Source organism: Cupressus sempervirens, chromosome 4 (assembly GCF_028749045.1).
Source record: "Cupressus sempervirens isolate cs-2001-9-10 chromosome 4, ASM2874904v1, whole genome shotgun sequence".
NCBI lineage: Eukaryota > Viridiplantae > Streptophyta > Pinopsida > Cupressales > Cupressaceae > Cupressus > Cupressus sempervirens.
Genome location: NC_143121.1, coordinates 728,591,400 through 728,663,488, shown reverse-complemented (window position 1 = coordinate 728,663,488; position 72,089 = coordinate 728,591,400). Strand labels below are relative to the sequence as shown.

At 33.1% G+C, this 72,089-nt stretch overlaps 2 protein-coding genes and 1 pseudogene across 2 annotated transcripts; all 3 read right to left on the bottom strand.

The window, feature by feature from the left end:
• Positions 1–14,390: 14,390 nt before the first annotated feature.
• Positions 14,391–16,464, bottom strand: LOC149563391 (aluminum-activated malate transporter 14-like). Its single transcript, XM_089828155.1, has 6 exons — positions 16,290–16,464; positions 16,041–16,178; positions 15,660–15,900; positions 15,348–15,444; positions 15,082–15,162; positions 14,391–14,975 (listed from the first exon to the last, which is right to left on the bottom strand). The coding sequence occupies exons 1-6, from the start codon at positions 16,462–16,464 to the stop codon at positions 14,391–14,393; spliced, it is 1,317 nt and encodes a 438-aa protein (XP_089684281.1).
• Positions 16,465–31,817: 15,353 nt separating this feature from the next.
• On the bottom strand, positions 31,818–50,134 carry LOC149563390 (aluminum-activated malate transporter 14-like; annotated as a pseudogene).
• Positions 50,135–52,336: 2,202 nt separating this feature from the next.
• LOC149563389 (aluminum-activated malate transporter 14-like) lies at positions 52,337–54,410 on the bottom strand. Its single transcript, XM_089828154.1, has 6 exons — positions 54,236–54,410; positions 53,987–54,124; positions 53,634–53,906; positions 53,294–53,415; positions 53,028–53,108; positions 52,337–52,921 (listed from the first exon to the last, which is right to left on the bottom strand). The coding sequence occupies exons 1-6, from the start codon at positions 54,408–54,410 to the stop codon at positions 52,337–52,339; spliced, it is 1,374 nt and encodes a 457-aa protein (XP_089684280.1).
• Between the last annotated feature and the right edge of the window lie 17,679 nt (positions 54,411–72,089).

Here is a 72,089-nt window from a genome sequence, read left to right as displayed (position 1 = left end):
TGACTAGCCCAGTGAGAACAACCATAGTTAAGGAAACACTATCACCTGACAGATAGCTCACTGACCCAAATCATAAACAACAAATTAGCTGCCCATTATCATAAAAAATAAGTACCTACAAGAATTTTTCAATCTACTATCAAAACCATTATAGTCTATAGTGTCATACAAGTTACCAACAAGAAAACTAATTAGGCTACCAACATTAAAGTTCGTATAAAAAGTTTCCATATTGGCCACACAAGATCAAAGTTTCACCATCATAACAATATTTAAAAATTAACACAAAATGAGGCCAAGTAGTCATTCTTTCTTCTCATCAGGTGGTTGGTTTCGCTTGCTGCACATTCAACATGTCATTTAATTGGAACCTATAGAGTCTTTAGGTGCTTTACTCATCTTCCTCCACCTTACCTCCCATCTTCCCTGACTGAAGAAGCTAAAGAATGGTTACTGCAAAATGCATAAACTTTACAAAAAAAATCCACCAAAGTGGTGAACCTCATATTCAAATAAATTAGCAGGTTCTTTTGCTTTTTCATCTTGGTCCACAATGTCTTCAATTTAGCTTCAACCTATTTGAAAGTACTTTGATCCAAATTGGTGGATGGGTTGGGGTCTTGAACAAGGGGGTGCATGGGACAAGTAAAAGGGGTCAAGGGTTGGACAGGGGGTTTCTTAGGGGGAGGGGAAATAAGGGGGTCCTCCTTAGGCCTCTTGAGAGGGGAAGTAGATGTCATGGATGAGTTATCATTTGTGCCTAGGTTATCATCCTTTCTCATGAGATTTTCCATGCCCGTACTAAGTGTAGCCAAAACATGGGTGTTTATATCTGAGAAGCTTTTTGTGGTATCTTGGAGTATACCATGTTGTTCCTTAATATAGAAGTTCCTCCTAGATTTTTGCTCCTACTTAGCATCATGGGTTCCTTTTTTTCCAATCCCCTTAGACACAAAATCCCCGTCTATCTCTTCCATGCTATCTTTTATTTCATCTTGCTTTTCTTCCACATGTCCACATTTCTCTGATGTAATACTAGAACTTTCAATTATGTTATTTTAGACATTTCAGGGTGTGGATGTAGGTGAGGTTATGATGGAATTAATTAACTAGGGGTGGGAGACATTCCCATAGAGATGTCTCAAATCTTAATAAGAAAAAAAGAGTGAAAAATAATGAGAGCCTGAAAGAACTAGATTCTAACTCTAAGTCTAAAGTAAGTGAGGAGAAAGAGAAACATGCAAGGAAGAAACCAAAAAAGCTAGAAGGTTCTAGTACATCGATAATGAGGAGGACGAAAATGTTACTAAATGCCCCCTAAAGATGCAGGAAGTTTCTCAAGATAAAGATATATCTCATGTTTTGGCTAGTTTCAGTTTGGACAACCTAGATCTCACAGCTTTTTATATGGGTGCCTAGGTTGGACAACCTGTGAGATCCAGATTGTCCAAACTGAAACTAGTTGAAACATGAGATATACCTTTATAATGACTAAACTTCCTCCGTCATCAGTGGGGACTTAGTAGCATTTTCCTTCTAATCAACATTGATGCACTAGAACCTCCTAGTTTTCTATTTTTTCCTCGCATGTTTCCCTTTCTCCTCACTTTCTCTAGACTTGGAGTTAGAGGGTGAAAGTACAAAGTTGTGTCACCTTTCAGGCTGACTTATCAGAATGACCAAATTTGAGTTATTTTAATAGCATTTCTAATAATCTATAACTTTTCTAACATTCTTCGAATTACAATCAAGATATTATTCAATTTCTAATTATAAAATTAAATCTAACAAAATGAATTAATGATTGACATTCAATTATATCTGTATAAATTTTTGACACTTTTTCAATTAAGATTAGATGTAAACCCTAATATTAATAATAATAATTTTTTTTAAAAAAATAGGTCTATTTTATTTATTAGAGTTTGATCCTTAGTAAGGAGAATACCACACGAAAACTTAACTTTCATACGATACCACCATTAAATTGAACACCACCAAAACTTAGCCATCATATATTATTATTATATACTACTATTGAATATGATAGATCTTAACAAGGGGTGCAAGCGCCAAAGTTCTTGCCTCTAGTGTGGTGGGTTTTGGGGTAAGTGTTGAGTCAAATTGTACATTAAAAATTTTGAACATTTAGTAATGGTGACATATTCATAAATTGTAAAGTTTCTTAAAGTAATGTATGTGTTCAAGTGTTCATCTAAAGAGTCATAGACAAAGAATATAGAACTATGTTGCATCTGTAGCTTGAAAATAAATATTGAACATAAACAAATGATGTGCACAAGAAATTTAGGAAATATTTCATATTGTTTGTCCTTTGAATGGTTTTCTAGATCCTGCAAATGTTCTATTAAAATAGGTGTTAAGTAATTTTAAATTAATAACAGATTATATTCTAAAAATGAATGAGTGGCTCAAATTAGAAACTTGTTTTTTATGTACTTTATATAATGTATAAAATTGTTATTATCTATCTTATTGTTAACGTATCTTGAAAATGAGTGTACACCTTAGGTATTGTCAATGTGTATTATGCTTTTGAATGAAGCAATGACAAGTATGTATGTTGCTATTGAAAAAGTAGTTAGTCTCATGAATGTACTATTGCCCAAGTCATATTTTGAAGATGTATGGATAATTCTAATGATCCTATTTTATCAATGACATGATCCAGCTTTAAACTTGAAACTATATTTTCCTTGAAGTCTTTAAAGGATTTTCTAAAACTTCATGTTGTGCATGTCCTACAAAAATTTTAGTTCTTGATATAGTGTTTCTTGCAAGAATTACTTAAAAGTTCATATTTCCCTCTCAACAAAATCATTGGGCACATATCCTACAAGTTCTACAAGATTAAATCTAACATAATATGGTCTCATCCATTTACAAGATATATTAGATTAATTTACTTTTTAAATACTATTGGTTAACAATTTTCTCTCCTATTAGATTTTAAAATCCTAACTCTTGGATACCCAATGCTTGGAGAGATAAAAACATGTTTACCAACAAGTGGGTTAGTATATGTATTCTATGATTACCCTCTGAATGATTAGGTGTAATTCCCTATGATTTGAAATGATATGCAATGAATTTTTTTTTATGAGATCAGAGGTTTTGACATTATAAGCTCATAACTTGAGAGTGGTAAAAGATAACCAAATTGCTTGTAGGCATGAACAATTTAGGCAAAATAGATTTGAATAACCTATCACTCTCAATGGAATGACTGTAGTAGATTATCTTAATATTTCTAACTCTTACTTCTATTCTAAATGTAGATTAACCATCAAAATGTAGAAGAGGAATGAAGAGATATGCATACGAGGGAAAATGGAATTGCTCTCACTACCAGCCTTGAATGAAATGGAATCCAACCAATAACTAATAGATTCATACACATTTATCTTTCATTTCCCAATGAAACTATCTAATGTGAGATGAAATTAATAAGAGGAGTAACAAGACCATATATAAAGAAAGTAAATGGAATCACCTTCACTATAGTTACCAAAATGAAATAGAATCCATATGTTAACCACAGAGCCACATATGATTTTATTTCAACTCTTAATGCAGAACTAATCTATGCATGGGCAATAAAACATGACAAGAAAATAGGGTAAATGAAATTATAGACCAATTCACCATCAAGTTTGTCAACCTTTATATCGTCAAATGAGGTTACATTTATAAATTTTTGTTATCCTTCAGTTTAGCAGAGCAACAATCCAAAAATAGAAAAGGAAATAAAATGTGAAATTATCTAGTCATATGAATATGTGGCATCTTCTCCATCAATGATTCTAAATCCATGGTGTTTATGAAAACAGGAAATGACTATTCAATTTCATGCAATCTCAGAAAAACTTGTAGAAAATTGTTAGTTCTTCATAGTCTACTATTTTGCGCCAAACCTGTGTATTTCATATTCCAATGGTCATTGCATTTTTGAACACTAACCATCGATCTTAAATTAACGATCATGATTAAAACATTATAAATTTTCTTTAAAACTTCATCCATGAGTCCCTCCATGTACACGTATTTTTCAATCATTCTGTCACTATGATTATTTTCCTTGTAACTTTTTATAGCGACATAACAATGAGCGTTGATCTCTCTTTTGTTCTGATGGCAAAAATAAAAGATATTAATTCTCTATTTTCTTTATGATGCGGGTCCACTTTCCAACTAGGTACACCATGGTGAATAGTTGGAACTATTTTATTACTTGGAGGATTTAACATTGACCTAGTTTTGATTCGTGAAATGTAATGGCCCATAGGACACATGTCTTTCTGTCACTTTTTTGTAATGATTAAAGCATGTTCATCTTTTCATAATGATATAGTGACGAGTGTAGATGTTCTTTTGATCTGACAATGAATAAGATGCATCATTGAATAGTCATATTTCCATCATTAAAACTTCATCCATTGATCTGGTCTTTATCGATGATCTGGATTTGATCTTCTAAACCATTTGACTTGTCAACTGGCCAATAGTGTGTATTCTTTCATTCCTTTGAATTTTCTCCACCATGTAGCTTATTATGATTGCATATGAACCGTTCATGTACTAAATCGACGATGTATATTTTCTTATCTTCATATTTTGACTCTAGGAGGGTTCTGAATCTTTTCTTCTGCATGAACTACTTCTTCTGCTCACTGATCTTTCTTATCTGCAATGTCTTTCATGGAAACCATAACATAATGTTGAATCTTTTTTATGATCATGGTTGGAAAAAATCAATAGAAGGAGTAGACCTTCTTCTCATCGAGATGACACATAAAACCTCTCAAACCCTAATCACCTAGCTTTGAATTGATGCATTGTTCATATGATTCTCAACATTAGGTTAGCTCATTTGAAGGAATGATGAGAAGATAGATAATCCTATGGGAAATATAGACCTAGACTTGAAACATTGATACTTGATTTGACACAAAAACACTGAAGCAAAAAGATATGAACTGAAACTTGGGCAACAACTGACTCTGGATGGGTATTTAAGCATGATAATGGTTGAAAGAAATCCAACAATCTTTGGTTCTGCACAAAAGGTGACAACTTAAAAACAAAACAAAAAAAGAAAAAAAAAACTAAACTAGGAAAGAAAAAACAAACTACCTAAGAAAGCAAGAAACTAAGCTAAAGCAAACTGCATGTTACCTACCTATCTAACTACTATGCAGGGGTTATCTACTTTCAATTTTGCATTTGATACAACTTCAAATCCTTCTCATTATAGGAACATAGTAGGGTTTCTCCAGTGGGATATTCCAATTTGAAAGAATTATTCTAATTCACTTAAATGATCTAAAATGGCCCTTTCCACAAAGACTAAAACTTCGAGTGCATACCTCTTGGCTCATGTCTCTTATCCCATAGCAACCCCAAATCACCTTTCATAAATTTTCTAGGCCTTGTTCTTCTATCAAACAGACTTTTGTTTCTTCCCTAGTGTTCAGTGATTTTATCAACCATCTCTTCTCTTTCCTCTTGCAATTTGCTAAGTTACAAGATCATCTTCTCTAATCCATCTTTTAAATCACCCTCTTTAATCATAGTCTTTAGTTTACATGTAGAAAGCTCTAAGGGTAGTGGAAAATTAGCTTCCACTCCATAGACTAACTGAAAAGGTGAAATACCAATAGCCATTTTAGGTACCAATTTCCCTTTTAGGTGTGGTCCTATCAACCCATAAAGCATCATGAATCTTCTTATGCCCATTTTTTCATTATTTGAGACCAATTTCTTTAAAATATTAATCAGATTCTTATTACCAAACTCACCATGCCCATTTCCTTAATAAAAATAGTCAAAGGAATGTCCAACTTGAATACCATTATCATAGCAAAATCCAATAATTTATAAAGAGGAAAAATTAGATGTATTATCCATTAGCATGTAAGAGTGTCCTTGACTAGAAGGAGGATTAAGTGGACCTATAAAATATAAACCCCATTCATTGAAAGGGGCTTCAACTACCATTGGCCTAAGAGGTAGAATAGCAAGCTGAGGTTTACCAGCAAACATCTTGCATTTCTCACAAGTAACCACCCACTTATATACATCTTTATACATGTAAGGCCAACAATAACCTCACCTGAAAATTTTAAATGCAGTAAGAGTAGAATAAAAGTGTCCTCCACATGCTTCATTATGAGAAGATGTCAACAATTTTACCTATTGCTCTTTATCCACACATCTCAAAAATGTTCCATCAATTGCTTTTTTGTACAAGACATCATCATGAATCACATACTTCAAGATTTTTGTTTTTAGAACCCTTCTTTTCTTAGTAATCAATCCATCAAGGAATTCACCATATATCATAAAATAAGTAATGTTTGAGAACCAAGGATCCTAAAGGCTTACCATTAGAACTTTTGGAGTATCTTCTTCTTTGAATTGTTGATCCTCTACCAAGTCTTTAAAAAGTGTATTACTTCCTACAAGTTTTGTTGGCTTAATTTCTATATCATATTCTTGGACTTTTTCTATCCATACTCCTCTATTATTACAACCAACCTCTTGTTCCATCAGAATACTTTTTGTTGTAGGATCTGGCACATATATTATTGAATGAGAATGTAGCACATAAAACCTAAAAAATTTAAGGGCTCTCACCATTGCATATACATGTTTTTCCATCTATGAGTATATAATTTCTTGATTCTTCAATGGTATACTCATGAAAGCAATTTGAGCTTGTATTCTTTCTTTATTCTCTTTCATCAATATAGTTGACATAGTATGTTCTAAGGAATAACAGTAAATAATGGATTCTTTAGTGTAGTTAGGATGGACAAGAACATGGGCTTTGGCTATGGAACTCTTGATATCTTCAAAAGTCTTTTCCCAACATCAGTCCATTTTAAAGTTGTATTTTCTTTTATCATACCAACTATACATTTAATTATTTTAGAGAAGTCAGGCATAAATCTCCTCAAGAAATTTACTTGACCAAAGAAGGACTTTACTCTAGTTTTACTCAATGAAAGACTTAATTGTTGAATGACTTTAACTCTACCTAGATAAATCATCACTCCTTCTTGGGATACAATATGAGCAAGCGGCTTGCCTTCTGTCACACAAAATACTAATTCAACACCCACCCCCCCAAAAGTTATATTGGTCAAATATATTCCAACACTTTCGGTCCTCTAATTCTAGAACAAGTGGATTCTTCAATTTCTGGTCCGTGTCCACCATATTAGTTATAGGAATGTTCTTTCTATTGGAATTATTTCTTTGACTTTCAACATCTTTATTGATCCCCTTTTTGGGTTGAGGCATTCAGTGAACTGTGCACATCATGATTCACATTATCCACAAAATTTTTAAGATGGAGAGTCTCTTTATCAAAATCCTCATCATCCTCCTCTTGATTAATCACTTTTTCCTCCTTTGCCATGTCATTCTGACGAAGGCCTTGGTTGTCATGAGAATGGGATGAAATAGGGGAAGGACAATTATTGAGAGGCTTGTATATTTTGTCCATCGAACCACCAAAATACTCACTATCCCCATCATCCACCATCTTCAATATCTTTCCATCCTCCTCACTTCACCTTCTAAGTCTATTTTTCTATCCTTTTAACCGATATTTTTCTTCTTCCTCTTACTCATTTCACTCTTAATATCACCCAACTCTTCCATAATTCCTTTTCCCTTACCTTTATTTCTAGAAGGAAATTTCTAGCTTTTATCCTTATTAAACACCAAGGACCTTGCAAGGTTTAATTTCACTTTTTTCCACTATGTAATCATAAATTAAAACCATTAAACCTTGGCACAAAATGGGTTTATGTGGATTCTCTCTATGAGCCTTGATACTATGAGTGAGAGAGAAGAGCTGACAAAAAGGAAAGAAAACTCATTTCTTAAACCTAAATTATTTAAAAGGGTGAAACTCTTGAAAACCTTTACCACGTTATAATTTTGAGTTACTTTTTGAAATCAATTAATGAAGGGTCGATTGTCATGTTTAAGGCCCCTTTGTTTTCCCAGCAGTCAAAACTTTTTAATGTTTCTAGTCTCACTGTGGTCATAAAAATCCCTAAGTCCTTTTTCACAAGTGCAATAATTTTTCATTCAAATATGAGTATAGTATGATGTCGGGTTCCAAGCTGAGGGATTTTTCAGTATTCATTGCTCTTGCTTCTTGCCCAATTTTTTTACGCAAAAAATGCTTGAGTCAAGTTTGTGTGAGAAATATCGTTTGGGTTATGCATCAACTTTCCTAGAAAATTCATAGGATCCATCCCCAATTCAAAAGTAAATTTTTTAGACACCTAAATCTATTTACATCACTAGGTAATCTTATTTAGTAATCTCCTAGGACATTACTAATTAAATATTTATTATTTAATTAATTAATCATCATCCCCTAGTTAATTTATTTATTTAATTGACTATAGTCCAATTAATAACATCAAATGATAACCCAAAATCAATCTATCAATTAAATCCATATTCCTCTATTAAATTAAATAAATCCTCAAACCTATTTTATTTAATCCCACATCCCCCATATTATTAAATAAATTATCCAAACCCCTAAAAATATCCCTAAACCCAAACTTTACCCCTAATCCAACTCATCTACCCATACTAACCTTACTTGGCCACCTAACTAACCCATCCCATCAAAGCTAAGCCACTTGCCCCCTAATCCCCTTCCTAAACTAAGTTTAATCCCCCTCCTAAACATGTGCACAACTTTAAGCAAAGGGTTGAAACTTGCTAACCCAAGCTAAAGTCAAAAAGTCTCCCTTATCCTCTTCCATCCCTATCCAAGAGCATTTATGGCTCTTACATACCATTAATACCTCTTGCATGCCATTAAATACCTCTTACATCCCTCTTACACACTCATCCTCCCTCATTACTCCCTTTGACCAACCATTATCCCATCCCCTCATATTGATCCTCCTTGTGACAAGTGTCACTTCCCTATTGGCTCTAAACAAGCACAATCCATGTGCTTCCCTTTGAAAGCATCATAGCCCTTCCTCACCATTCTTCCATCCTTGCATCTTGACCCTCCATTTCACTACCCATTAGCCTATAAATAAATCCCTTCCCTCTCACAATCTACCAATCCACTTTTATGAAAACTTATAATGCCCCACTGACTACTACATCATAGCCATTTTACACCATCATAATGCTGAAATACATACACACCTCCATTGTTGAAACTCTCACCCATCTACACCCATTGGAAGCTTGAGTACATCATCAACATACATCCCCTATCCATCAAGGACATATCTACGTCATAATAGGTTACACCCAAGGAGCTTACCATTCTTGGTTTGCCTTCCTTTTGGTGGTAACCTCGTCTTATTATAAGTTTTTACTTATTTAATTTTGTGAACGCTTTTACTAGTTAGTATTCAATATTACACTACTAGATTAGGTGATACATTTTGGCACACCCAGTGGGAGTCCGCATTCGGGTCACTATAATCACACTTTTGTTTATTCATGTTTCAACTAACCAAACTAACATTTTGTGTCTTTTATGCATGTAGGTGTTCTTCTAAAAAAATTTGAAGGCACCAAAGTCCCTTGCCAAGAATTATGCTCCTGGCCATAAAATCAAATTTTAGTTTCACCAACATTTTAGAACCCTTGGTTCGCAATCTCGTAACCACAAAATTGTAAACTCATATTTGTGAGATCATGATCCTCAACCCATGAGAACACAACCTTGTGAAGGAGAAATCACCCTTTGCCCCAAACCCCACCACTACGTGCCATTAAAAACATCCGAGTTGTCATACCCACTGACTCTATTCCCATGGGAACGCTAATTTTTACCAGCAGGATCGCTGTAAAAACCTACAGGAATGTTTCACCTATTTATTAAATCATTGTACCCCACTTTTTTCCCTCCACTATCGAACCCACAGATAAATTTGTCAGTGGGAAAGTGTCCCCATAAACCCATGTGATCATCGTTTTGCAAGATTGCCCTGTTACTTTCCTCTCACGACCCATTTTTTCGTAGTTTCACCAATTTTTTTCACTGCAATCCCGATACCTTTTACCTTCGATCTTGCATTGTGGGATCGCAGTTTAAACCCATGAGTTTGCTGGATTGACAAACCAGTGGCAAACCTATAATCTTTTTTTGTTGCAAGTATTTGTGGGAGCAAAATACTAATAGGTTTTTGCAAGTTTCTTATAATGATTGCTTGAAAACCCATGTTTAAAAGCTTAAAAATGAACCATTCTTGCTTTTTCATGGAATGCATGTCTAAATATTATAATGTTTTTCATTGGAATGTTTGGATAGTTTAATTAAGAAAATCCACTCTTGAATGGCAAGTATTAAAAACTAAACCAGTGCGATGGACACTTCATTTAAAATGAAAATGAACATTATGTGAAAACGCTTCCATTTTGGTGCTTAAAATAAATCCATCAAATCTTGAATGCTCTAAAGTAAAAATGTTCTGCTTCCCTTCTTTTAAAAGCTCTCATGCACGATTTACCTTTTGTTGACTCCATTTACTAGTCTTTGCTAGTCATGTAGATAAATTTGACAATGTGCTTAATCAGTTCTAGTTTTTTCTATCTACTGAAGTGATTTTGTATCTTCAAAAAAAGAGGAATGATGAAGTCTTCCAAAATATCAAGAGGGAACTTACTAGGTTTATGCTTAAACTCACCTTGTTCAATATCATGTCACAAGTATCTATGGTTGTAGAGTTCCTCAAGGACCACTTCATGATCTAGATTAATGAGGGAATAATGATTGTATATAAGGATGGTATACAACTAGTCCATTCTTTTGACATTTATTCAAACATGCTAAATTAGGAAGAATGTGAAGCTTTAATATAGCTCACTAAAGAGAGTCATTGATATCTAGAAAGTGAATGGGGCCATCCAACTGAAGTGGGACAAGGTAGGCCCGAGTTGGGAGAATACCACTTACCCTCCTCAAGGTGTAGATCCTCTTATTGGTGCTTTTGAGAAAAATAAAGAAAAAACTAGCAACATTAATTTTGGTGCATTGGACTAGTCCTTCACGTGAAACAATATCATTTTGTTAATTCTTTGTTATCAGCAAGATGTTTTTTTGTATATGATAAGCATTTTAACTTGTCACTATTTATTTTTTTATTCACTCATGAGATTACATGGCTTGGTTTCAAATTTAATATTCTTACATGATTGATAGTAATCATTATTTTGATGTTGTACTTCAAGTTTTTTATGCTATGTATGTAGTTTATCCTTTATCTTATTATTAAAGAAATTAGATCAAAAGTAAGAATGAGTATAACTTTATCAATTTTTGTGAAATTTTTGAAATGAAAACATGTACTTTTCATTCAGTTGACAACTATATAGCTCGACCAATTTGAGGTGGTCCCTAAAATTGGTAACAAAGTACTTCAAATAAGTATTTAGAGTAGACAGCGTATGATTTAGATATCTAATTATTTAAAAAAAAAATCCTCAATAATATATGATAGTTAAAAATACATATTAATCATTTTCATTATTTCTAGGATAAATATTAAAAATAGGTAAAAGGATAATATATATGTTCTACAATTTTTTGAAGTAGATAAAATTTAATTTAATTTTAACACAACTTAGTGATTAATTGAAGGAAATTTATAAACATGTGTGAGGGAAGTGTAGTGGAATTAAACTCTAATAAGTAAGCCCAAATTTAAGGAAAATATCAAAAATAAAAACTTGCACAAAATTTAACTTATGCACAATGTCATTATAGAGAAAAAAAAAACAAGACATGTTACATAATAGTATACATGAGGTGGATACTGTTCTCAATTATTTTAATTTTATTAAATATAATAAACCTAAAAATAATTCTAACTATAATCCTAATGATAAAATCTAAGTGTTGATCATAATTATAAAGACTAACCTTGACACTAAAATTTACTATTATGTGTCCCTAATTAGAACCATAATGCATACAATGATCTAAATACAAAACCCTAAATTTTAACTCTAATCTCAAACACCCAAACAATAATTGTAGTGAGAATATTAAATAAATTAGGGTTATAGTTCAATTGTAGTTAGGTTTATGATTAATATTTTTTTCAAAAAATAATATATTTAACCTTAACATATGTCTAAGTCTCTCCAACCCCAAATCCCATTTGCTAAACCCTAATCCTAATCCCACCCTAAATTATGATCCTAAATCATAATTTCTAATCACTATTATCAAACACTAATCCTAGCCCTTATTATTGAATCATAATCCTAAATGTTGAACTTTAACCCAAATTCTATCATAATTCAAACTCTACTCATAGCTATAATACTAATCATGATGTAATATCATATCCTATTTCCATAAATAACTAAATAAATCTTAAATTATAAGCCTTAATTGTAATCCTAGTTCTAAATGCTACACCCTAAATAATAAACTCCAATCCTAATCCCAATTACCACATCATAATCCGAAAAACTAAACCCTAAATCTAAATCCAAACTATAATCCTAAATGATAAACCTTAAATCATTATCCAATCCTTATGTTAAACCCTAATCCTAATTGCCAATCATCAAGTCTAAATATACAACCCTAATTCTAAATCCTAGCTCTAACTATTAAACCTAACCTTAATATAAATCCCAATCTTAACTATGATGCATTCCCATACCATAACGTTCAACGTAATAATAACCATAAATGTTAAACCCTCATACAAAATGTAAAAGACTAACCTTGAATCCTAAATCTTAAGATAAACCCTAAGCCTAAATGTTTAACCCTAATAACTTGTTATGAATGTTAAACCATGATCCTAATCCTAAATGTCAAACCCTAATGCTCACCCTAACCCTTAAATCCTTACTTTATCCCTTGTCCCAATAAAAAACTAACCCTAACAAAAGTCTTAATAATGTAATTCTAGGTATTAAAATTAAATTTTAATTTATAAAGCCTTCAATAGATTTAAATTAATTAATAAATATAAGATTTAGTATTATAAAAATGAGGTTTGAAGACTTAGAAAATAATTTTGAGAAAAATATTATTTTACATGAAATGTTAATCAATTACAAATGTATTAAAATAAAAATAATATTTTACTCAAAGAGATTATTATAATTAAAAATAATAATTATGTCTTTCATTTTGTTATGAATTTCCTTGTGGAGGAACCTATTCAATTTCTTATAAGTTTCAAAAAAAACTATGACATTTTTCAACATTTCAAATCTTCTTCTTTTTTCTTTTAAACCAATGAAATAATTTCCATACACATTAATAATGACTTACTTCAACATTTGCAAATGTGTGGATGTAAATATTTGTGTGTGCACTTTATATAGCTATAAAATATGAATCAATATGTCCTTAGAAATCTTTCTATTCAAATCATTCATAATATTTAAAATAATTGGTTTCAAAACTTGAATATTTACTATTTATTTAATGTTTTCCATTGTCTTGTTTGTAGGTGGCAGTAGTTGCATTGCAAACCTTTTGTTTGTTCTAAAAAAGTGTGCCCAAGCATTCTACACACCAACTTTCAAGTAAAAGGAAAGGTTTGAGATTCTTTTACACTATTTTAAACCAAAAATAATAACTAATAATAAATATAAAAATAATTAAATTTACTTTTAAATATAGTTAGATATAATCATAAATGAAATCTAGAAGTACATATCATGAAACAATGATGATATAAAGCAGATATTTGAAGGAAGAATGATATTTATATATTTAGAGAAAAGCGTATGAAAGAAGAGAACAATTTTTTATAATCTCAAATATTTTCGATAAATATTGTTCATTACTACAAATATTTTTGGTCATGAATAAACATATATTTGATATTTGGAACATAAGAGGTAGTGGTCTCGAAGAGGTAATATCAAAAGTTACAGAGATGTAGATATAGCTAGTGGAAACAAATAAAGAATAATCATGGTATAAAAGTGAAAATTAAAAATGTTATTTGACATCTGCTCAAACAAGATTGGAAGTAGGTGTAACAACTAGTCTTTGAAAAGTTTTAAAAAATTTACCAATGTCATAATAGTGTATATTGTTTTTAAATTGATTATTTGGTATAAATATAATATTATTTGATTAGACATGCATAGTGAAGTTAAGGTATGCGCTCCTCTCAAAAGATTGGGATTAGGAGTAGCTCATGGTGTAGCAAGATGATATGACAATTGTGAGAGAGACAAAAATGAGACTAGTGTAAATCATTAATACATAAAATTTAATAATGCAACCATAGAATTTGACTTTGTTTCTGGCAAGCTTAAGTTTTCCCTTAGTGTATGATGTTAAAAATTGACTCTTGTATTAGAGTGTGAATTGAAGGGAAAAATCAGTCGACATTGTTGATATGTACACATCTTTCTGGCGTTCTTGCAAGACTGGGTCTCTGGATATAACTACGGGGAGAAGCAGAACTAGTTATGATTAAAGCCTCCGGATCCGACGTCGAAGGATTGTGAGGCTTGAATTTTTCCATTGCCGCGAGCTCTTCCACGCCGTGTACCACATGCTCAAGCCTCGCTACGATCTCCACCACCAACCACGCAAACGTAGCCAATGGAAGTTCTTCTCCAAATTCAATGACGTGTCTCAGCATTAACCTCTTCTCGTCACTACTTTCTCCATGCCATGATCTTCTTCTCATCGCCCACCTTACCGCCTCCTCTCTATTTTCATTCTCAAGTATGATTTTCTGACTCGGCGTTCTTGTTGTTGAATACAGTAAGAGCTTTGGTTGAGAATTCAAGGAAACTTGAAGATCCTCGAGTGCATGTTGAACTTCTTCCAATATTGGCTCGAAGTCGTATATTCTCATTTGTTCAATGCAGCTTGACAGCTCTGCCAGTAATTTGGCTGCTTTGTGGGCGACTTTGGTGCATGGCTTCTTCAGTGGTGAACGAAGGGAATGAGGGGCCTGAAACGTATGCGAAACAAAAATTCATCAACTATAGTGCATGCATTGAAGATAATTTGTAAATTTAAGGTAATGATACCAAATGAGGAAATGCATACGAATATACCTCGATTTCAGATCGAAGGCATCCGTGCAAGGCCACAATAGGATAAGCCAGATAATGAAGCTTCACTCCAAATTTCACATACTGCTACCATGGATGCCGACATCGAAATAGACCGTGCCTTGGCTCCCACCTAGCAAATTCTTCCTGCAATTAACATGTACAATCACTGGTTTCAGACGATCCATTTAACATTCTCTAATGTCAAAATTTGTCATGGCTACCACTTAATTAGTTTCTTCTAATAACTATATATTTTTACGGTTTACCAAAGAATCGTCGGTAGCCTTTGAGTCCAGCACAGACTTGTATCCTCTGTGTATAATATCTTCTGACTCATCTTCCACCTTCTCATCAGTACAGTATCTGCCAAAATATTCATCCACGCATCCTAACATCAAATATATCATGCCCATTACATTAGTCAGATATTTTAACAAGTTAATCTACCAAACTGATAACAAGCCACACCAATCAAAGCATACTAGTAGTTCATCTGTAACAGCCCATTGGGAAAAACTTAAATTTTACGCTGAAGAAAACATTACGTTTTCATCACAATCAAAACAAGGATTTCTAACCTCAATTGTTTTCGTTCGATTTTCTTACCCTGCAGAGATTTCCCCAAGGCTTGTAACTTCCTGCCAGTGGAATTGTGAAGATCCTCGCGAGCCCAGGCGCGGAAGATGAGCAGACTTACAACCAAACACACTCCACATCCGATGAGTATGGTGGCGAAGCATTCATATGCCATGCATGATATATTCTCCACTCGATATCTAGAGACCATTATCATGCTGAATGTGAGCAGGAATATAAGCACTGCATAGTCAATTTTATTCTTGAGGGAACGAAAGAAACGGGCATACGTGGTAGCCGCTCCTACAAAATGAGTGTAGTGGATTACTAATTGAGATTTGGTGAATGCAACAAGGTGATTCCAAGAGAGCACAAAAACTCACCCACGATGAAGAGGGAAGATCCCACTACAAACGCCTTTCCTCGCACTACCTTCTCTGACACGTGGCAAACGAGGAAGGCAAGAAATGCAGCCACCATGTTTCCAATTCCTCTGTTGAGGCCTTTCTTCATGGTAGCCCCTGCTCAAGCAGCAACAACAGCCATTCTAAATGTTAGTCGATTAGGGTGAAAAAGATGGTTGCGTGGGAAACAATCGAACAAGGGGTAAATTAAATTAAACTAACTCATACCCGCAGAGAATTCGAGAATGACAACGACAGTCATGACTGCCCAAATTGCATGGTTACCAAATCCCACCCTGCAAAATAATCGATCCCACAGAAATAACAGCGAAACCGATGAAAATGCCAACCCAACTTTTATAGCATGCATAATCCTTTTGGGATCCTCTCTTCCAACATCCATTATGTTTCTACACCACCCCATCAAAAACTTGCTTATATTTAACCAATTTTTTCTTAGAAATCCCTCGTTTTGAGACTCATTGTAGCTAATTTCTTCAATAGACGTACTGATGTTAGTTCTGCATTCGCCGCTGCCAAGAGACGCCATGGTACACAAAATCGATTCAATCAAATTTCAGATACAAGAGCTTAAATTTCAAGTAGAGGAGATCCAGCCAACCTGATTTATAATGTAATTTAATCTTGGTCTGAACAGTTACACAAGCGCTCAGAAACTCCGAACACCCTGGCTAAAATCTTGGAGCACCTTGTAAATGAGCTCAATTGTAGTAAGGATGCAGATCTTATAAATTCTGAGGATCGAGAAAACCGTTCATTTCTTCTTGCGGTTGCCTTACAAGATGGAAGAGAAAAAACTCGGCTTCTCAAATGAATCGGCCTTTGCATTTCTTCTTTTACTAATGGCAGAGATAATACTTGTCACGGAGAGGGAGAGGGAGATGATTGAGTTACTTTATTTTCATTTTCACAGAGCTAATACTTGTGAATTCTGGGTGGGTGATCTTGTATCTCTGGTTCTTTTTTGGTGAATTGTATTCTTAGATTATTATTTATTAATAGAAAAGGCTATTATAAAAAAAATTTCAAAAAATTATTTTTATATGCAAATATATAGTCTTATAAAATTTAAACGTCTTTCGTTGAAAATTATTATAGGGAGATTTTATATTATCATTTTTTCTAAATAAGAATATATATTAATTTTAAATTTTAAATTCCATTCTATGGATTGTTCTTTTCGAAATTTGGATGAAATTGTATGATTTCTTTTTCTTTTTTCTTACTTTATGTATGATGGATAATAGACTTTATTCTACCATGTAAGCCAAGAATGGCTTATAAAGTGGGATCAAGTAAGGGACTTTAGATTTAATAATTATCAAGTGATAGATTCTTGATTACAAGAATCTTTAAAGAGTAATATCTATTACTTTTAGATTTTATTGGATGATTTTTTTCCTAGGTGTTCAATATCAAATTTCATGATCTGTCATTTGTCTTGTCATATTTCCCATTTCTAATATTGGATGAGATAGTTTGTGCAAAAACCTTACAAAATTAAATCTATAAATAATATACGCAACCAATAGCTAGATCATAGATTTTTATTGTTTTTGTACTACTTCGAGATATAGTATTTGAATTGTTTTATTAATATTTTATAAAAATATAAATACATAATTAAAATAAATTTTCAGTTTAAATCTTAAAAGAATTACTTTAGTCTAAATTAATCTAAATAATAGTTGAATATATTCTTAACAATCCAAGATAATATAGTCCAACTTCATGCGATTAATTTGAAGGCATTATATGATTTCTTATGCCTAAGAAGGAAATCATCCCCTTACCATCAAATATTATTATGTGGCTAAAGGATTTTCATATTTGATGTCACATTTATTATGTATAACACTAGCAGTCCAAAATGGGTGACTAGCCTAGTGAGAACAACCATAGTGAAGGAACCACTATCACCTGATAGATAGCTCACTGACCCAAATCATAAACAACAAATTAGCTGCCCATTATCATAAAAAATAAGTACCTACAAAAATTTGACAATCTACTATCAAAACCATTATAGTCTATAGTGTCATACAAGTTACCAACAAGAAAACTAATTAGGCTACCAACATTAAAGTTCATATAAAAAGTTTCCATATTGGCCACACAAGATCAAAGTTCAACCATCATAACAATATTTAAAAATTAACACAAAATGAGGCCAATTAGTCATTCTTTCTTCTCATCAGGGGGTTGGTTTCCCTTGCTGCACATTCAACATGTCATTTAATTGGAACCTATAGAGTCTTTAGGTGCTTTCCTCATCTTCCTCCACCTTACCTCCCATCTTCCCTGACTGAAGAAGCTAAAGAATGGTTACTACAAAATGCATAAACTTTACCAAAAAAATCCACCAAAGTGGTGAACCTCATATTCAAATAAATTAGGAGGTTCTTTTTCTTTTTCATCTTGGTCCACAATGTCTTCAATTTAGCTTCAACCTATTTGAAAGTACTTTGATCCAAATTGGTGGATGGGTTCGGGTCTTGAACAAGGGGGTGCATGGGACAAGTAAAAGGGGTCAAGGGTTGGACAGGGGGTTTCTTAGGGGGAGGGGAAATAAGGGGGTCCTCCTTAGGTCTCTTGAGAGGGGAAGTAGATGTCATGGATGAGTTATCATTTGTGCCTAGGTTATCATCCTTTCTCATGAGATTTTCCATGACCGTACTAAGTGTAGCCAAAACATGGGTGTTTATATCTGAGAAGCTTTTTGCGGTATCTTGGAGTATACCATGTTGTTCCTTAATATAGAAGTTACTCCTAGATTTTTTCTCCTACTTAGCTTCATGGGTTCCTTTTTTTCCAATCCCCTTAGACACAAAATCCCAGTCTATCTCTTCTAGGCTATCTTTTATTTCATCTTGCTTTTCTTCCACATGTCCACATTTCTCTGATGTAATACTAGAACTTTCAATTATGTTATTTTAGACATTTTCAGGGTGTGGATGTAGGTGAGGTTAGGATGGAATTAATTAACTAGGGGTGGGAGACATTCGCATAGAGATGTCTCAAATCTTAATAAGAAAAAAAGAGTGAAAAATAATGAGAGCCCGAAAGAAGTAGATTCTAACTCTAAGTCTAAATTAAGTGAGGAGAAAGAGAAACATGCAAGGAAAAAACAAAAAAGCTAGAAGGTTCTAGTACATTGATAATGAGGAGGATGAAAATGTTACTAAATCCCCCCTAAAGATGCAGGAAGTTTCTCAAGATAAAGATATATCTCATGTTTTGGCTAGTTTTAGTTTGGACAAGCTAGATCTCACAGCTTTTTATATGGGTGGCTAGGTTGGACAACCTGTGAGATCCAGATTGTCCAAACTGAAACTAGTTGAAACATGAGATATACCTTTATAATGACTAAACTTCCTCCATCATTAGGGGGGACTTAGTAGCATTTTCCTTCTCATCATCATTGATGCACTGGAACCTCCTAGTTTTCTATTTTTTCCTCGCATGTTTCCCTTTCTCCTCACTTTCTCTAGACTTGGAGTTAGAGGGTGAAAGTACAAAGTTGTGTCACCTTTCAGGCTGACTTATCAGAATGAGAAAATTTGAGTTATTTTAATAGCATTTCTAAAAATCTATAACTTTTCTAACATTCTTCGAATTACAATCAAGATATTATTCAATTTCTAATTATAAAATTAAATCTAACAAAATGAATTAATGATTGACATTCAATTATATCTGTATAAATTTTTGACACTTTTTCAATTAAGATTAGATGTAAACCCTAATATTAATAATAATAATATTTTTTTAAAAAATAGGTCTATTTTATTTATTAGAGTTTGATCCTTAGTAAGGAGAATACCACACAAAAACTTAACTTTCATACAATACCACTATTAAATTGAACACCACCAAAACTTAACCATCATATATTATTATTATATACTACTATTGAATATGATAGATCTTAACAAGGGGTGCAAGCGCCAAAGTTCTTTCCTCTAGTGTGGTGAGTTTTGGGGTAAGTGTTGAGTCAAATTGTACATTAAAAATTTTGAACATTTAGTAATGGTGACATATTCATAAATTGTAAAGTTTCTTAAAGTAATGTATGTGTTCATCTAAAGAGTCATAGACAAAGAATATAGAACTATGTTGCATCTGTAGCTTGAAAATAAATTTTGAACATAAAAAAATGATGTGCGCAAGAAATTTAGGAAATATTTTATATTGTTTCTCCTTTGAATGGTTTTCTAGATCCTGCAAATGTTCTATTAAAATAGGTGTTAAGTAATTTTAAATTAATAACAGATTATATTCTAAAAATGAATGAGTGGCTCAAATTAGAAACTTTTTTGTTATGTACTTTATATAATGTATAAAATTGATATTATCTATATTATTGTTAACGTATCTTGAAAATGAGTGTACACCTTAGGCATTGTCAATGTGTATTGTGCTTTCGAATGAAGCGATGACAAGTATGTATGTTGCTATTGAAAAAGTAGTTAGTCTCATGAATGTACTATTGCCCAAGTCATATTTTGAAGATGTATGGTTAATTCTAATGATCCTATTTTATCAATGACATGATCTAGCTTTAAACTTGAAACTATATTTTCCTTGAAGTCTTTAAAGGATTTTCTAAAAGTTCATGTTGTGCATGTCCTACAAAAATTTTAGTTCTTGATATAGTGTTTCTTGAAAGAATTACTTAAAAGTTCATATTTCCCTCTCAACAAAATCATTGGGCACATATCCTACAAGTTCTACAAGATTAAATATAACATAATATGATCTCATCCATTTACAAGATATATTGGATTAATTTACTTTTTAAATACTATTGGTTAATAATTTTCTCTCCTATTAGATTTTAAAATCCTAACTCTTGGATACCCAATGCTTGGAGAGACAAAAACATGTTTACCAACAAATGGGTTAGTATATGTATTCTATGATTACCCTCTGAATGATTAGGTGTAATTCCCTATGATTTGAAATGATATGCAATGAATTTTTTTTTATGAGATCAGAGGTTTTGACATTATAAGCTCATAACTTGAGAGTGGTAAAAGATAACCAAATTTCTTGTAGGCACGAACAATTTAGGAAAAATAGATTTGAATAACCTATCACTCTCAATGGAATGACTGTAGTAGATTATCTTAATATTTCTAACTCTTACTTCTATTCTAAATGTAGATTAACCATCAAAATGTAGAAGAGGAATGAAGAGATATGCATACGAGGGAAAATGGAATTGCTCTCACTACCAGCCTTGAATGAAATGGAATCCAACCAATAACTAATAGATTCATACACAGTTATCTTTCATTTCCCAATGAAACTATCTAATGTGAGATGAAATTAATAAGAGGAGTAACAAGACCATACATAAAGAAAGTAAATGGAATCACCTTCACTATAGTTACCAAAATGAAATAGAATCCATATGTTAACCACAGAGCCACATATGATTTTATTTCAACTCTTAATGCAGAACTAATCTATGCATGGGCAATAAAACATGACAAGAAAATAGGTTAAATGAAATTATAGACCAATTCACCATCAAGTTTGTCAACCTTTATATCGTCAAATGAGGTTACATTTATAGTTTTTCGTTATCCTTCAGTTTAGCAGAGCAACAGTCAAAAAATAGAAAAGGAAATAAAATGTGAAATTATCTAGTCATATGAATATGTGGCATCTTCTCCGTCAATGATTCTAAATCCATGGTGTTTATGAAAATAGGAAATGACTATTCAATTTCATGCAATCTCAGAAAAACTTGTAGAAAATTGTTAATTCTTCATAGTCTATTATTTTGCACCAAACCTGCGTATTTCATATTCCAATGGTCATTGCATTTTTGAACACTAACCATCGATCTTAAATTAACGATCATGATTAAAACATTATAAATTTTCTTTAAAACTTCCTCCATGAGTCCCTCCGTGTACACGTATCTTTCAATCATTCTGTCACTATGATTATTTTCCTTGTAACTTTTTATAGCGACATAACAATGAGCGTTGATCTCTCTTTTGATCTGATGGAAAAAATAAAAGATATTAATTCTCTATTTTCTTTATGATGCGGGTCCACTTTCCAACTAGGTACACCATGGTGAATAGTAGGAACTATTTTATTACTTGGAGGATCTAACATTGACCTAATTTTGCTTCGTGAAATGTAATGGCCCATAGGACACATGTCTTTCTGTCACTTTTTTGTAATGATTAAAACATGTTCATCTTTTCATAATGATATAGTGACAAGTGTAGATGTTCTTTTGATCTGACAATGAATAAGATGCATCATTGAATAGTCATATTTCCATCATTAAAACTTCATCCATTGATTTGGTCTTTATCAATGATCTGGATTTGATCTTCTAAACCATTTGACTTGTCAACTGGCCAATAGTGTGCCTTCTTTCATTCATTTGAATTTTCTCCACCATGTAGCTTATTATGATTGCATATGAACTGTTCATGTACTAAATCGACGATGCATATTTTCTTATCTTCTTATTTTGACTCTAGGAAGGTTTTGAATCTTTTCTTCTGCATGAACTACTTCTTCTGCTCATTCATCTTTCTTATTTGCAATGTCTTTCATGGAAACCATAACATAATGTTGAATCTTTTTGTTTATCATCGTTGTAACAAACCAATAGAAGGTCTAGACCTTCTTCTCATCGAGATGACACATAAAACCTCTCAAACCCTAATCACCTAGCTTTGAATTGATGCATGGCACATATGATTTTCAGCATTAGGTTAGCTCATTTGAAGGAATGATGAGAAGATAGATAATCCTATGGGAAATATAGACCTAGACTTCAAACATTGATACTTGATTTGACTTCAAAACCCTGAAGCAAAAAGATATGAACTGAAACTTGGGCAACAGCTGACTTTGGATGGGTATTTAAGCATGATAATGTTTGAAAGAAATCCAACAATCTTTGGTTCTGCACAAAAGGTGACAACTTAAAAACAAAAAAAAACAAAAAAAAAAAAAACTAAACTAGGAAAACAACAACAAACTACCTAAGAAAGCAAGCAACTAAGCTAAAGAAAACTGCATGTTACCTACCTATCTAACTACTATGCAGGGGTTATCTACTTTCAATTTTGCATTTGATACAACTTCAAATCCTTCTCATTATAGGAACATAGTAGGGTTTCTCGAATGGGATATTCCAATTTGAAAGAATTATTCTGATTCAGTTAAATGATCTAAAATGGCCCTTTCCACAAAGACTAAAACTTTGAGTGCATACCTCTTGGCTCATGTCTCTTATCCCACAGCAACCCCAAATCACCTTCCATAAATTTTCTAGGCCTTGTTCTTCTATCAAACAGCCTTTTGATTCTTCCATAGTGTTCAGTGATTTTATCAACCATCTCTTCTCTTTCCTCTTGCAATTTGCTAAGTTACAAGATCATCTTCTCTAATCCATCTTTTAAATCATCCTCTTTAATCATAGTCTTTAGTTTACATGTAGAAAGCTCTAAGGGTAGTGGAAAATTAGCTTCCACTCCATAGACTAACTGAAAAGGTGAAATACCAATAGCCATTTTAGGTACCAATAGCCCTTTAAGGTGTGGTCCTATCAACCCATAAAGCATCATGAATCTTCTTATGCCCATTTTTTTCATTATTTGAGACCAATTTCTTTAAAATATTAATCATATTCTTATTACCAAACTCACCATGCCCATTTCCTTAATAAAAATAGTCAAAGGAATGTCCAACTTGAATACCATTATCATAGCAAAATCGAATAATTTATAAAGAGGAAAAATTAGATGTATTATCCATTATCAATTTTATAGGAACCCTAAACCTAATAAATATATGCTCTTTAAGGAATTCACGTACTACTTCTGATGAATTCTTCTTCATTGGCTTTACTTCAACCCGTTTACTAAAATAATTTGTGGCAATTAGCATGTAAGAGTGTCCTTGAATAGAAGGAGGATTAAGTGGACCTATAAAATATAAACCCCATTCATTGAAAGGAGCTTCAACTACCATTGGCCTAAGAGGTAGAATAGCAAGCTGAGGTTTACCAGCAAACATCTTGCATTTCTCACAAATAACCACCCACTTATATGCATCTTTATACATGTAAGGCCAATAATAACCTCACCTCAAAATTTTAAATGCAGTAACAGTAGAATAAAAGTGTCCTCCACATGCTTCATTATGAAAAGATGTCAACAATTTTACCTATTGCTCTTTATCCACACATATCAAAAATGTTTCATCAATTGCTTTTTTGTACAAGACATCATCATGAATCACATACTTCAAGATTTTTGTTATTAGAACCCTTCTTTTCTAAGTAATCAATCCATCAAGGAATTCACCATATATCATAAAATAAGTAATGTTTGAGAACCAAGGATCCTAAAGGCTTACCATTAGAACTTTTGGAGTATCTTCTTCTTTGAATTGTTGATCCTCTACCAAGGCTTTACAAAGTGTATTACTTCCTACAAGTTTTGTTGGTATATCAATTCTTGATTCTTCAATGGTATACTCATGAAAGCAATTTGAGCTTGTATTCTTTCTTTATTCTCTTTCATCAATATAGTTGACATAGTATGTTCTAAGGAATAACAGTAAATAATGGATTCTTTAGTGTAGTTAGGATGGACAAGAACATGGGCTTTTGCTATGGAACTCTTGATATCTTCAAAAGTCTTTTCCCAACATCAGTCCATTTTAAAGTTGTATTTTCTTTTATCATACCAACTATACATTTAATTATTTTAGAGAAGTCAAGCATAAATCTCCTCGAGAAATTTACTTGACCAAAGAAGGACTTTACTCTAGGTTTACTTAATGAAAGACTTAATTGTTGAATGACTTTAACTATGCCTAGATAAATCATCACTCCTTCTTGGGATACAATATGAGCAAGCGGCTTGCCTTCTGTCACACAAAATACTAATTCAACACCCACCCCCCCAAAAGTTATATTGGTCAAATAAAATCCAACACTTTGGGTCCTCTAATTCTAGAACAAGTGGATTCTTCAATTTCTGGTCCGTGTCCACCATATTAGTTATAGGAATGTTCTTTCTGTTGGAATTCTTTCTTTGACTTTCAACATCTTTATTGATCCCCTTTTTGGGTTGAGGCATTCAGTGAACTGTGGACATCATGATTCACATTATCCACAAATTTTTCAAGATGGAGAGTCTCTTTATCAAAATCCTCATCATCCTCCTCTTGATTAATCACTTTTTCCTCCTTTGCCATGTCATTCTGACGAAGGCCTTGGTTGTCATGAGAATGGGATGAAATAGGGGAAGGACAATTATTGAGAGGCTTGTATATTTTGTCCATCGAACCACCGAAATACTCACTATACCCATCATCCACCATCTTCAATATCTTTCCATCCTCCTCACTTCACCTTCTAACTCTGTTTTTGTATCCTTTTAACCGATATTTTTCTTCTTCCTCTTACTCATTTCACTCTTAATATCACCCAACTCTTCCATAATTCCTTTTCCCGTACCTTTATTGCTAGAAGGAAATTTCTAGCTTTTATCCTTATTAAACACCAAGGACCTCGCAAGGTTTAATTTCACATTTTTCCACTATGTAATCATAAATTAAAACCATTAAACCTTGGCGCAAAATGGGTTTATGTGGATTCTCTCTATGAGCCTTGATACTATGAGTGAGAGAGAAGAGCTGACAGAAAGAAAAGAAAACTCATTTCTTAAACCTAAATTATTTAAAAGGGTGAAATAGTAGTTGTGGGTGTTAGCCCTTATTCTAGTAAAGTGCAAAATCTAATATTTGTATCATAAAATGCTCAAACTTAGTTGATAGGGTGGGATTTCTACTTCTTTCAATGTCCATTAAAGTTTCCTAAGTATAAAACCCTAGGTGAAACTCTTGAAAACCTTTACCACGTTATAATTTTGAGTTACTTTTTGAAATCAATTAATGAAGGGTCGATTGTCATGTTTAAGGCCCCTTTGTTTTCCCAGCAGTCAAAACTTTTTAATGTTTCTAGTCTCCCTGTGGTCATAAAAATCCCTAAGTCCTTTTTCACAGGTGCAATCATTTTTCATTCAAATATGAGTATAGTATGATGTCGGGTTTCAAGCTGAGGGATTTTTCAGTATTCATTGCTCTTGCTTCTTCCCCTTTTTTTTTGCGCAAAAAATGCTTGAGTCAAGTTTGTGTGAGAAATATCATTTGGGCTATGCATCAACTTTCCTAGAAAATTCATAGGATCCATCCCCAATTGAAAAGTAAATTTTGTAGACACCTAAATCTATTTACATCACTAGGTAATCTTATTTAGTAGTCTCCTAGGACATTACTAATTAAATATTTATTATTTAATTAATTAATCATCATCCCCTAGTTAATTAATTTATTTAATTGACTATAGTCCAATTGATAAAATCAAATGATAACCCAAAATCAATCTATCAATTAAATCCATATTCCTCTATTAAATTAAATAAATCCTCAAACCTATTTAATTTAATCCCACATCCCCCATATTATTAAATAAATTATCCAAACCCCTAAAAATATCCCTAAACCCAACCTTTACCCCTAATCCCCTTTCTAAACAAACTTTAATCCCCCTCCTAAACATGTGCACAACTTTAAGCAAGGATTGAGACTTGGTAACCCAAGCTAAAGTCAAAAAGTCTCCCTTATCCTCTTCCATCCCTATCCAAGAGCATTTATGGCTCTTACATACCATTAATACCTCTTGCATGCCATTAAATACCTCTTACATCCCTCTTGCACACTCATCCTCCCTCATTACTCCCTTTCACCAACCATTATCCCATCCCCTCACATTGATCCTCCTTGCGACAAGTGTCACTTCCCTATTGGCTCTAAACAAGCACAATCCATGTGCTTCCCTTTGAAAGCATCATAGCCCTTCCTCACCATTCTTCCATCCTTGCATCTTGACCCTCCATTTCACTACCCCTTAGCCTATAAATAAAGCCCTTCCCTCTCACAATCTATCAATCCACTTTTATGAAAACTTATAATGCCCCATTGACTACTACATCATACCCATTTTACACCATCATAATGCTGAAATACATACACACGTCCATTGTTGAAACTCTCACCCATCTACACATTTGGTAAAAACCCCCACCCATTGGAAGCTTGAGTACATCATTAGCATACATCCCCTATCCATTAGGGACATATCTACGACATAATAGGTTACACCCAAGGAGCTTACCATTCTTGGTTTGCCTTCTTTTGGTGGTAACCTCATCTTATTATAAGTTTTTACTTATTTACTTTTTTGAATTCTTTTACTAGTTAGTATTCAATATTACACTACTAGATTAGGTGATACATTTTGGCACACCCAGTGGAAGTCCGCATTCGGGTCACTATAATCACACTTTTGTTTATTCATGTTTGAACTAACCAAACTAACATTTTGTGTCTTTTATGCATGTAGGTGTTCTTCTAAAAAAAATTGAAGGCACCAAAGTCCCTTGCCAAGAATTATGCTCCCGGCCATAAAATCAAATTCTAGTTTCACTAACATTTTAGAACCCCTGGTTTGCAATCTCGTAACCACAAAATTGTAAACTCGTATTTGTGAGATCGTGATCCTCAACCCACGAGAACACAACCTTGTGAAGGAGAAATCACCCTTTGCCCCAAACCCCACCACTACGTGCCATTAGAAACATCCGTGTTGTCATACCCACTGACCCTATTCCCATGGGAATGCTAATTTTTACCAGCAGGATCGCTGTAAAAACCTACAGGAATGTTTCACCTATTTATTCAATCATTGTACCCCACTTTTTTCCCTCCACTATCGAACCCACAGATAAATTTGTCAGTGGGAAAGTGTCCCCATAAACCCATGTGATCATCATTTTGCTAGATTGCCCTGTTACTTTCTTCTCACGACCCATTTTTTTGTAGTTTCACCAATTTTTTTCACTGCAATCCCGATACCTTTTAGCTTCGATCCTGCATTGTGGGATTGTAGTTTAAACCCATGAGTTTGCTGGATTGACCAACTAGTGGCAAACCTATAATCTTTTTTTGTTGCAAGTATTTGTGGGAGCAAAATACTAACAGGTTTTTGCAATTTTCTTATAATGATTGCTTGAAAACCCATGTTTAAAAGCTTAAAAATGAACCATTCTTGCTTTTTCATGGAATGCATGTCTAAATATTATAATTTTTTTCATTGGAATGTTTGGATAGTTTAATTAAGAAAATCGACTCTTGAATGGCAAGTATTAAAAACTAAACCAGTGCGATGGACACTTCATTTAATATGAAATTGAACATTATGTGAAAACGCTTCCATTTTGGGGCTTAAAATAAATCCATCAAATCTTGAATGCTCTAAAGTAAAAATGTTCTGCTTCCCTTCTTTTCAAAGCTTTCATGCACGATTTACCTTTTGTTGACTCCATTTACTAGTCTTTGCTAGTCATGTAGATAAATTTGACAATGTCCTTAATCAGTTCTAGTTTTTTCTATCTACTGAAGTGATTTTGTATCTTCAAAAAAAGAGGAATGATGAATTCTTCCAAAATATCAAGAGGGAACTTATTAGGTTTATGCTTAAACTCACCTTCTTCAATATCATGTCACAAGTATCTATGGTTTTAGAGTTCCTCAAGGACCACTTCATGATCTAGATTAATGAGGGAATAATGATTGTATATAAGGATGGTATACAACTAGTCCATTCTTTTGACATTTATTCAAACATGCTAAATTAGGAAGAATGTGAAGCTTTAAGATAGCTCACTAAAGAGAGTCATTGATATCTAGAAAGTGAATGGGGCCATCCAAGTGAAGTGGGACAAGGTAGGCCCAAGTTGGGAGACTACCACTTACCCTCCTCAAGGTGTAGATCCTCTTATTTAGAGTAGATCCTCAAGGTGTTAATTCTTTGTTATCAACAAGATATTTTTTTGTATATGATAAGCATTGTAACTTGTCACTAATTATTTTTTTATTCACTCATGAGATTACATGGCTTGGTTTCAAATTTAATATTCTTACATGATTGATAGTAATCATTATTTTGATGTTGTACTTCAAGTTTTTTATGCTATGTATGTAGTTTATCCTTTATCTTATTATTAAAGAAATTAGATCAAAAGTAAGAATGAGTATAACTTTATCAATTTTTGTGAAATTTTTGAAATGAAAACATGTACTTTTCATTCAGTTGACAACTATATAGCTCGACCAATTTGAGGTGGTCCCTAAAATTGGTAAAAAAGTACTTCAAATAAGTATTTAGAGTAGACAGCATATGATTTAGATATCTAATTATTTAAAAAAATAGTCCTCAATAATATATGATAGTTAAAAATACCTATTAATCATTTTCATTATTTCTAGGATAAATATTAAAAATAAGTAAAAGGATAATATATATGTTCTACAATTTTTTGAAGTAGATAAAATTTAATTTAATTTTAACACAACTTAGTGATTAATTGGAGGAAGTTTATAAACATGTGTGAGGGAAGTGTAGTGGAATTAAACTCTAATAAGTAAGCCCAAATTTAAGGAAAATATCAAAAATAAAAACTTGCACAAAATTTAACTTATGCACAATGTCATTATAGAGAAAAAAAAACAAGACATGTTACATAATTGTATACATGAGGTGGATAGTGTTCTCAATTATTTTAGTTTTATTAAATATAGTAAACCTAAAAATAATTCTAACTATAATCCTAATGGTAAAATCTAAGTGTTGATCATAATTATAAACACTAACCTTGACACTAAAATTTACTATTATGTGTCCCTAATTACAACCATAATGCATACTATGATCTAAATACAAAACCCTAAATTTTAATTCCAATCTCAAACACCCAAACAATAATTGTAGTGAGAATATTAAATAAATTAGGGTTATGATTTTTTATTACGCTTACAATCAAAGGGGAAATTTATGTAAGCATAAGGATTAATATTTTTCATTAAAGTTTATGGTGAGAATTTGTATTATAGTTCAATTGTAGTTAGGTTTATGATTAATATTTTTTTCAAAAAATAATATATTTAACCTTAACCTAAGTCTAAGTCTCTCCAACCCCAAATCCCATTTGCTAAACCCTAATCCTAATCCCACCCTAAATTATGATCCTAAATCATAATTTCTAATCACTATTATCAAACACTAATCCTAGCCCTTATTATTCAATCATAATCCTAAATGTTGAACTTTAACCCAAATTCTATCATAATTCAAACTCTACTCATAGCTATAATACTAACTATGATGTAAGATCATATCCGATTTCCATAAATAACTAAATAAATCTTAAATTATTAGCCTTAATTGTAGTCCTAGTTCTAAATGCTACACCCTATATAATAAACTCCAATCCTAATCCCAATTACCACATCATAATCCAAAAAACTAAACCCTAAATCTAAATCCAAACTATAATCCTAAATGATAAACCTTAAATCATTATCCAATCCTTATGTTAAACCCTAATCCTAATTTCTAATCATCAAGTCTAAATATACAACCCTAATTCTAAATCCTAGCTCTAACTATTAAACCTAACCTTAATATAAATCCCAATCTTAACTATTATGCATATCCATACCATAACGCTCAACGTAATAATAACCATAAATGTTAAATCCTCATACAAAATGTAAAAGACTAACCTTGAATCCTAAATCTTAAGATAAACCTTAAGCCTAAATGGTTAACCCTAATAACTTGTTATGAATGTTAAACCATGATCCTAATCCTAAATGTCAAACCCTAATGCTCACCCTAACCCTTAAATCCTTACTTTAACCCTTGTCCCAATAAAAAACTAACCCTAACAAAAGTCCTAATTATGTAATTCTAGGTATTAAAATTAAATTTTAATTTATCAAGCCTTCAATAGATTTAAATTAATTAATTAATATAAGATTTAGTATTATAAAAATGAGGTTTGAAGACTTAGAAAATAATTTTGAGAAAAATATTATTTTAAATGAAACTTTAATCAATTACAAATGTATTAAAATAAAAATAATATTTTACTCAAACAGATTATTATAATTAAAAATAATAATTATGTCTTTCATTTTGTTATGAATTTCCTTGTGGAGGAACCTATTCAATTTCTTATAAGTTTCAAAAAAAACTATGACATTTTTCAACATTTCAAATCTTCTTCTTTTTTCTTTTAAACCAATGAAATAAATATAGCTAGTGGAAACAAATAAAGAATAATCATGATATAAAAGTATGTGATGAGATTATAATTATAATAATAAATAAGAATAGAAGGTATTATAGATTGATATTAGTAAATTAGAAAGAAGTGAAAATTAAAAATGTTATTTGACATCTGCTCAAACAAGATTGGAAGTAGGTGTAAGAACTAGTCTTTGAAAAGTTTAAAAAAATTTACCAATGTCATAATAGTGTATCTTGTTTTTAAATTGATTATTTGGTATAATTATAATATTATTCGATTAGACATGCATAGTGAAGTTAAGATATGTGCTCCTCTCAGAAAGATTGGGATTAGGAGTAGCTCATGGTGTTAGCAAGATGATATGACAATTGTGAGAGAGACAAAAATGAGACTAGCGTAAATCATTAATACATAAAATTTAATAATGCAACCATAGAATTTGACTTTGTTTCTGGCAAGCTTAATTTTTCCCTTAGTGTATGATGTTAAAAATTGACTCCTGTATTAGAGTGTGAATTGAAGGGAAAAATCAGTCGACATTGTTGATATGTACACATCTTTCTGGCGTTCTTGCAAGACTGGGTCTCTAGATATAACTACAGGGAGAAGCAGAACTAGTTATGATTAAAGCCTCCTGATCCAACGTCGAAGGATTGTGAGGCTTGAATATTGCCATTGCTGCGAGCTCTTCCACGGCGTGTAGCATGTGCTCAAGCCTCGCTACGATCTCCACCACCAACCACGCAAACGTAGCCAATGGAAGTGCTTCTCCAAATTCAATGCCATGTCTCAACATTAACCTCTTCTCGTCACTACTTTCTCCATGCCATGATCTTCTTCTCGTCGCCCACCTTACCTCCTCCTCTCTATTTTCATTCTCAAGTACGATTTTCTGACTCGGCGTTCTTGTTGTCGAATGCGGTAAGAGCTTTGGTTGAGAATTCAAGGAAACTTGAAGATCCTCCAGTGCATGTTGAACTTCTTCCAATATTGGCTCGAAGTCGTATATTCTCATTTGTTCAATGCAGCTTGATAGCTCTGCCAGTAATTTGGCTGCTTTGTGGGCGACGTTGGTGCATGGCTTCTTCAATGGTGACCTGGGCATATTGATTGGTTTATGGTTCAGCCATTCCTTGGGGACAAGCAATTTCAGGAAGGGCGGACTGTCATGTCCCCAATTTTTGGTGACAGTTCGATTTAATTAATTTAATTAATTTGGTTTTTCAAAATAATGAATGTTTTATAGGGACGACTAATTAATTATTTTAATTAACTAAATAAGTGATATTAAGTTAATTATTTATAAAGTTATCAAATAAATGAATATTAAAAGATAACTTTATATTTAATTAATTTAATAAAGTGACTTGGATTATAAAAATATTTAATAAAGTCACTTAAGAGATAAGATCAAAAATGTTCTAGAAGTCTCTGGAAAAGATGGAGAGAAAAGAATAAATAGGCACCCCGGGGCTCCATTCGAATCAAGTAGTTGTTTGTTTCTCTCTTGTTATCAGATTGTGATTCAATCACATGTGCATTGTGGAACCTAGGGTTTTCGCAATTGTCACAGTTGGCCATTGAGAACGATAACTCTCAATTGGTATGCAATTTTGAGGGAGTGAAATATCATCTGAATTATTGCACATTGGAGGTGGTCTTTAGCCATTTCATGTTGTGCTTATTTGTATATTCAAAATTTTTGGAGGAAGACGATTTCCGATAATCGTGAGAACTGAAGAGTTTTGAAGGTCTGGCCGGGAGTTGAGAAATCAAGGATTACGAATTAATGAAACTGCGGGCCTAATTTGAATATCAGAGACAAAATTTTAAACTGAAGGATAACGAGCAGATTTAAGATCGAAGCCAAGTGAATGTGGATTTAACCAGCTCGAGTCCCAAATCCTTACTGGTCTGGCAAATCTTCGCAGGATAAACTCTGCGGGAGAAGTGTTCATCGTTGATGGCCAACATTGAGCAAATACCAGCATCAGCAAATATCATGGGTGAGGAATCATGAGGATTATTCAGTAAAATCGCAAGCCGACATGAGTTGCAGAGTTTCGCATGAAGATTGGAATAGCTACAGCTTATATCGTCACACCATTGGAGTCGGAACTGAGGGTTTCTTTCGCAGGAAATGGGAGCCATTTAGGTTTTGGTCTCCAACAAGAAATTCTGAGCCAAACTATTGCAGACAGCGAAAGAAATTGCTACCTCTTTGAAGACGGGAAAATAACCAGTAACAAACATCAAATGTAATGAACGCTGAAGAAACAGTGGACGCCGAAATTAGGACATTCGCGCAAGAAGCAAGCCGATAGAAGAATTAACATTCATCGTTGTCAAATTTGGTGTGCAAGTTGATGAGATCTTGGCCAATGTCATCCTCCTTGGACTGGACGGCTTATCGAACCTTCATTGCGGGAGTAATATTGCTTAAATTGCCATCAACAAGGGTAAGAGGGTATTGGTGACAGAGAAAAGAGGGCTAGGTCCATTGTTCTCTCCAACAGAATTGGCGTCCTATAATTGGCTAGAGGCAGCATAGGGGGTGTATTCACAAAGTAAGGTTTGCGATCAGTATTTTCCATATTGGGTAGGCAGAGGAAATACAAACTTGCGCTCGGAGACCAGTTTCCAATTGAAGACTCAATGTTGATTCTTCTCTTTGCCAGTTTCATCTAGTTAATAATATTATATCATAGTACATTTGCAATTGTAAATCTTTGCAAGATTAATTTAGCAACTAAAGTTGGCTCTAAAGTATTTGATAAATTGTCATAGTTCAGTTGGTATAATTAGTAGCTCTTTCAAACATGATTATTACAGTAGTTCCGGACCTTGCTTGCTAACTATTTGACGAAATGTCAAACCCTTGAAGCTTTAAGATTTTTGGTGCTTGAAGAGTCGATAATCTGTTGGGGTTATTTCATCATATAAAAAGTTTCCATATTGGCCACACAAGATCAAAGTTTAACCATCATAACAATATTTAAAAATTAACACAAAATGAGGCCAAGTAGTCGTTCTTTCTTCTCATCAGGGGGTTGGTTTCCCTTGCTGCATATTCAAAATGTCATTTAATTGGAACCTATAGAGTCTTTAGGTGCTTTCCTCATCTTCCTCCACCTTACCTCCCATCTTCCTTGACTGAAGAAGCTAAAGAATGGTTACTACAAAATGCATAGACTTTACAAAAAAAATCCACCAAAGTGGTGAACCTCATATTCAAATAAATTAGCAAGTGCTTTTGCTCTTTCATCTTGGTCCACAATGTCTTCAATTTAGCTTCAACCTATTTGAAAGTACTTTGATCCAAATCGGTGGGTGGGTTGGGGTCTTGAACAAGGGGGTGCATGGGACAAGTAAAAGGGGTCAAGGGTTGGACATGGGGTTTCTTAGGGGGAGGGGAAATAAGGGGGTCCTCCTTAGGCCTCTTGAGAGGGGAAGTAGATGTCATGGATGAGTTATCATTTGTGCGTAGGTTATCATCCTTTCTCATGAGATTTTCCATGCCCATACTAAGTGTAGCCAAAACATGGGTGTTTATATCTGAGAAGGCTTTTGCAGTATCTTGGAGTATACCATGTTGTTCCTTAATATAGAAGTTCCTCCTAGATTTTTGCTCCTACTTAGCATCATGGGTTCCTTTTTTTCCAATCCCCTTAGACACAAAATCCCAGTCTATCTCTTCCAGGCTATCTTTTATTTCATCTTGCTTTTCTTCCACATGTCCACATTTCTCTGATGTAATACTAGAACTTTCAATTATGTTATTTTAGACATTTCAGGGTGTGGATGTAGGTGAGGTTAGGATGGAATTAATTAACTAGGGGTGGGAGACATTCCCATAGAGATGTCTCAAATCTTAATAAGAAAAAAAGAGTGAAAAATAATGAGAGCCTGAAAGAACTAGATTCTAACTCTAAGTCTAAAGTAAGTGAGGAGAAAGAGAAACATGCAAGGAAAAAACAAAAAAGCAAGAAGGTTCTAGTACATCGATAATGAGGAGGATGAAAATGTTACTAAATCTCCCCTAAAGATGCAGGAAGTTTCTCAAGATAAAGATATATCTCATGTTTTGGCTAGTTTTAGTTTGGACAAGCTAGATCTCACAACTTTTTATATGGGTGGCTAGGTTGGACAACCTGTGAGATCCAGATTGTCCAAACTGAAACTAGTTGAAACATGAGATATACCTTTATAATGACTAAACTTCCTCCATCATCAGGGGGGACTTAGTAGCATTTTCCTTCTCATCATCATTGATGCACTGGAACCTCCTAGTTCTCTATTTTTTCCTCGCATGTTTCCCTTTCTCCTCACTTTCTCTAGACTTGGAGTTAGAGGGTGAAAGTACAAAGTTGTGTCACCTTTCAAGTTGACTTATCAGAATGACAAAATTTGAGTTATTTTAATAGCGTTTCTAAAAATCTATAACTTTTCTAACATTCTTCGAATTACAATCAAGATATTATTCAATTTCTAATTATAAAATTAAATCTAACAAAATGAATTAATGATTGACATTCAATTATATCTGTATAAATTTTTGACACTTTTTCAATTAAGATTAGATGTAAACCTTAATATTAATAATAATAATATTTTTTTAAAAAATAGGTCTATTTTATTTATTAGAGTTTGATCCTTAGTAAGGAGAATACCACACAAAAACTTAACTTTCATACAATACCACTATTAAATTGAACACCACAAAAACTTAACCATCATATTTTATTATTATATACTACTATTGAATATGATAGATCTTAACAAGGGGTGCAAGCGCCAAAGTTCTTGCCTCTAGTGTGGTGGGTTTTGGGGTAAGTGTTGAGTCAAATTGTACATTAAAATTTTTGAACATTTAGTAATGGTGACATATTCATAAATTGTAAAGTTTCTTAAAGTAATGTATGTGTTCAAGTGTTCATCTAAAGAGTCATAGACAAAGAATATAGAACTATGTTGCATCTGTAGCTTGAAAATAAATATTGAACATAAACAAATGATGTGCACAAGAAATTTAGGAAATATTTCATATTGTTTATCCTTTGAATGGTTTTCTAGATCCTGCAAATGTTCTATTAAAATAGGTGTTAAGTAATTTTAAATTAATAACAAATTATATTCTAACAATAAATTAGTGGCTCAAATTAGAAACTTGTTTGTTATGTACTTTATATAATATGTAAAATTGATATTATCTATATTATTGTTAACGTATCTTGAAAATGAGTGTACACCTTAGGCATTGTCAATGTGTATTGTTCTTTTGAATGAAGAAATGACAAGTATGTATGTTGCTATTGAAAAAGTAGTTAGTCTCATGAATGTACTATTGCCCAAGTCATATTTTGAAGATGTATGGATAATTCTAATGATCCTATTTTATCAATGACATGATCTAGCTTTAAACTTGAAACTATATTTTCCTCGAAGTCTTTAAAGGATTTTCTAAAAGTTCATGTTGTGCATGTCCTACAAAAATTTTAGTTCTTGATATAGTGTTTCTTGCAAGAATTACTTAAAAGTTCATATTTCCCTCTCAAAAAAATCATTGGGCACATATCCTACAAGTTCTACAAGATTAAATCTAACATAATATGATCTCATCCATTTACAAGATATATTAGATTAATTTACTTTTTAAATACTATTGGTTAACAATTTTCTCTCCTATTAGATTTTAAAATCCTAACTCTTGGATACCCAATGCTTGGAGAGACAAAAACATGTTTACCAACAAACGGGTTAGTATATGTATTCTATGATTACCCTCTAAATGATTAGGTGTAATTCCCTATGATTTGAAATGATATGCAATGAATTTTTTTTTATGAGATTAGAGGTTTTGACATTATAAGCTCATAACTTGAGAGTGGTAAAAGATAACCAAATTGCTTGTAGGCACAAACAATTTAGGAAAAATAGATTTGAATAACCTATCACTCTCAATGGAATGACTATAGTAGATTATCTTAATATTTCTAACTCTTACTTCTATTCTAAATGAAGATTAACCATCAAAATGTAGAAGAGGAATGAAGAGATATGCATACGAGGGAAAATGGAATTGCTCTCACTACCAGCCTTGAATGAAATGGAATCCAACCAATAACTAATAGATTCATACACATTTATCTTTCATTTCCCAATGAAACTATCCAATGTGAGATGAAATTAATAAGAGGAGTAACAAGACCATATATAAAGAAAGTAAATGGAATCACCTTCACTATAGTTACCAAAATGAAATAGTATCCATATGTTAACCACAGAGCCACATATGATTTTCTTTCAACTCTTAATGCAAAACTAATCTATGCATGGGCAATAAAACATAACAAGAAAATAGGGTAAATGAAAATATAGATCAATTCACCATCAAGTTTATCAAACTTTATATCGTCAAATGAGGTTACATTTATAGTTTTTTGTTATCCTTCAGTTTAGCAGAGCAACAGTCACAAAATAGAAAAGGAAATAAAATGTGAAATTATCTAGTCATATGAATATGTGGCATCTTCTCCATCAATGATTCTAAATTCATGGTGTTTATGAAAATAGGAAATGACTATTCGATTTCATGCAATCTCAGAAAAACTTATAGAAAATTGTTAACTCTTCATAGTCTACTATTTTGGGCCAAAGCTGTGTATTTCATATTCCAATGGTCATTGCATTTTTGAACACTAAATTAACGATCATGATTAAAACATTATAAATTTTCTTTAAAACTTCATCCATCAGTCCCTCCATGTACACATATCTTTCAATCATTCTATCACTATGATTATTTTCCTTGTAACTTTTTATAGCGACATAACAATGAGCATTGATCTCTCTTTTGATCTGATGACAAAAATAAAAGATATTAATTCTCTATTTTCTTTATGATGCGGGTCCACTTTCCAACTAGATACACCATGGTGAATAGTTGGAACTATTTTATTACTTGGACGATCTAACATTGACCTAGTTTTGCTTCGTGAAATGTAATGGCCCATAGGACACATGTCTTTCTGTCACTTTTTTGTAATGATTAAAGCATGTTCATCTTTTCATAATGATATAGTGACGAGTGTAGATGTTATTTTGATCTGACAATGAATAAGATGCATCATTGAATAGTCATATTTCCATCATTAAAACTTCATCCATCGATCTGGTCTTTATCAATGATCTGGATTTGATCTTCTAAACCATTTGACTTATCAACTGGCCAATAGTGTGGATTCTTTCATTCCTTTGAATTTTCTCCACCATTTAGCTTATTATGATTGCATATGAACCATTCATGTACCAAATCGACGATGCATATTTTCTTATCTTCATATTTTGACTCTACGAGGGTTCTGAATCTTTTCTTCTGCATGAACTACTTCTTCTGCTCACTGATATTTCTTATCTGCAATGTCTTTCATGGAAACCATAACATAATGTTGAATATTTTTGTTGATCATGGTTAGGAACAAATCAATAGAAGTTCTAGACCTTCTTCTCATCGAGATGACACATAAAACCTTTCAAACCCTAATCACCTAGCTTTGAATTGATGCATTGTTCATATGATTCTCTGCATTAGGTTAGCTCATTTGAAGGAATGATGAGAAGATAGATAATCCTATGGGAAATATAGACCTATACTTGAAACATTGATACTTGATTTGACTCCAAAACCGTAAAGCAAAAAGATATGAACTGAAACTTGTGCAACGACTGACTCTGGATGGGTATTTAAGCATGATAATGGTTGAAAGAAATCCAGCAATATTTGGTTCTGCACAAAAGGTGACAACTTAAAACCAAAACAAACAAAAAAAAAAAAATCTAAACTAGGAAAACAACAACAAACAACCTAAGAAAGCAAGCAACTAAGCTAAAGAAAACTGCATGTTACCTACCTATCTAACTACTATGCAGGGGTTATCTACTTTCAATTTTGCATTTGATACAACTTCAAATCCTTTTCATTATAGGAACATAGTAGGGTTTCTCCAATGGGATATTCGAATTTGAAAGAATTATTCTGATTCACTTAAATGATCTAAAATGGCCCTTTCCACAAAGACTAAAACTTCGAGTGCATACCTCTTGGCTCATATCTCTTATCCCATAGCAACGCGAAATCACCTTCCATAAATTTTCTAGGCCTTGTTCTTCTATCAAACAGCCTTTTGATTCTTCCCTAGTGTTCAGTGATTTTATCAACCATCTCTTCTCTTTCCTCTTGCAATTTGCTAAGTTACAAGATCATCTTCTCTAATCCATCTTTTAAATCATCCTCTTTAATCATCGTCTTTACTTTACATGTAGAAAGCTCTAAGGGTACTGGCAAATTAGTTTCCACTCCATAGACTAACTGAAAAGGTGAAATACCAATAGCCCTTTTAGGTGTGGTCCTATCAACCCATAAACCATCATGAATCTTCTTATGCCTATTTTTTTAATTATTTGAGACCAATTTCTTTAAAATATTAATCAGATTCTTATTACCAAACTCACCATGCCCATTTCCTTAATAAAAATAGTCAAAGGAATGTCCAACTTGAATACCATTATCATAGCAAAATCCAATAATTTATAAAGAGGAAAAATTAGATGTATTATCCATTATCAATTTTATAGGAACCCTAAACCTAATAAATATATGCTCTTTAAGGAATTCACATACTACTTCTGATGAATACTTCTTCATTGGCTTTACTTCAACCCATTTACTAAAATAATTTGTGGCAATTAGCATGTAAGAGTGTCCTTGACTAGAAGGAGGATTAAGTGGACCTATAAAATATAAACCCCATTCATTGAAACAAGCTTCAACTACCATTGGCCTAAGAGGTAGAATAGCAAGCTGAGGTTTACCAGCAAACATCTTGCATTTCTCACAAGTAACCACCCACTTATATGCATCTTTATACATGTAAGGCTAATAATAACCTCAGCTCAAAATTTTAAATGCAGTAACAGTAGAATAAAAGTGTCCTCCACATGCTTCATTATGAAAAGATGTCAACAATTTTACCTGTTGCTCTTTATCCACATATCTCAAAAATGTTCCATCAATTGCTTTTTTGTACAAGACATCATCATGAATCACATACTTCAAGATGTTTGCTTTTAGAACCCTTCTTTTCTTAGTAATCAATCGATCAAGGAATTCACCATATATCATAAAATAAGTAATGTTTGAGAACCAAGGATCCTAAAGGCTTACCATTAGAACTTTTGGAGTATCTTCTTCTTTGAATTGTTGATCCTCTACCAAGGCTTTACAAAGTGTATTACTTCCTACAAGTTTTGTTGGCTTAATTTCTATATCATATTCTTGGACTTTTTCTATCCATACTCCTCTATTATTACAACCAACCTCTTGTTCCATCATAATACTTTTTGTTGTAGGATCTGGCACATATATTATTGAATGAGAATGTAGCACATAAAACCTAAAAAATTTAAGGGCTCTCACCATTGCATATACATGTTTTTCCATCTATGAGTATATCAATTCTTGATTCTTCAATGGTATACTCATGAAAGCAATTTGAGCTTGTATTCTTTCTTTATTCTCTTTCATCAATATAGTTGACATAGTATGTTCTAAGGAATAACAGTAAATAATGGATTCTTTAGTGTAGTTAGGATGGACAAGAACATGGGCTTTTGCTATGGAACTCTTGATATCTTCAAAAGTCTTTTCCCAACATCAGTCCATTTTAAAGTTGTATTTTCTTTTATCATACCAACTATACATTTATTTATTTTAGAGAAGTTAGGCATAAATCTCCTCAAGAAATTTACTTGACCAAAGAAGGACTTTACTCTAGTTTTACTCAATGAAAGACTTAATTGTTGAATGACTTTAACTCTGCCTAGATAAATCATCAATCCTTCTTGGGATACAATATGAGCAAGCGGCTTGCCTTCTGTCACACAAAATACTAATTCAACACCCACCCCCCCAAAAGTTATATTGGTCAAATATATTCCAACACTTTGGGTCCTCTAATTCTAGAACAAGTGGATTCTTCAATTTCTGGTCCGTGTCCACCATATTAGTTATAGGAATGTTCTTTATATTGGAATTCTTTCTTTGACTTTCAACATCTTTATTGATCCCCTTTTTGGGTTGAGGCATTAAGTGAACTGTGCACATCATGATTCACATTATCCAAAAAAATTTCAAGATGGAGAGTCTATTTATCAAAATCCTCATCATCCTCCTCTTGATTAATCACTTTTTCCTCCTTTTCCATGTCATTCTGACGAAGGCCTTGGTTGTCATGAGAATGGGATGAAATAGGGGAAGGACAATTATTGAGAGGCTTGTATATTTTGTCCATCGAACCACCAAAATAATCACTATCCCCATCATCCACCATCTTCAATATCTTTCCATCCTCCTCACCTCACCTTCTAACTCTATTTTTGTATCCTTTTAACCGATATTTTTCTTCTTCCTCTTACTCATTTCACTCTTAATATCACCCAACTCTTCCATAATTCCTTTTCCCGTACCTTTATTGCTAGAAGGAAATTTCTAGCTTTTATCCTTATTAAACACCAAGGACCTCGTAAGGTTTAATTTCACTTTTTTCCCTATATGTAATCATAAATTAAAACCATTAAACCTTGGCGCAAAATGGTTTTATGTGGATTCTCTCTATGAGCCTTGATACTATGAGTGAGAGAGAAGAGATGACAGAAAGGAAAGAAAACTCATTTCTTAAACCTAAATTATTTAAAAGGGTGAAATAGTAGTTGTGGGTGTTAGCCCTTATTCTAGTAAAGTGCAAAATCTAATATTTGTATCATAAAATGCTCAAACTTTGTTGATAGGGTGGGATTTCTACTTGTTTCCATGTCCATTAAAGTTTCCTAAGTATAAAACCCTAGGTGAAACTCTTGAAAACCTTTACCACGTTATAATTTTGAGTTACTTTTTGAAATCAATTAATGAAGGGTCGATTGTCATGTTTAAGGCCCCTTTGTTTTCCTAGCAGTCAAAACTTTTTAATGTTTCTAGTCTCACTGTGGTCATAAAAATCCCTAAGTTCTTTTTCACAGGTGCAATCATTTTTCATTCAAATATGAGTATATTATGATGTCGGGTTTCAAGCTGAGGGATTTTTTAGTATTCATTGCTCTTGCTTCTTCCCCATTTTTTTTGCGTAAAAAATGCTTGAGTCAAGTTTGTGTGAGAAATATCGTTTGGGTTATGCATCAACTTTCCTAGAAAATTCATAGGATCCATCCCTAATTCAAAAGTAAATTTTGTAGACACCTAAATCTATTTACACCACTAGGTAATCTTATTTAGTAGTCTCCTAGGACATTACTAATTAAATATTTATTATTTAATTAATTAATCATCATCCCCTAGTTAATTAATTTATTTAATTGACTATAGTCCAATTGATAAAATCAAATGATAACCCAATTGATAAGTTTTTACTTATTTACTTTTGTGAATGCTTTTACTAGTTAGTATTCAATATTACACTACTAGATTCGGTGATACATTTTGGCACAGCCAGTGGGAGTCCGCATTCGGGTCACTATAATCACACTTTTGTTTATTCATGTTTGAACTAACCAAACTAACATTTTGTGTCTTTTATGCATGTAGGTGTTCTTCTAAAAAAAATTGAAGGCACCAAAGTCCCTTGCCAAGAATTATGCTCCCGGCCATAAAATCAAATTCTAGTTTCACCAACATTTTAGAACCCCTGGTTCGCAATCCCGTAACCACAAAATTGTAAACTCGTATTTGTGAGATCGTGATCCTCAACCCATGAGAACACAACCTTGTGAAGGAGAAATCACCCTTTGCCCCAAACCCCACCACTACGTGCCATTAAAAACATCCGGGTTGTCATACCCACTGACTCTATTCCCATGGGAATGCTAATTTTTACCAGCAGGATCATTGTAAAAACCTACAAGAATGTTTCACCTATTTATTCAATCATTGTACCCCACTTTTTTCCCTCCACTATCGAACCCACAGATAAATTTGTCAGTGGGAAAGTGTCCCCATAAACCCATGTGATCATCGTTTTGCAAGATTGCCCTGTTACTTTCTTCTCACGACCCATTTTTTCGTAGTTTCACCAATTTTTTTCACTGCAATCCAAATACCTTTTAGCTTCGATCCTGCATTGTGGGATCAAAGTTTAAACCCACGAGTTTGCTGGATAGACCAACCAGTGGCAAACCTATAATCTTTTTTTGTTGCAAGTATTTGTGGGAGCAAAATACTAACAGGTTTTTGCAAGTTTCTTATAATGATTGGTTGAAAACCCATGTTTAAAAGCTTAAAAATGAACCATTCTTGCTTTTTCATGGAAGGCATGTCTAAATATTATAATTTTTTCATTGGAATGTTTGGATAGTTTAATTAAGAAAATCCACTCTTGAATGGCAAGTATTAAAAACTAAACCAGTGCGATGGACACTTCATTTAAAATGAAAATGAACATTATGTGAAAACGCTTCCATTTTGGGGCTTAAAATAAATCCATCAAATCTTGAATGCTCTAAAGTAAAAATGTTTTGCTTCCCTTCTTTTCAAAGCTTTCATGCACGATTTACCTTTTGTTGACTCCATTTACTAGTCTTTGCTAGTCATGTAGATAAATTTGACAATGTGCTTAATCAGTTCTAGTTTTTTCTATCTACTGAAGTGATTTTGTATCTTCAGAAAAAGAGGAATGATGAAGTCTTCCAAAATATCAAGAGGAAACTTACTAGGTTTATGCTTAAACTCACCTTCTTCAATATCATGTCACAAGTATCTATGGTTGTAGAGTTCCTCAAGGACGACTTCATGATCTAGATTAATGAGGGAATAATGATTGTATATAAGGATGGTATACAACTAGTCCATTCTTTTGACATTTATTCAAACATGCTAAATTAGGAAGAATGTGAAGCTTTAAGATAGCTCACTAAAGAGAGTCATTGATATCTAGAAAGTGAATGGGGCCATCCAACTGAACTGGGACAAGGTAGGCCCAAGTTGGGAGACTACCACTTACCCTCCTCAAGGTGTAGATCCTCTTATCGGTGCTTTTGAGAAAAATAAAGAAAAAACTAGCAACATTAATTTTGGTGCATTGGACTAGTCCTTCACGTGAAACAATATTTTGTTAATTCTTTGTTATCATCAAGATGTTTTTTTGTATATGATAAGCATTGTAACTTGTCACTATTTATTTTTTTATTCACTCATGAGATTACATGGCTTGGTTTCAAATTGAATATTCTTACATGATTGATAGTAATCATTATTTTGATGTTGTACTTCAAGTTTTTTATGCTATGTATGTAGTTTATCCTTTATCTTATTATTAAAGAAATTAGATCAAAAGTAAGAATGAGTATAACTTTATCAATTTTTGTGAAATTTTTGAAATGAAAACATGTACTTTTCATTCAGTTGACAACTATATAGCTCGACCAATTTGAGGTGGTCCCTAAAATTGGTAACAAAGTACTTCAAATAAGTATTTAGAGTAGACAGCGTATGATTTAGATATCTAATTATTTAAAAACAAGGTCCTCAATAATATATGATAGTTAAAAATACATATTAATCATTTTCATTATTTCTAGGATAAATATTAAAAATAAGTAAAAGGATAATATATATGTTCTACAATTTTTTGAAGTAGATAAAATTTAATTTAATTTTAACACAACTTAGTGATTAATTGGAGGAAGTTTATAAACATGTGTGAGGGAAGTGTAGTGGAATTAAACTCTAATAAGTAAGCCCAAATTTAAGGAAAATATCAAAAATAAAAACTTGCACAAAATTTAACTTATGCACAATGTCATTATAGAGAAAAAAAACAAGACATGTTACATAATTGTATACATGAGGTGGATAGTGTTCTCAATTATTTTAATTTTATTAAATATAGTAAACCTAAAAATAATTCTAACTATAATCCTAATGGTAAAATCTAACTGTTGATCATAATTATAAACACTAACCTTGACACTAAAATTTACTATTATGTGTCCCTAATTAGAACCATAATGCTTACTATGATCTAAATACAAAACCCTAAATTTTAACTCCAATCTCAAACACCCAAACAATAATTGTAGTGAGAATATTAAATAAATTAGGGTTATGATTTTTTATTACGCTTACAATCAAAGGCAAAATTTATGTAAGCATAAGGATTAATATTTTTCATTAAAGTTTATGGTGAGAATTTGTATTATAGTTCAATTGTAGTTAGGTTTATGATTAATATTTTTTTCAAAAAATAATATATTTAACCTTAACCTAAGTCTAAGTCTCTCCAAGCCCAAATCCCATTTGCTAAACCCTAATCCTAATCCCACCCTAAATTATTATCCTAAATCATAATTTCTAATCACTATTATCAAAAACCAATCCTAGCCCTTATTATTGAATCATAATGCTAAATGTTGAACTTTAACCCAAATTCTATCATAATTCAAACTCTACTGATAGCTATAATACTAACCATGATGTAATATCATATCCTATTTCCATAAATAACTAAATAAATCTTAAATTATAAGCCTTAATTGTAATCCTAGTTCTAAATGCTACACCCTAAATAATAAACTCCAATCCTAACCCCAATTACCACATCATAATCTGAAAAACTAAAACCTAAATCTAAATCCAAACTATTATCCTAAATGATAAACCTTAAATCATTATCCAATCCTTATGTTAAACCCTAATCCTAATTGCTAATCATCAAGTCTAAATATACAACCCTAATTCTAAATCCTAGCTCTAACTATTAAACCTAACCTTAATATAAATCCCAATCTTAACTATTATGTATATCCATACCATAACGCTCAACGTAATAATAACCATAAATGTTAAACCCTCATACAAAATGTAAAAGACTAACCTTGAATCCTAAATCTTAAGATAAACCTTAAGCCTAAATGGTTAACCCTAATAACTTGTTATGAATGTTAAACCATGATCCTAATCCTAAATGTCAAACCCTAATGCTCACCCTAACCCTTAAATCCTTACTTTAACACTTGTCCCAATAAAAAACTAACCCTAACAAAAGTCCTAATAATGTAATTCTAGGTATTAAAATTAAATTTTAATTTATAAAGCCTTCAATAGATTTAAATTAATTAATTAATATAAGATTTAGTATTATAAAAATGAGGTTTGAAGACTAAGAAACTAATTTTGAGAAAAATATTATTTTACATGAAACGTTAATCAATTACAAATGTATTAAAATAAAAATAATATTTTACTCAACGAGATTATTATAATTAAAAATAATAATTATGTCTTTCATTTTGTTATGAATTTCCTTGCGGAGGAACCTATTCAATTTCTTATAAGTTTCAAAAAAAACTATGACATTTTTCAACATTTCAAATCTTCTTCTTCTTTTTTCTTTTGAACCCATGAAATCGTTGGCATACACATTAATAATGGCTTACTTCAACATTTGCAAATGTGTGGATGTAAATATTTGTGTGCACGCTTTATATAGCTATAAAATATGAATCCCTAGGTCCTTGGAAATATTTCTATTCAAATCATTCAAAATATTTAAAACAGTTGGTTTCAAAACTTGAATATTTACTATTTATTTAAGGTTTTCCATTGTCTTGTTTGTAGGTGGCAGTAGTTGCATTGCAAACCTTTTGTTTGTTCTAAAAAAGTGTGCCCAAGCACTCTACACACCAACTTTCAAGTAAAAGGAAAGGTTTGAGATTCTTTTACTCTATTTTAAACCAAAAATAATAACTAATAATAAATATAAAAATAATTAAATTTAATTTTAAATATAGTTAGATATAATCATAAATGAAATCTAGGAGTACATATCATGAAACAATGATGATATAAAGCAGATATTTGAAGGAAGAATGATATTGATATATTTAGAGAAAAGCGTACGAAAGAAAAGAACGATGTTTTATAATCTGAAATATTTTCGATAAATATTGTTCATTACTACAAATATTTTTGGTCATGAATAAACATATATTTGATATTTGGAACATAGGAGGTAGTGGTCTCGAAGACGTAATATCAAGAGTTACAGAGATGTAGATATAGATAGTGGAAACAAATAAAGAATAATCATGATATAAAAGTATGTGATGAGATTATAATTATAATAAGAAATAAGAATAGAAGGTATTATAGATTGATATTAGTAAATTAGAAAGAAGTGAAAATTAAAAATGTTATTTGACATCTGCTCAAACAAGATTGGAAGTAGGTGTAACAACTAGTCTTTGAAAAGTTTACAAAAATTTACCAATGTCATAATAGTGTATATTGTTTTTAAATTGATTATTTGGTATAATTATAATATTATTCGATTAGACATGCATAGTGAAGTTAAGATATGTGCTCCTCTCAGAAAGATTGGGATTAGGAGTAGCTCATGGTGTCAGCAAGATGATATGACAATTGTGAGAGAGACAAAAATGAGACTAGCGTAAATCATTAATACATAAAATTTAATAATGCAACCATAGAATTTGACTTTGTTTCTGGCAAGCTTAATTTTTCCCTTAGTGTATGATGTTAAAAATTGACTCCTGTATTAGAGTGTGAATTGAAGGGGAAAATCAGTCGACATTGTTGATATGTACACATCTTTTTGGCGTTCTTGCAAGACTGGGTCTCTGATATAACTACGGGGAGAAGCAGAACTAGTTATGATTAAAGCCTCCTGATCCGACGTCGAAGGATTGTGAGGCTTGAATATTGCCATTTCCGCGAGCTCTTCCACGGCGTGTACCACGTGCTCAAGCCTCGCTACGATCTCCACCACCAACCACGCAAACGTAGCCAATGGAAGTGCTTCTCCAAATTCAACGCCGTGTCTCAGCATTAACCTCTTCTCGTCACTACTTTCTCCATGCCATGATCTTCTTCTCGTCGCCCACCTTACCTCCTCCTCTCTATTTTCATTCTCAAGTACGATTTTTTGACTCGGCGTTCTTGTTGTTGAATGCAGTAAGAGCTTTGGTTGAGAATTCAAGGAAACTTGAAGATCCTCCAGTGCATGTTGAACTTCTTCCAATATTGGCTCGAAGTCGTATATTCTCATTTGTTCAATGCAGCTTGACAGCTCTGCCAGTAATTTGGCTGCTTTGTGGGCGACGTTGGTGCATGGCTTCTTCAATGGTGAACGAAGGGAATGAGGGGCCTGAAACGAATGCAAAACAAATATTCATCAGCTATAGTGCATGCATTGAAGATAATTTGTAAATTTAAGGTAATGATACCAAATGAGGAAATGCATACGAATATACCTCGATTTCAGATCGAAGGCATCCATACAAGGCCACAATAGGATAAGCCAGATAACGAAGCTTCACTCCAATTTTCACATACTGCTACCATGGATGCCAACATCGAAATAGACCGTGCCTTGGCTCCCACCTAGCAAATGCTTCCTGCAATTAACATGTACAATCAATGCTTTCAGACGATCCATTTAACATTCTTTAATGTCAAAAGTTGTCATGGCTACCACTTAATTAGTTTTTTCTAATAACTATATATTTTTACGGTTTAACAAAGAATCATCGGTAGCCTTTGAGTCCAGCACAGACTTGTATCCTCTGTGTATGATATCTTCTGACTCATCTTCCACCTTCTCATCAGTACGGCATCCGCTGAAATATTCATCCACGCATCCTAACGTCAAATATATCATGCCCATTACATTAGTCGGATATTTTAACAAGTTAATCTACCGAACTGATAACAAGCCACACCAATCAAAGCGTACTAGTAGTTCATCTGTAACAGCCCATTGCGAAAAACACAAATTTTACGCTGAAGAAAACGTTACGTTTTCATCACAATCAAAACAAGGATTTCTAACCTCAATTGTTTTCGTTCGATTTTCTTACCCTGCAGAGATTTCCCCAAGCCTTGTAACTTCCTGACAGTGGAATTGTGAAGATCCTCGCCAGCCCAGGCGGGGAAGATGAGCAGACTTACAACCAAACACACTCCACATCCGATGAGTATGGTGGCGAAGCGTTCGTATGCCATGCGTGATATATTCTCCACTCGATATCCAGAGACCGTTATCATGCTGAATGTGAGCAGGAATATAAGCACTGCATAGTCAAATTTATTCTTGAGGGAACGAAAGAAACGGGCATACGTGGTAGCCGCTCCTGCAAAATGAGTGTAGTGGAGTACTAATTGAGATTTGGTGAATGCAACAAGGTGGTTCCAAGAGAGCACAAAAACTCACCCACGATGAAGAGGGAAGATCCCACTACAAACGCCTTTCCTCGCACTACCTTCTATGACACGTGGCAAACGAGGAAGGAAAGAAATGCAGCCACCATGGTTCCAATTCCTCTGTTGAGGCCTTTCTTCATGGTAGCCCCTGCTCAAGCAGCAACAACAGCCATTCTAAATGTTAGTCGATTAGGATGAAAAAGATGGTTGCGTGGGAAACAATCGAACAAGGGGTAAATTAAATTAAACTAACTCATACCCGCAGAGAATTCGAGAACGACAACGACAGTCATGACTGCCCAAATTGCATGGTTACCAAATCCCACCCTGCGAAATAATCGATCCCACAGAAATAACAGCGAAACCGATGACAATGCCAACCCAACTTTTATAGCATGCGTAATCCTTCTGGGATCCTCTCTTCCAACATCCATTATGTTTCTAAACCACCCCATCAAAACATTGCTTATATTTAACCAAATTTTTCTTAGAAATCCCTCGTTTCAAGACTCATTGTAGCTAATTTCTTCATTAGACGTACTGATGTTAGTTTTGCATTCGCCGCTGCCAAGAGATGCCATGGTACACAAAATCGATTCAATCAAATTTCAGATACAAGAGCTTAAATTTCAAGTAGAGGAGATCCAGCCAACCTGATTTATAATGTAATTTAATCTTGGTCTGAACATAATTTAATCTTGGTCTGAACAGTTACACAAGCGCTCAGAAACTCCAAAAAAGAACACCCTGCCTAAAATCTTGGAGCACCTTATAAATGAGCTCAATTGTAGTAAGGAAGCAGATCCTATAAATTATGAGGATCGAGAAAACCGTTCATTTCTTCTTGCGGTTGCCTTACAAGATGGAAGAGAAAAAAATCGGCTTCTCGAATGAATCGGCCTTTGCATTTCTTGTTTTACTAATGGCAGAGATAATACTTGTACTTGTCACGGAGAGGGAGAGGGAGATGATTGAGTTACTTTATTTTCATTGTCATGGAGATAATACTTGTGAATTCTGGGTGGAGATAATACTTGTGAATTCTGGGCGGGTGATCTTGTATCTCCGGTTCTTTTTTGGTGAATTGTATTCCTAGATTATTAATTATTAATAGAAAAGGTTATTATAAAAAATTATTTTAATATGTAAATATATAGTCTTATAAAATTTAAACTTCTATCATTGAAAGTTATTATAGGGAGATTTTATATTATCATTTTTTCTAAATAAGAATATATATTAATTTTAAATTTTAAATTCCATTCTATGGATTGTTCTTTTCGAAATTTGGATGAAATTGTATGATTTCTTTTTCTTTTTTCTTACTTTATGTATGATGGATAATAGACTTTATTCTACCATGTAAGCCAAGAATGGCTTATAAAGTGGGATCAAGTAAGGGACTTTAGATTTAATAATTATCAAGTGATAGATTCTTGATTACAAGAATCTTTAAAGAGTAATATCTATTACTTTTAGATTTTATTGGATGATTTTTTTCCTAGGTGTTCAATATCAAATTTCATGATCTGTCATTTGTCTTGTTATATTTCCCATTTCTAATATTGGATGAGATAGTTTGTGCAAAAACCTTACAAAATTAAATCTATAAATAATATACGAAACCAATAGCTAGATCATAGATTTTGATTGTTTTTGTACTACTTCGAGATATAGTATTTGAATTTTTTTATTAATATTTTATAAAAATATAAATACATAATTAAAATAAATTTTCAGTTTAAATCTTAAAAGAATTACTTTAGTCTAAATTAATCTAAATAATAGTTGAATATATTCTTAACAATCCAAGATAATATAGTCCAACTTCATGCGATTAATTTTAAGGCGTTATATGATTTATTATGCCTAAGAAGGCAATCATCCCTTTACCATCAAATATTATTATGTGGCTAAAGGAGTTTCATATTTGATGTCACATTTATTATGTATAACACTAGCAGTCCAAAATGGGTGACTAGCCCAGTGAGAACAACCATAGTGAAGGAAACACTATCACTTGACAGATAGCTCACTGACCCAAATCATAAACAACAAATTAGCTGCCCATTATCATAAAAAATAAGTACCTACAAGAATTTTTCAATCTACTATCAAAACCATAATCTGAAATATTTTCGATAAATATTGTTCATTACTACAAATATTTTTGGTCATGAATAAACATATATTTGATATTTGGAACATAAGAGGTAGTGGTCTCAAAGAGGTAATATCAAAAGTTACAGAGATGTAGATATAGCTAGTGGAAACAAATAAAGAATAACCATGATATAAAAGTATGTGATGAGATTATAATTATAATAATAAATAAGAATAGAAGGTAATATAGATTGATATTGGTAAATTAGAAAGAAGTGAAAATTAAAAATGTTATTTGACATCTACTCAAACAAGATTGGAAGTAGGTGTAACAACTAGTCTTTGAAAAGTTTACAAAAATTTACCAATGTCATAATAGTGTATATTGTTTTTAAATTGATTATTTGGTATAATTATAATATTATTCGATTAGACATGCATAGTGAAGTTAAGATATGTGCTCCTCTCAAAAGATTGGGATTAGGAGTAGCTCATGGTGTCAGCAAGATGATATGACAATTGTGAGAGAGACAAAAATGAGACTAGCGTAAATCATTAATACATAAAATTTAATAATGCAACCATAGAATTTGACTTTTTTTCTGGCAAGCTTAATTTTTCCCTTAGTGTATGATGTTAAAAATTGACTCTTGTATTAGAGTGTGAATTGAAGGGAAAAATCAATCGACATTGTTGATATGTACACATCTTTCTGGCGTTCTTGCAAGACTGGGTCTCTGGATATAACTACGGGGAGAAGCAGAACTAGTTATGATTAAAGCCTCCTGATCCGACGTCAAAGGATTGTGAGGCTTGAATTTTTCCATTGCCGCGAGCTCTTCCACGACGTGTACCACGTGCTCAAGCCTCGCTACGATCTCCACCACCAACCACGCAAACGTAGCCAATGGAAGTTCTTCTCCAAATTCAACGCCGTGTCTCAGCATTAACCTCTTCTCGTCACTACTTTCTCCATGCCATGATCTTCTTCTCGTCGCCCACCTTACCACCTCCTCTCTATTTTCATTCTCAAGTACGATTTTCTGACTCGGCGTTCTTGTTGTTGAATACAGTAAGAGCTTTGGTTGAGAATTCAAGGAAACTTGAAGATCCTCCAGTGCATGTTGAACTTCTTCCAATATTGGCTCGAAGTCATATATTCTCATTTGTTCAATGCAGCTTGACAGATCTGCCAGTAATTTGGCTACTTTGTGGGCGACTTTGGTGTATGGCTTCTTCAATGGTGAACGAAGGGAATGAGGTACCTGAAACGTATGCGAAACAAAAATTCATCAACTATAGTGCATGCATTGAAGATAATTTGTAAATTTAAGGTAATGATACCAAATGAGGAAATGCATACGAATATACCTCAATTTCAGATCGAAGGCATCCGTGCAAGGCCACAATAGGATAAGCCAGATAACGAAGCTTCACTCCAATTTTCACATACTGCTACCCTGGATGCCGACATCGAAATAGACCGTGCCTTGGCTCCCACCTAGCAAATGCTTCCTGCAATTAACATGTACAATCACTGCTTTCAGACGATCCATTTAACATTCTTTAATGTCAAAAGTTGTCATGGCTACCACTTAATCAGTTTCTTTTAATAACTATATATTTTTACGGTTTACCAAAGAATCGTCAGTAGCCTTTGAGTCCAGCACAGACTTGTATCCTCTGTGTATAATATCTTCTGACTCATCTTCCACCTTCTCATCAGTACGGTATCCGCTGAAATATTCATCCACGCATCCTAACATCAAATATATCATGCCCATTACATTAGTCGGATATTTTAACAAGTTAATCTACCGAACTGATAACAAGCCACACCAATCAAAGCATACTAGTAGTTCATCTGTAACAGCCCATTGTGAAAAACATAAATTTTACGCTGAAGAAAACGTTACGTTTTCATCACAATCAAAACAAGGATTTTTAACCTCAATTGTTTTCGTTCGATTTTCTTACCCTGCAGAGATTTCCCCAAGCCTTGTAACTTCCTGACAGTGGAATTGTGAAGATCCTCGCCAGCCCAGGCGGGGAAGATGAGCAGACTTACAACCAAACACACTCCACATCCGATGAGTATGGTGGCGAAGCGTTCGTATGCCATGCGTGCTATATTCTCCACTCGATATCCAGAGACCGTTATCATGCTGAATGTGAGCAGGAACATAAGCACTGCATAGTCAAATTTATTCTTGAGGGAACGAAAGAAACGGGCATACGTGGTAGCCGCTCCTGCAAAATGAGTGTAGTGGAGTACTAATTGAGATTTGGTGAATGCAACAAGGTGATTCCAAGAGAGCACAAAAACTCACCCACGATGAAGAGGAAAGATCCCACTACAAACGCCCTTCCTCGCACTACCTTATCTGACACGTGGCAAACGAGGAAGGCAAGAAATGCAGTCACCATGTTTCCAATTCCTCTGTTGAGGCCTTTCTTCATGGTAGCCCCTGCTCAAGCAGGAACAACAGCCATTCTAAATGTTAGTCGATTAGGGTGAAAAAGATGGTTGCGTGGGAAACAATCGAACAAGGGGTAAATTAAATTAAACTAACTCATACCCGCAGAGAATTCGAGAATGACAACGACAGTCATGACTGCCCAAATTGCATGGTTACCAAATCCCACCCTGCGAAATAATCGATCCCACAGAAATAACAGCGAAACCGATGACAATGCCAACCAAACTTTTATAGCATGCGTAATCCTTCTGGGATCCTCTCTTCCAACATCCATTATGTTTCTACACCACCCCATCAAAAACTTGCTTATATTTAACCAAATTTTTCTTAGAAATCCCTCGTTTCGAGACTCATTGTAGCTAATTTCTTCAATAGACGTACTGATGTTAGTTCTGCATTCGTCGCTGCCAAGAGACGCCATGGTACACAAAATTGATTCAATCAAATTTCAGATACAAGAGCTTAAATTTCAAGTAGAGGAGATCCAGCCAACCTGATTTATAATGTAATTTAATCTTGGTCTGAACAGTTACACAAGCGCTCAGAAACTCCGAACACCCTGGCTAAAATCTTGGAGCACCTTGTAAATGAGCTCAATTGTAGTAAGGAAGCAGATCTTATAAATTCTGAGGATCGACAAAACCGTTCATTTCTTCTTGCGGTTGCCTTACAAGATGGAAGAGAAAAAACTCGGCTTCTCGAATGAATCGGCCTTTGCATTTCTTGTTTAACTAATGGCAGAGATAATACTTGTCAAGGAGAGGGAGAGGGAGATGATTGAGTTACTTTATTTCGATTTTCACAGAGATAATACTTGTGAATTCTTGGTGGGTGATCTTGTATCTCTGGTTCTTTTTTGGTGAATTGTATTCTTAGATTATTATTTATTAATAGAAAAGGCTATTATAAAAAAAAAATTTAAAAATTATTTTTATATGCAAATATATAGTCTTATAAAATTTAAACGTCTTTTGTTGAAAGTTATTATAGAGAGATTTTATATTATCATTTTTTCTAAATAAGAATATATATTAATTTTAAATTTTAAATTCCATTCTATGGATTGTTCTTTTCGAAATTTGGATGAAATTGTATGATTTCTTTTTCTTTTTTCTTACTTTATGTATGATGGATAATAGACTTTATTCTACCATGTAAGCCAAGAATGGCTTATAAAGTGGGATCAAGTAAGGGACATTAGATTTAATAATTATCAAGTGATAGATTATTGATTACAAGAATCTTTAAAGAGTAATATCTATTACTTTTAGATTTTATTGGATGATTTTTTTCCTAGGTGTTCAATATCAAATTTCATGATCTATCATTTGTCTTGCCATATTTCCCATTTCTAATATTGGATGAGATAGTTTGTGCAAAAACATTACAAAATTAAATCTATAAATAATATATGCAACCAATAGCTAGATCATAGATTTTCATTGTTTTTGTACTACTTCGAGATATAGTATTTGAATTTTTTTATTAATATTTTATAAAAATATAAATACATAATTAAAATAAATTTTCAGTTTAAATCTTAAAAGAATTACTTTAGTCTAAATTAATCTAAATAATAGTTGAATATATTCTTAACAATCCAAGATAATATAGTCCAACTTCATGCGATTAATTTGAAGGCGATATATGATTTATTATGCCTAAGAAGGCAATCATCCCCTTACCATCAAATATTATTATGTGGCTAAAGGAGTTTCATATTTGATGTCACATTTATTATGTATAACACTAGCAGTCCAAAATGGGCGACTAGCCAAGTGAGAACAACCATAGTGAAGGAAACACTATCACCTGACAGATAGCTCACTGACCCAAATCATAAACAACAAATTAGCTGCCCATTATCATAAAAAATAAGTAGCTACAAGAATTTGTCAATCTACTATCAAAACCATTATAGTCTATAGTGTCATACAAGTTACCAACAAGAAAACTAATTAGGCTACCAACATTAAAGTTCATATAAAAAGTTTCCATATTGGCCACACAAGATCAAAGTTTAACCATCATAACAATATTTAAAAATTAACACAAAATGAGGCCAAGTAGTCATTCTTTCTTCTCATCAGGGGGTTGGTTTCCCTTGCTGCACATTCAACATGTCATTTAATTGGAACCTATAGAGTCTTTAGGTGCTTTCCTCATCTTCCTCCACCTTACCTCCCATTTCCCTGACTGAAGAAGCTAAAGAATGGTTACTGCAAAATGCATAAAATTTACAAAAAAAATCCACCAAAGTGGTGAACCTCATATTCAAATAAATTAGCAGGTTCTTTTGCATTTTCATCTTGGTCCACAATGTCTTCAATTTAGCTTCAACCTATTTGAAAGTACTTTGATCCAAATTGGTGGGTGGGTTGGGGTCTTGAACAAGGGGGTGCATGGGACAAGTAAAAGGGGTCAAGGGTTGGACAGGGGGTTTCTTAGGGGGAGGGGAAATAAGGGGGTCCTCCTTAGGCCTCTTGAGAGGGGAAGTAGATGTCATGGATGAGTTATCATTTGTGTCTAGGTTATCATCCTTTCTCATGAGATTTTCCATGCCCATAGTAAGTGTAGCCAAAACATGGGTGTTTATATCTGAGAAGGCTTTTGCGGTATCTTGGAGTATACCATGTCGTTCCTTAATATAGATGTTCCTCCTAGATTTTTGCTCCTACTTAGCATCATGGGTTCCTTCTTTTCCAATCCCCTTAGACACAAAATCCCAGTCTATCTCTTCCAGGCTATCTTTTATTTCATCTTGCTTTTCTTCCACATGTCCACATTTCTCTGATGTAATACTAGAACTTTCAATTATGTTATTTTAGACATTTCAAGGTGTGGATGTAGGTGAGGTTAGGATGGAATTAATTAACTAGGGGTGGGAGACATTCCCATAGAGATGTCTCAAATCTTAATAAGAAAAAAAGAGTGAAAAATAATGAGAGCCTGAAAGAACTAGATTCTAACTCTAAGTCTAAAGTAAGTGAGGAGAAAGAGAAACATGCAAGGAAAAAACCAGAAAAGCTAGAAGGTTCTAGTACATCAATAATGAGGAGGACGAAAATGTTACTAAATGCCCCCTAAAGATGCAAGAAGTTTCTCAAGATAAAGATATATCTCATGTTTTGGCTAGTTTCAGTTTGGACAAGCTAGATCTCACAGCTTTTTATATGGGTGGCTAGGTTGGACAACCTGTGAGATCCAGATTGTCCAAACTGAAACTAGTTGAAACATGAGATATAACTTTATAATGAATAAACTTCCTCCGTCATCAGTGGGGACTTAGTAGCATTTTCCTTCTCATCATCATTGATGCACTGGAACCTCCTTGTTTTCTATTTTTTCCTCTCATGTTTCCCTTTCTCCTCACTTTCTCTAGACTTGGAGTTAGAGGGTGAAAGTACAAAGTTGTGTCACCTTTCAGGCTGACTTATCAGAATGACAAAATTTAAGTTATTTTAATGGCATTTCTAATAATCTATAACTTTTCTAACATTCTTCGAATTACAATCAAGATATTATTCAATTTCTAATTATAAAATTAAATCTAACAAAATGAATTAATGATTGACATTCAATTATATCTATATAAATTTTTGACACTTTTTCAATTAAGATTAGATGTAAACCCTAATATTAATAATAATTTTTTTTTAAAAAATAGGTCTATTTTATTTATTAGAGTTTGATCCTTAGTAAGGAGAATACCACATGAAAACTTAACTTTCATACAATACCACTATTAAATTGAACACCACCAAAACTTAGCCATCATATATTATTATTATATACTACTATTGAATATGATAGATCTTAACAAGGGGTGCAAGCGCCAAAGTTCTTGCCTCTAGTGTGGTGGGTTTTGGGGTAAGTGTTGAGTCAAATTGTACATTAAATTTTTTGAACATTTAGTAATGGTGACATATTCATAAATTGTAAAGTTTCTTAAAGTAATGTATGTGTTCAAGTGTTCATCTAAAGAGTCATAGACAAAGAATATAGAACTATGTTGCATCTGTAGCTTGAAAATAAATATTGAACATAAACAAATGATGTGCACAAGAAATTTAGGAAATATTTCATATTGTTTCTCCTTTGAATGGTTTTCTAGATCCTGCAAATGTTCTATTAAAATAGGTGTTAAGTAATTTTAAATTAATAACAGATTATATTCTAAACATGAATGAGTGGCTCAAATTAGAAACTTTTTTTTTATGTACTTTATATAATGTATAAAATTGATATTATCTATATTATTGTTAACATATCTTGAAAATGAGTGTACACCTTAGGCATTGTCAATGTGTATTGTGCTTTTGAATGAAGCAATGACAAGTATGTATGTTGCTATTGAAAAAGTAGTTAGTCTCATGAATGTACTATTGCCCAAGTCATATTTTGAAGATGTATGGATAATTCTAATGATCCTATTTTATCAATGACATGATCCAACTTTAAACTTGAAACTATATTTTCCTTGAAGTCTTTAAAGGATTTTCTAAAAGTTCATGTTGTGCATGTCCTACAAAAATTTTAGTTCTTCATATAGTGTTTCTTGCAAGAATTACTTAAAAGTTCATATTTCCCTCTCAAAAAAATCATTGGGAACATATCCTACAAGTTCTACAAGATTAAATCTAACATAATATGATCTCATCCATTTACAAGATATATTAGATTAATTTACTTTTTAAATACTATTGGTTAACAATTTTCTCTCCTATTAGATTTTAAAATCCTAACTCTTGGATACCCAATGCTTGGAGAGACAAAAACATGTTTACCAACAAATGGGTTAGTATATGTATTCTATGATTACCCTCTGAATGATTAGGTGTAATTCCCTATGATTTGAAATGATATGCAATGAATTTGTTTTTATGAGATCAGAGGTTTTGACATTATAAGCTCATAACTTGAGAGTGGTAAAAGATAACCAAATTGCTTGTAGGCACGAACAATTTAGGCAAAATAGATTTGAATAACCTATCACTCTCAATGGAATGACTGTAGTAGATTATCTTAATATTTCTAACTCTTAATTCTATTCTAAATGTAGATTAACCATCAAAATGTAGAAGAGGAATGAAGAGATATGCATACAAGGGAAAATGGAATTGCTCTCACTACCAGCCTTGAATGAAATGGAATCCAACCAATAACTAATAGATTCATACACATTTATCTTCCATTTCCCAATGAAACTATCTAATGTGAGATGAAATTAATAAGAGGAGTAACAAGACCATATATAAAGAAAGTAAATGGAATCACCTTCACTATAGTTACCAAAATGAAATAGAATCCATATGTTAACCACAGAGCCACATATGATTTTATTTCAACTCTTAATGCAAAACTAATCTATGCATGGGCAATAAAACATGACAAGAAAATAGGGTAAATGAAATTATAGACCAAATCACCATCAAGGTTGTCAACCTTTATATCGTCAAGTGAGGTTACATTTATAGTCATATTCCAATGGTGATTGCATTTTTGAACACTAACCATCGATCTTAAATTAACGATCATGATTAAAACATTATAAATTTTCTTTAAAACTTCATCCATGAGTCCCTCTGTGTACACATATTTTTCAATCATTCTCTCACTATGATTATTTTCCTTGTAACTTTTTATAGTGACATAACAATGAGCGTTGATCTCTCTTTTGATCTGATGGCAAAAATAAAAGATATTAATTCTCTATTTTCTTTATGATGCGGGTCCACTTTCCAACTAGGTACACGATGGTGAATAGTTGGAACTATTTTATTACTTGGAGGATTTAACATTGACCTAGTTTTGATTCGTGAAATGTAATGGCCCATAGGACACATGTCTTTCTGTCGCTTTTTTGTAATGATTAAAGCATGTTCATCTTTTCATAATGATATAGTGACGAGTGTAGATGTTATTTTGATCTGACAATGAATAAGATGCATCATTGAATAGTCATATTTCCATCATTAAAACTTCATCCATTGATCTGGTCTTTATCGATGATTTGGATTTGATCTTCTAAACCATTTGACTTGTCAACTGGCCAATAGTGTGCATTCTTTCATTCCTTTGAATTTTCTCCACCATGTAGCTTATTATGATTCTATATGAACCGTTCATGTACTAAATCGACGATGCATATTTTCTTATCTTCATATTTTGACTCTATGAGGGTTCCGAATCTTTTCTTCTACATGAACTACTTCTTCTGCTCACTGATCTTTCTTATCTGCAATGTCTTTCATGGAAACCATAACATAATGTTGAATCTTTTTGTTGATCATGGTTGGAAAAAATCAATAGAAGGTCTAGACCTTCTTCTCATCGAGATGACACATAAAACCTCTCAAACCCTAATCACCTAGCTTTGAATTGATGCATTGTTCATATGATTCTCAACATTAGGTTAGCTCATTTGAAGGAATGATGAGAAGATAGATAATCCTATGGGAAATATAGACCTAGACTTGAAACATTGATACTTGATTTGAATCCAAAACACTGAAGCAAAAAGATATGAACTGAAACTTGGGCAACAGCTGACTCTGGATGGGTATTTAAGTATGATAATGGTTGAAAGAAATCCAACAATCTTTGGTTCTACACAAAAGGTGACAACTTAAAAAAAAAACAAAAAAAAACTAAACTAGGAAAGCAACAACAAACTACCTAAGAAAGCAAGCAACTAAGCTAAAGCAAACTGCATATTACCTACCTATCTAACTACTATGCAGGGGTTATCTACTTTCAATTTTGCATTTGATACAACTTCAAATCCTTCTCATTATAGAAACATAGTAGGGTTTCTCCAGTGGGATATTCAAATTCGAAAGAATTATTCTAATTCACTTAAATGATCTAAAATGGCCCTTTCCACAAAGACTAAAACTTCGAGTGCATACCTCTTGGCTCATGTCTCTTATCCCATAGCAACCCCAAATAACCTTTCATAAATTTTCTAGGCCTTGTTCTTCTATCAAACAGACTTTTGATTCTTCCCTAGTGTTCAGTGATTTTATCAACCATCTCTTCTCTTTCCTCTTGCAATTTGCTAAGTTACAAGATCATCTTCTCTAATCCATCTTTTAAATCATCCTCTTTAATCATAGTCTTTAGTTTACATGTAGAAAGCTCTAAGGGTAGTGGAAAATTAGCTTCCACTCCATAGACTAACTGAAAAGGTGAAATACCAATAGCCATTTTAGGTACCAATTGCCCTTTTAGGTGTGGTCCTATCAACCCATAAAGCATCATGAATCTTCTTATGCCCATTTTTTCATTATTTGATACCAATTTCTTTAAAATATTAATCAGATTCTTATTACCAAACTCACCATGCCCATTTCCTTAATAAAAATAGTCAAAGGAATGTCCAACTTGAATACCATTATCATAGCAAAATCCAATAATTTATAAAGAGGAAAAATTATATGTATTATCCATTATCAATTTTATAGAAACCCTAAACCTAATAAATATATGCTCTTTAAGGAATTCACATACTACTTCTGATGAATTCTTCTTCATTGGCTTTACTTCAGCCCATTTACTAAAATAATTTGTGGCAATTAGCATGTAAGAGTGTCCTTGACTAGAAGGAGGATTAAGTGGACCTATAAAATATAAACCCCATTCATTGAAACAAGCTTCAACTACCATTGGCCTAAGAGGTAGAATAGCAAGCTGAGGTTTACCAGCAAACATCTTGCATTTCTCACAAGTAACCACCCACTTATATGCATCTTTATACATGTAAGGCCAATAATAACCTCACCTCAAAATTTTAAATGCAGTAATAGTAGAATAAAAGTGTCCTCCACATGCTTCATTATGAAAAGATGTCAACAATTTTACCTATTGCTCTTTATCCACACATCTCAAAAATGTTCCATCAATTGCTTTTTTGTACAAGACATCATCATGAATCACATACTTCAAGATTTTTGTTTTTAGAACCCTTCTTTTCTTAGTAATCAATCCATCAAGGAATTCACCATATATCATAAAATAAGTAATGTTTGAGAACCAAGGATCCTAAAGGCTTACCATTACAACTTTTGGAGTATCTTCTTCTTTGAATTGTTGATCCTCTACCAAGCCTTTACAAAGTGTATTACTTCCTACAAGTTTTTTTGCCTTAATTTCTATATCATATTCTTGGACTTTTTCTATCCATACTCCTCTATTATAGAACTATGTTGCATCTGTAGCTTGAAAATAAATATTGAACATAAAAAAATGATGTGCACAAAAAATTTAGGAAATACTTCATATTGTTTCTCCTTTGAATGGTTGTCTAGTTCCTGCAAATGTTCTATTAAAATAGGTGTTAAATAATTTTAAATTAATAACAGATTATATTCTAAAAATGAATGAGTGGCTCAAAGTAGAAACTCGTTTGTTATGTACTTTATATAATGCATAAAATTGATATTATATATATTATTGTTAATGTATCTTTAAAATGAGCGTACATCTTAGGCATTGTCAATGTTTATTGTGCTATTGAATGAAGCAATGACAATTATGTATGTTGCTATTAAAAAGGTAGTTAGTCTCATGAATGTACTATTGCCCAAGTCATATTTTGAAGATGTATGGATAATTTTAATGAGCCTATTTTATCAATGACATGATCTAGCTTTAAACTTGAAATTATATTTTCCTTGAAGTCTTTAAAGGATTTTCTAAAAGTTCATGTTGTGCATGTCCTACAAAAATTTTAGTTCTTGATATAGTGTTTCTTGCAAGAATTACTGAAAAGTTCATATTTCCCTCTCAACAAAATCATTGGGCACATATCCGACGAGTTCTACAAGATTAAATCTAACATAATATGATCTCATCCATTTAAAAGATATGTTAGATTAATTTACTTTTCAAATACTTTTGGTTAACAATTTTCTCTCATATTAGATTTTAAAATCCTAACTCTTTGATACCCAATGCTTGGAGAGACAAAAACATGTTTACCAACAAATGTGTTAGTAGATGTATTCTATTATTACCCACTGAATGATTAGGTGTAATTCCCTATGATTTGAAATGATATGCAATGAACTTGTTTTTATGAGATCAGAGGTTTTGACATTATAAGCTCTTAACTTGAGAGTGGTAAAAGATAACCAAATTGTTTGTAGGCACAAACAATTTAGGCAAAATAGATTTGAATAACCTATCACTCTCAATGGAATGACTGCAGTAGATTATCTTAATATTTCTAACTCTTACTTCTATTCTAAATGTAGATTAACCATCAAAATGTAGAAGAGGAATGAAGAGATATGCATATGAGGGAAAATGGAATTGCTCTCACTACCAGCCTTGAATGAAATGGAATCCAACCAATAACTAATAGATTCATACACATTTATCTTTCATTTCCCAATGAACCTATCTAATATGAGATGAAATTAATAAGAGGAGAAACAAGACCATATATAAAGAAAGTAAATGGAATCACCTTCACTATAGTTACCAAAATGAAATAGAATCCATATGTTAACCACAAAGCCACATATGATTTTCTTTCAACTCTTAATGCAAAACTAATCTATGCATGGGAAATAAAACATGACAAAAAAATAGGGTAAATGAAATTATAGACCAATTCACCATCAAGTTTTTCAACCTTTATATCGTCAAATGAGGTTACATTTATAGTTTTTCGTTATCCTTCAGTTTAGCAGAGCAAGAGTCACAAAATAGAAAAGGAAATAAAATGTGAAATTAACAAGTCATATGAATATGTGGCATCTTCTCCATCAATGATTCTAAATCCATGGTGTTTATGAAAATAGGAAATGACTATTCGATTTCATGCACACCCAATGGGAGTCCGCATTCAGGTCACTATAATCACACTTTTTCTTATTCATGTTTGAACTAACCAAACTAACATTTTGTGTCTTTTACGCATGTAGATGTTCTTCTAACGTTGTTTGAAGGCACCAAATTCCCTTGCCAAGAATTATGCTCCCAACCATAAAATCAAATTCTAGTTTCACCAATATTTTAGCACCCCTGGTTCGCAATCCCGCAACCAAAAAATTGCAAACCCACAATTGTGAGATCGTGATCCTCAACCCATGGGAATGCAACCTGGTGAAGGAGAAATCAACCTTTGCCCCAAACCCCGCCACTACGTTGAAAGTTATTATAGGGAGATTTTATATTATCATTTTTTCTAAATAAGAATATATATTAATTTTAAATTTTAAATTCCATTCTATAGATTGTTCTTTTCGAAATTTGGATGAAATTGTATGATTTCTTTTTCTTTTTTCTTACTTTATGTATGATGGATAATAGCCTTTATTCTACCATGTAAGCCAAGAATGGCTTATAAAGTGGGATCAAGTAAGGGACTTTTGATTTAATAATTATCAAGTGATAGATTCTTGATTACAAGAATCTTTAAAGAGTAATATCTATTACTTTTAGATTTTATTGGATGATTTTTTTTCTAGGTGTTCAATATCAAATTTCATGATCTGTCATTTGTCTTGTCATAATTCCCATTTCTAATATTGGATGAGATAGTTTGTGCAAAAATCTTACAAAATTAAATCTATAAATAATATACGCAACCAATAGCTAGATCATAGATTTTGATTGTTTTTGTACTACTTCAAGATATAGTATTTGAATTTTTTTATTAATATTTTATAAAAATATAAATACATAATTAAAATAAATTTTCAGTTTAAATCTTTAAAAAATTACTTTAGTCTAAATTAATCTAAATAATAGTTGAATACATTCTTAACAATCCAAGATAATATAGTCCAACTTTATGCGATTAGTTTGAAGGCGTTATATGATTTATTATGCCTAAGAAGGAAATCATCCCCTTAAAATCAAATATTATTATGTGGCTAAAGGAGTTTCATATTTGATGTCACATTTATTATGTATAACACTAGCAGTCCAAAATGGATGACTAGCCCAATAATAACAACCATAGTGAAGGAAACACTATCACCTGACGGATGGCTCACTGACCCAAATCATAAAAAAAAAATTAGCTGCCCGTTATCATAAAAAATAAGTACCTACAAGAATTTGTCAATCTACTATCAAAACCATTATAGTCTATAGATTGACAAGAAAACTAATCCCCTGATCATGATTCACATTATCCACAAATTTTTCAAGATGGAGAGTCTCTTTATCAAAATCCTCATCATTCTCCTCTTGATTAATCACTTTTTCCTCCTTTGACATGTCATTCTGAGGAAGGCCTTGGTTGTCATGAGAATGGGATGAAATAGGGGAAGGAAAATTATTGAGAGGCTTGTATATTTTGTCCATCGAACCACCAAAATACTCACTATCCCCATCATCGACCATCTTCAATATCTTTCCATCCTCCTCACTTCACCTTCTAACTCTATTTTTGTATCCTTTTAACCGATATTTTTCTTCTTCCTCTTACTCATTTCACTCTTAATATCACCCAACTCTTCCATAATTCCTTTTCCCTTACCTTTATTGCTAGAACAAAATTTTGAGCTTTTATCCTTATTAAACACCAAGGAACTCACAAGGTTTAATTTCACATTTTTCCACTATGTAATCATAAATTAAAACCATGAAACCTTGGCGCAAAATGGGTTTATGTGGATTCTCTCTATGAGCCTTGATACTATGAGTGAGAGAGAAGAGCGAACAGAAAGGAAAGAAAACTCGTTTCTTAAACCTAAATTATTTAAAAGGGTGAAATACAATTTGTGGCTGTTGGCCCTTATTCTAGTAAAGGGCAAAATCTAATATTTGTATCATAAAATGCTCAAACTTTGTTGATAGGGTGGGATTTCTACTTGTTTCCATGTCCATTAAAGTTTCCTAAGTATAAAACCCTAGGTGAAACTCTTGAAAACCTTTACCACGTTACAATTTTGAGTTACTTATTGAAATCAATTAATGAAGGGTCAATTGTCATGTTTAAGGCCCCTTTGTTTTCCCAGCAGTCAAAACTTTTTAATGTTTCTAGTCTCACTGTGGTCATAAAAATCCCTAAGTCCTTTTTCAAAGGTGCAATCATTTTTCATTCAAATATGAGTATAGTATGATGTCGGGTTTCAAGCTGAGGGATTTTTCAGTATTCATTGCTCTTGCTTCTTCCCCATTTTTTTTGCGCAAAAAATGCTTGAGTCAAGTTTGGGTGAGAAATATCGTTTGGGTTATGCATCAACTTTCTTAGAAAATTCATAGGATCCATCCCCAATTCAAAATTAAATTCTGTAGACACCTAAATCTATTTACATCACTAGGTAATCTTATTTAGTAGTCTCCTAGGATGTTACTAATTAAATATTTACTATTTAATTAATTAGTCTTCATCCCCTAGTTAATTTATTTATTTAATTGACTATAGTCCAATTGATAAAATCAAATGATAACCCAAAATCAATCTATCAATTAAATCCATATTCCTCTATTAAATTAAATAAATCCTCAAACTAGTTTAATTTAATCCCACATCCGCCATTCTATTAAATAAATTATGCAAACCCCTAAAAATATCCCTAAACCCAACCTTTAGCCCTAATCCAACTCATCCACCCATACTAACCTTACTTGGCCACCTAACTAATCCATCCCACCAAAGCTAAGCCACTTTCCCCCTAATCCCCTTTCTAAACTAAGTTTAATCCCCCTCCTAAACATGTGCACAACTTTAAGCAAGGGTTGAGACTTGCTAACCCAAGCTAAAGTCAAAAAGTCTCCCTTATCCTCTTCCATCCCTATCCAAGAGCATTTATGGCTCTTACATACCATTAATACCTCTTTCATGCCATTAAATACCTCTTACATCCCTCTTACACACTCATCCTCCCTCGTTACTCCCTTTGACCAACCATTATCCCATCCCCTCACACTGATCCTCCTTGTGACAAGTGTCACTTCCCTATTGGCTCTAAACAAGCACAATCCATGTGCTTCCCTTTGAAAGCATCATAGCCCTTCCTCACCATTCTTCCATCCTTGCATCTTGACCCTCCATTTCACTACCCCTTAGCCTATAAATAAAGCCCTTCCCTCTCACAATCTATCAATCCACTTTTATGAAAACTTATAATGCCCCACTGACTACTACATCATAGCCATTTTACGCCATCATAATGCTGAAATACATCCACACCTCCATTTTTGAAACTCTCACCCATCTACACACTTGGTAAAAACCCCCACCCATTGGAACCTTAAGTACATCATCAGCATACATCCCCTATCCATCAGGGACATATCTACGTCATAATAGGTTACACCCAAGGAGCTTACCATTCTTTGTTTGCCTTCCTTTTGGTGGTAACCTCGTCTTATTATAAGTTTTCACTTATTTACTTTTGTGAATGCTTTTACTAGTTAGTATTCAATATTACACTACTAGATTAGGTTATACATTTTGGCACACCCAATGGGAGTCCACATTCGGGTCACTATAATCACACTTTTGCTTATTCATGTTTGAACTAACAAAACTAACATTTTGTGTCTTTTACGCATGTAGGTGTTCTTCTAACATTTTTTGAAGGCACTAAATTCCCTTGCCAAGAAGTATGTTCCCGGCCATAAAATCAAATTCTAGTTTCACCAATATTTTAGCACCCCTAGTTCGCAATGCCACAACCACAAAATTGCAAACCCACAATTGTGAGATCATGATCCTCAACCCACAGGAACACAACCTGGTGAAGGAGAAATCACCCTTTGCCCCAAACCCCACCACTACGTGCCATTAAAAACATTCGAGTTGTCATTCCCACTGACCCTATTCCCATGGGAACGCCAATTTTTACCAACAGGATCACTGTAAAAACCTATAGGAATGTTGTTAGATTGTGGTGACTGATCAGTAAAGTATTGTACATACTTGTATAAAAGGGCTTAGGGTTGGGTATTTTTCATAATGTTGTGATACGAAATTGGTTCTTGCGGCGGTATTGAGTTGTAAGGGATTACGGATTGTAATCAAGTTGTAATCACTGGATTGTAATAAGATTGGACTTGCTGTTTGATGGACGTAGCCCAGCGATTGGGTGAACCACGTTAAATCTTGGTGCCTTGTGTTCATTTCTGTGTGTTTTATTATTTTCTATTATTGGTTATATTTGCATGTAGTTTTTTTATTTTTGTCTGTGGTTTATCCTAACAAGTGGTATCAGAGCAAGGTTGTCTTTCAGTTATCCTCTATAGGAAAGTCTCACGGTTAAGTGGGAGTCTCACAGTTGAGTGGGAGCGATGGCAGATGAGGGTAAGTTAAGGGTTAACAAGTTTAATGGGCAGAACTTCCAGTTACGGAAGATGCAAATGGAAGACTATTTATATCAGAAGGATTTATGGAAGCCGTTGGAAGGAAAAGCCAAGAATCAGGGAACTATGTCAGAGGCTGATGGGATATTTTGGATAGAAAGGCACTCAGAAGCATTCGGTTATGCTTGGCACCATCGGTGGCATTTAATATTACAAAAGCAAAGACGACAGAAGATTTGATGAAAACCCTAGCGAAACTGTATGAAAAGCCCTCCGCTTCAAATAAGGTATTTCTCATGAAGCGTTTATTTAATATGAAAATCGCAGAAGGTGGATCTGTTGCAAATCATTTAAATGAATTTAATACTATTACTAGTCGATTATCTTCTGTGGGTATCAATTTTGATGAAGAAATTATGGCTCTCTTGATTTTGTGTTCTTTGCCTGAAAGCTGGAATGGCTTGGTAATGGCGGTGAGTAATTCTATTCTTGGATCTAGTACCCTAAAATATGATGATGTGATCGGTGTTATTTTAAGTGAGGAAACTTGTAGAAAATCCTCAGGTGGATCTACATCAAAAAGTGCTTTAAATGCACAAAGCAGGGGCAGAATGACTGAAAGAGGAAGTAACTCTGAAAATCATGGGAAATCAAGAGGAAAGTCAAAGGGGAGGAGGTCTCAATCGAGAGAACCAAATTATTGCTGGTACTGTGGGAAACCAGGGCACAAAAAGAAAGATTGCTGGAATCGAAAGAAAAATGAAGGAGATAAATCAGATGGAGACAAGGAGGCAAATGTGGTAAGTAACAAATCTAAAGAGGATGCTTTGCTTCTGTCTTTAGAGAGTGTTGATGATTCATGGGTTTTAGATTCTGGTGCTTCATTTCATGCTACACCTCATAGAGGTTATTTCATTGATTATGTCCAAGGGGATTTTGGGCTTGTTTATTTGGGGGATAATGAACCCTGTCATATTATGTGAAATTGAAAAATTAAGATTAAGTTGCAGAATGGGAATCATTAGCTACTGCATGAGGTAAGACATGTTCCAAAACTAAGTAGAAATTTAATTTCAGCAGGGCAACTCGGTGATGAGGGTTGTGTAGTTACTTTTAATGATAAAAAATGGAAGGTTTCAAAAGGTTCCCTTGTAGTAGCAAAAGGTGTGAAATTAGGAACCTTATATCTTTGTACAGGTCATATTGTTCCTTCTACTTTGATTGTTTTAGAGAAAAATGAATATTCAGGAACAATTACTGCAGTTGAGCAGGGAGAACAAATAGCTGTTGTAGATTCTGATATAGCGCTGTGGCACAATAGACTTGGACACATGAGTGAGAAAGGTATGAAAGTACTTCATTCAAGGAAATTTTTACCAGGTCTAAAATGTGTGAATATGGATTTCTATGAAAGTTGTGTGTATGGAAAACAAAAGAGAGTGAGTTTTGTAAAGACAGGGAAGGAAAACAAAAAGGAGAAATTAGAGCTTGTGCATACAGATGTATGGGGACCAGCTCAGGTATCTTCCCTTGGTGGCTCTCATTATTATGTTACATTTATTGATGACACAACTAGAAAAGTATGGGTTTATTTCCTTAGATAGAAATCTGATGTATTTTGAACTTTTAAGAAATGGAAATGCTTGGTTGAAAATGAGATTGGTAAGAAATTAAAATGTCTCAGATCTGATAATGGTAGTGAATATTGCAGTCATGAATTTGAAGATTATTGCTCCACTAATGGTATTCGTAGACAAAAAACTGTTCCAAGGACTCCACAGGAAAATGGAGTGGTTGAACGCATGAACAGGACTATAATGGAGTATGCAAGGAGCATGAGGTTGCATGTTGGGTTGCCCTTACACATGTGGGAAGAGGTTGTCAATACTGCAGTATATTGGATTAATAGAGGTCCCTCTACTCCTTTGGGCTATGGTATTCCAAAGGAAGCATGGACTGGTAAGAAGGTGAGTTATTCTTTTCTCAAGACCTTTGGTTGTGAAGCTTTTGCTCATATAGACTCTAAAAATAGAACCAAGCTAGAAGATAAATCAAAGAAATGTGTCTTTGTTGGATATGTCATTAATGAATTTGGTTATAGGCTTTGGGATTTTGAAAATCTTAAAATTATTAGAAGTTGGGATGTCATATTCAATGAGAAAGTGTTGTACAAAGATCTATTGCAGCAACATGAGAAGAAAGAAGATGATTATGTAGTGCTAGATGATACTCCAAAAGCTGATGTTCCTACCATTCCTCATGATGTGCAACAACTACAACAAAAAATACCACACACACCAATGAATGTTAGACGGTCAACAAGGAAAATTAGACCTCCACAAATGTTTTCTCCCTCTTTGTATTCTATTTTACTTGCTGATGCTGGTGAACCTGAAAGTTATGATGAAGCTGTGCAGGTGGATACTAAGATTCAGTGGGAGTCTGCAATGAAAGATGAAATGGACTCTTTTCTGAAAAATAAGACATGAGATTTGTGCAAGTTGCCTGCAGGTAAAAAGGCTTTACTGAATAAATGGGTTTACAGGTTGAAAGAAGAGGAAGGAGGTAAGAAAAGATTTAAGGCCAGGTTAGTTGTAAAAGGATTTGCACAGAAAAAGGGAATTGATTTTGATGAGATATTTTCTCTTGTTGTTAAAATGACTTCTATTCATACTGTTTTAAGTCTTGTGGCTACTGAAGATTTGCATTTAGAGCAGATGGATGTTAAAACAACCTTTCTTCATGGTGATTTGGATGAAGAAATATATATGGCTCAGCCATAGGGTTTCGAGGTCAAAGGTAAGGAGAACTTAGTGTGCAAATTGAAGAAAAGTTTATATGGCTTGAAGCAAGCACCTCGGCAATGGTATCTGAAATTTGACAATTTTATGCATGAGCATGGATATAATAGGTGTCATTCAGATTACTGTGTTTATTTTAAGAGGTTGGATGATGATAGCTACATTATTTTATGTTTATATGTTGATGATATGCTTGTAGCTGGTTCTAACATGGATCATATTAAGGGGCTGAAACGCCAATTAGCACATGCATTTGCTATGAAGGATTTGGGGGCAGCAAAACAAATCCTTGGTATGAAGATTTGCAGATATAGGAAGAAAAAAATATTGACGCTATCTCAAGCTGATTATGTTGAGAAGGTATTGCAACGTTTCTCTATGGAGAATGCTAAAGCTGTCAGCACACCTTTACCCAGTCATTTGAAATTGACTAAGGAAATGTGTCCCAAGACACAAGAAGAGGAGGATAAGATGTCCAAGGTACCCTATGCTTCAACTGTAGGAAGCTTGATGTATGCTATGGTATGCACTAGGCCAGATATTGCACATGCAATGGGAGTCGTTAGCAGGTATATGAGTCATCCAGGATTTGAGCATTGGAATGCTGTCAAGTGGATTCTCAGATATTTGAGAGGGACATCCAATAAGTGTTTACACTTTGGGGGCTCTACTACTGATTTACAAGGCTATGTTGACTTAGATTTGGCAGGGGATATTGATACCAGGTGAAGTACTATAGGTTATGTCTTTACTGTTGGTGGGGCAATTATGGCTGACATATGGTCGACATGTTATAACCCTAAAGTGGTTTAATACTTGTATAAAAGGGCTTAGGGTTGGGTATTTTTCATAATGTTGTGATACGAAATTGGTTCTTGCGACGG

Bases quoted from the DNA above. Each gene is read 5' to 3' on its own strand.
- LOC149563391 (XM_089828155.1), bottom strand. From the start codon at position 16,464: ATGGATGTTGGAAGAGAGGATCCCAAAAGGATTATGCATGCTATAAAA. The intron at 16,179-16,289 runs GTATGAGTTAGT...CTGCTTGAGCAG, and splicing joins CATTCTCGAATTCTCTGCGG to GGGCTACCATGAAGAAAGGC. The intron at 14,976-15,081 runs GTATATTCGTAT...CATACGTTTCAG, and splicing joins GCCTTCGATCTGAAATCGAG to GCCCCTCATTCCCTTCGTTC.
- LOC149563389 (XM_089828154.1), bottom strand. From the start codon at position 54,410: ATGGATGTTGGAAGAGAGGATCCCAGAAGGATTACGCATGCTATAAAA. The intron at 54,125-54,235 runs GTATGAGTTAGT...CTGCTTGAGCAG, and splicing joins CATTCTCGAATTCTCTGCGG to GGGCTACCATGAAGAAAGGC. The intron at 53,416-53,633 runs GTAAGAAAATCG...ATTTGATGTTAG, and splicing joins CTTGGGGAAATCTCTGCAGG to GATGCGTGGATGAATATTTC.